This window comes from Salmo trutta, chromosome 37, assembly GCF_901001165.1.
Source record: "Salmo trutta chromosome 37, fSalTru1.1, whole genome shotgun sequence".
NCBI classification, from domain to species: Eukaryota; Metazoa; Chordata; class Actinopteri; order Salmoniformes; family Salmonidae; genus Salmo; species Salmo trutta.
In genome coordinates this window covers 21,128,965-21,190,703 of record NC_042993.1, presented here as the reverse complement: position 1 = coordinate 21,190,703, position 61,739 = coordinate 21,128,965, and the positions used below count along the sequence as shown (strand labels likewise).

At 42.4% G+C, this 61,739-nt stretch overlaps 4 protein-coding genes across 10 annotated transcripts; 3 read left to right on the top strand and 1 right to left on the bottom strand.

The window, feature by feature from the left end:
* The first annotated feature begins 8,284 nt into the window (after positions 1 to 8,284).
* Positions 8,285 to 29,080, top strand: LOC115176717 (fucolectin-6). Of its 4 annotated transcripts, XM_029736927.1 has the most exons (7): positions 8,363 to 8,425; positions 12,725 to 12,935; positions 13,466 to 13,542; positions 17,826 to 18,120; positions 20,024 to 20,178; positions 25,004 to 25,286; positions 25,487 to 29,080. In XM_029736927.1, the coding sequence occupies exons 3-7, from the start codon at positions 13,470 to 13,472 to the stop codon at positions 25,656 to 25,658; spliced, it is 978 nt and encodes a 325-aa protein (XP_029592787.1). In that variant the 5' UTR covers positions 8,363 to 8,425; positions 12,725 to 12,935; positions 13,466 to 13,469; the 3' UTR covers positions 25,659 to 29,080. The 4 variants fall into 4 exon arrangements, with proteins under 4 accessions (XP_029592786.1, XP_029592785.1, XP_029592788.1 ...); XM_029736926.1 differs by lacking the exon at positions 12,725 to 12,935 and having other exon boundaries at positions 8,285 to 8,425; XM_029736928.1 differs by lacking the exon at positions 12,725 to 12,935 and having other exon boundaries at positions 8,338 to 8,425; positions 13,419 to 13,542.
* A 1,426-nt stretch (positions 29,081 to 30,506) lies between these two features.
* On the top strand, positions 30,507 to 35,191 carry LOC115176721 (fucolectin-like). Of its 4 annotated transcripts, none has more exons than XM_029736941.1 (7): positions 30,508 to 32,726; positions 32,836 to 33,100; positions 33,212 to 33,381; positions 33,524 to 33,547; positions 33,697 to 33,762; positions 33,929 to 34,956; positions 35,108 to 35,191. In XM_029736941.1, exons 2-6 carry the CDS (start codon positions 33,036 to 33,038, stop codon positions 34,213 to 34,215), a joined length of 612 nt encoding a protein of 203 aa, XP_029592801.1. In that variant the 5' UTR covers positions 30,508 to 32,726; positions 32,836 to 33,035; the 3' UTR covers positions 34,216 to 34,956; positions 35,108 to 35,191. The 4 variants fall into 4 exon arrangements, with proteins under 4 accessions (XP_029592802.1, XP_029592799.1, XP_029592801.1 ...); XM_029736940.1 differs by having other exon boundaries at positions 30,509 to 32,017; positions 32,352 to 33,100; XM_029736942.1 differs by having other exon boundaries at positions 30,507 to 33,100; positions 33,212 to 33,360.
* Positions 35,109 to 47,600, top strand: LOC115176723 (fucolectin-like). Its single transcript, XM_029736943.1, has 5 exons — positions 35,109 to 35,186; positions 35,313 to 35,595; positions 35,851 to 35,962; positions 43,856 to 43,980; positions 46,948 to 47,600. Exons 2-5 carry the CDS (start codon positions 35,327 to 35,329, stop codon positions 46,973 to 46,975), a joined length of 534 nt encoding a protein of 177 aa, XP_029592803.1. The 5' UTR covers positions 35,109 to 35,186; positions 35,313 to 35,326; the 3' UTR covers positions 46,976 to 47,600.
* LOC115176716 (probable C-mannosyltransferase DPY19L1) lies at positions 39,977 to 52,475 on the bottom strand. The gene is made up of 22 exons (XM_029736924.1): positions 52,232 to 52,475; positions 51,872 to 51,896; positions 51,648 to 51,735; positions 51,317 to 51,454; positions 51,100 to 51,220; positions 49,842 to 49,935; positions 49,652 to 49,709; positions 49,090 to 49,181; positions 48,058 to 48,157; positions 47,421 to 47,498; positions 45,825 to 45,911; positions 45,648 to 45,707; positions 45,309 to 45,389; positions 45,010 to 45,111; positions 44,764 to 44,835; positions 43,806 to 43,879; positions 43,626 to 43,650; positions 43,190 to 43,309; positions 42,681 to 42,855; positions 42,342 to 42,441; positions 42,124 to 42,249; positions 39,977 to 41,835 (listed from the first exon to the last, which is right to left on the bottom strand). The coding sequence occupies exons 1-22, from the start codon at positions 52,473 to 52,475 to the stop codon at positions 41,664 to 41,666; spliced, it is 2,232 nt and encodes a 743-aa protein (XP_029592784.1). The 3' UTR covers positions 39,977 to 41,663.
* Between the last annotated feature and the right edge of the window lie 9,264 nt (positions 52,476 to 61,739).

Here is a 61,739-nt window from a genome sequence, read left to right as displayed (position 1 = left end):
GCTTCCTGCTTTCATTTTGGCTTATAAGCAGGAATCAGGAGGATAGAATTATGGTCAGATTTGCCAAATGGAGGGCGAGGGAGAGCTTTGTACGCATCTCTGTGTGTGGAGTAAAGGTGGTCTAGAATTATTTTCTCTCTGGTTGCACATTTAACATGCTGATAGAAATTTGGTAAATATGATTTAAGTTTCCCTGCTTTAAAGTCACCGGCCAATAGGAACGCCGCCTCTGGATGAGCGTTTTCCTGTTTGCTTATGGTGGAATACAGCTCATTGAGTGTGGTTTTAGTGCCAACCTCGCTCTGTGGTGGTATGTAGACAGCTATGAAAAATACAGATGAAAACTCTCTAGGGAGATAGTGTGGTCTACAGCTTATCATGAGATAATTCTACCTCAGGCGAGCAAAACTTTGAGACTTCCTTAGATATCGTGCACAAGCTGTTGTTTACATACAGTAAATGCTTAGGCCCCCTTCCCGTGTCTTACCAGAGGCTGCTGTTCTGTCTTGCCGATAGAGTGTATAACCCGCCAGCTGTATGTTCTTAATATCGTCGTTCAGCCACGACTCGGTGAAGCATAAGATATTACAGTTTGTCCCGTTGGTAGGATATACGTGCTTTCAGTTCGTCCCATTTATTTTCCAGCGATTGAACGTTAGCAAGCAGAACGGCAGGCAAGGGCAGATTAGCAACTCGTCCCCTGATCCTCGCAAGGCACACTGATCTTTTGCCTCGAAATCTTAGTTTCCTTTTCCAGAATCACGGGGATCGGGGCCTGGTCGGGTGTCTGCAGTATATCCCTCGCATCCGACTCATTGAAGAAAAACTCTTTGTCTATTTTGAGGTGAGTAATCCCAGTTCTGATGTCCAGAAGATCTTTTCGGTCATAAGAGACGGTAGCAGCAACATTATGTACAAAACAACTTACGAAAAACAAACGAAATAGCATGATTGGTTGAGAGCCGATAAGACGGCAGCCCTACCCTCCGGCACCATCATTATTCCGGAGCTCTACGGAGAATTCCTTCGACCTCAAGGCTTGATTTTTGCTCTGACATGCACTGTCAACTGTGGGACCTTATATAGACAGGTGTGTGCCTTTCCAAATCTAGTCCAATCAATTGAATTTAACAACAGGTGGACTCCAAAGTTGTAGAAACATCTCAAGGATGATCAATGGAAACAGGATGCACTTGAGCTCAATTTTGAGTCTCATAGCAAAAGGTCTGAATACTTATGTAAATAAGATGTTTCAGTTTTTTTATTTCTAAAAAATTATGGTATTGTGTCTAGTGTTCAGAGTTTAAAAAAAATGTTTTAGTCCATTTTAGAATAAGGCTGTAACGTAACAAAATGTGGAAAAAGTTAAGGGGTCTGAATACTTCCCGAAGGCACTGTATACACACACACACACACACACACACACACACACACACACACACACACACACACACACACACACACACACACACACACACACACACACACACACACACACACACACTTGGTCATGCAACAGTGTGGATTGCAATTGCTCCAGGACCACAGATAGATTTAAGGAAACATTGAAGTACAGTAATTTCACGATTAGACACTAAGTTGGACACCTACTACAAATCATATCGAATTGAATCATCAATCGCTGTAGAATATCTGAAGTGGAATAAGAATACATACAGTGTATAATATGTCTGGTTCCTGTATGCCCTTGAGATTCTATGTGTAGTAATGTTAACAACAACACTGTTACAAGTTGAACATGTGTAGATATTTCCTGTTATTCCCTTCCATATCACTATATCCTGATCATTCAATTAAACCGTCTGTATGTCTCCATAAAATTGGAATCACGTTTTAGTTATCCATCTCAAAGATTACTCAGCCTTACCTATTCTGATAATAGCATGTGCCGGACATTTAACATGTTGAAAACAAAGATCTCAAGGTCATTGATTTGGTGACTGGTGTATAAATAACTCTGTCAGATTCAGTTTAGTCAGGACCTTTACCGACATCAACATCACATCACATCAACATCAACATCACATCACAACATAACATCAACATCACATCACATCAACATCAAATCACATCACTTCACATCAACATCCCATCAACATCACATCACATCAACATCACATCACATCACATCAACATCACATCAACATCACCATCAACAGTGACTTTGTTATTTTGACTGTGAAGATAAGAAGATATGAAAATCTATTACTAGTTCGAATTGCTTTATATTATATTATATTTTCTGCCGTACTACAACCATATATCAACCCTTGATTTACATAACAGTTATGGCATAATAACAATGTAATAATTCAGCAGTGAATGTAATTGTAGATTTAATCAATCCTTCCACAGACAACTAAACTGCTTACCTGTGAGGAAAGTCTATTAGCTTTTTTGTTTTACAATACATACACATAAAAATATAAAATAGGGAGCACTGCTTTGCAAAGAATATAAATGGTATCAAACAAAAATGTATGTTTATATGTTACTGCAATGTGAGCCCTGTGTCTGAGCAATGTGCCTGTACCACTGAATCTGTAATGTGCCTGTACCACTGAATCTGCAAGGTGCCTGTACCACTGAATCTGCAAGGTGCCTATACCACTGAATCTCCAAGGTGCCTATACCACTGAATCTGCAAGGTGCCTATACCACTGAATCTGCAAGATGCCTATACCACTGAATCTGCAAGGTGCCTGTACCACTGAATCCGCAAGGTGCCTATACCACTGAATCTCCAAGGTGCCTATACCACTGAATCTGCAAGGTGCCTATACCACTGAATCTGCAAGATGCCTATACCACTGAATCTGTAATGTGCCTATACCACTGAATCTGTAATGTGCCTATACCACTGAATCTGCAAGGTGCCTATACCACTGAATCTGCAAGGTGCCTGTACCACTGAATCTGTAATGTGCCTATACCACTGAATCTGTAATGTGCCTATACCACTGAATCTGCAAGGTGCCTATACCACTGAATCTGCAAGGTGCCTGTACCACTGAATCTGTAATGTGCCTATACCACTGAATCTGTAATGTGCCTATACCACTGAATCTGCAAGGTGCCTATACCACTGAATCTGCAAGGTGCCTGTACCACTGAATCTGTAATGTGCCTGTACCACTGAATCTGCAATGTGCCTGTACCACTGAATCTGCAATGTGTCTGTACGACTGTATCTCCTACCACAGTAGCTGTACATTGGCTTGTTCTGTGTTTCCCCTCCAGGATGATGAAACAGGCCATGTTCTTCCTCTTGCTGGCTCTTCTAGGAACGCCTACTGATGCCATTGTTCCAAGTAAACACTTCCTCTTGTTGTTATCTCTAGATATATGATGCCCTTTAGATTGACAGAGAAATGCCTATAGTTATCAACAGCAAAAGTGTCATCATTTCACAAGGAGCCAAGAGTTCTTGTCTTGTTAATGACACACCTGTAATATAAACAATCCTTATCACACACAAATAACACGGAGCTGGTGCGCCAGTGTTATTCCTATGGTAGATCTCTCACTCTGAGGAAGTTATGTGACTGTGGTTCTTCCAGGCCAGAACAGTCTGTGAAGTGGAGGTTTATGGGTACCTCGCCCCAACTGGTAAGGATAAGCCCCATCCCGTTTAATTCCATTTGAATATTAATGAAGTAAATACTTTTAGTAAGTAACTCAGAGCAATCATGTCCTCTACCGACTCATTTTATGGAGACAAATATTCAAGTGATGTCTTGGATATACATACTGTATGATACGATATATATGATAAATCATGTATAATTGCCTCAACAGTAGTTAAACATAGGTTTAAAGCCGGCTGCTGAATCCGTAAAATGTTAAGCTGTATATAGCCTCCAACACTCTACTCAGCAAATTGTATGCAGTCTATCACAGTGCTATCCGTTTTGTCACCAAAGCCCCATATACTACCCACCCCTGCGACCTGTATGCTCTCGTTGGTTGGTCCTCACTTCAAATTCGTTGCCAAACCCACTGGCTCCAGGTCATCTATAAGTCTTTGCTAGGTAAAGCCCCGCCTTATCTCAGCTCACTGGTCACCATAGCAGCACCCACCCGTAGCACGCGCTCCAGCAGGTATATTTCACTGGTCACCCCCAAAGCCAATTTCTCCTTTGGCCACCTTTCCTTCCAGTTCTCTGCTGCCAATGACTGGAACGAATTGCATCAGCTGTCAGAGCAGCTTACAGATCATTGCACCTGTACATAGCCCATCTGTAAATAGCCCCTATAACTACTTCATCCCCAAATTGTTATTTTTTGTTTTGCTCCTTTGCACCCCAGTATCTCTACTTGCACATTCATCTTCTGCACATCTATCACTCCAGTGTTTAATTGCTAAATTGTAATTAGTTCGCCACTACGGCCTATTTATTGCCTTACCTCCCGAATCTTACCTCATTTGCACACACTGTATATAGACTTTTCTATTGTGTTAGTGACTGTACGTTTGTTTATTCCATGTGTAACTCTGTGTTGTTGTTTGTGTCACACTGCTTACTTTATCTTGGCCAGGTCGCAGTTGTAAATGAGAACTTGTTCTCAACTGGCCTACCTGGTTAATAAAGGTGAAATAAATAAATAAATAAATAATATATATATATATATATATATATATATACTCCTTCAATTACAAGGGGGATTACATGAACATCAGCATACTAATGCAAGTGCTAACAATTATCTTGTCCAGGAAATAATGCAGCTTTACAGGGATAACCCACCCAGTCATCATTGTGTGGGTTTGGTTTTGCTTACAATGCCATTGATGGGAATCATAAGGTATTTGGGAAGATGGTTCCTCCTCCTGCACCAACACCAAAGTCAACTTTAACCCCTGGTGATGGTTGGACCTTCTGGGGACTCATAAAGTGTTCTCCATCACCATCACCAACCGAATGGATGGGACTTTCTGTAGACTGAATGGTTCTGAGTTCCGCATTGGTGACTCCCTGACAAAACAAGAACAATGGCAACAGCAATCCCAGGTGAACTATGGGAGTTAGAGTCAATGCTATATTTGACAACAAGTTGGTTAGCACAACTGTGTACAGACTGTAGAGATAGTTAGAGGACACAACATTCTATCTGTCCCATTATGGCATCTCTGAGAGCATGGGCAGTGCCATTGAGGCCATCTCTATTTTGAAGTAGTACATTTTATTTTCTACTACTTCTATGAGTTTGTAAACAAACTGAAAGGGTGCGTACTGCCAGCTTGAATGTGTTGTCTGAATGGGTATAAAGCCAAGGTTGACTATTTACTGCCACCTGCAGTTACAGAATATTTGCTCACGAGTATAATTCATTCGCTGATCCCTCCTGGAATTATGTGATCCTTCCTTAACCCATAGAAAGTCCCACCCAGTTGAGTACTTCAAAATGGTGAAAGTCCTCAATGGCACTCCATATGCTAAAACGAGCTTTTGGTCACTTGAGTCCTCTATCTATCTCTATGGTGCAGCCTGACTTACAACACCAGGAAATGTGTTGAATTGTCAAAATTATTGAGTGGTTCACTATATGAGTCTGATGAGTTAACATGGAGCTGCTTGTGTCATAGTTACTGTTCTAAAGCAGTTTTGATTTCCTCCTGCAGGTGTGCTGTGATCTCTTCTATTCCAGCTGGCTTCTCCAGCACCTTCCGGTGTAACGGGATGGTGGGTCGATACATCAATGTGGTCATTCCAGGAAGAAGTGAATACCTGACCATGTGTGTGGTGGAGGTCTATGGGTAACCACTGGACTGACAAATCCAGAGCATTTATTACCAAAATGTAATCTGGAGCCCACACTGTTTTCTGGACGTGATAGATAACTTATATTCATTTTTTTTTTATTAAACTAGGCAAGTCAGATAAGAACAAATTCATATTTACAATGACAGCCTACCGGGGAACAGTGGGTTAACTGCCTTGTTCAGGGGCAGAACGACAGATTTTTAGCTTATCAGCTAGGGGACTCGATCCAGCAACCTTTTGGTTACTGGCACAACGCTCTAACCACTAGGCTACCTGCCACCCTGAATTAGATTGTAGGTAACATTCTCCAGACACTCTTAGAAAAAAAGGGTTCCAAAAGGGTTCTTCAGCTGTCCCCATAGGAGAACCCTTTTAAGTTCCTGGTAGAACCCTTTTGGGCTCCATGTGGAACAGGGTTTTACATGGAACCCAAAAGGGTTCTACATGGAACCCAAAAGGGTTCTACCTGGAACCAAAAAGGGTTCTTCAAAGGGTTCTCCTATGGGGACAGCCAAAGAACCCTTTAAGGTTCTAGATAGCTCCTTTTCTTCTAAGAGTGTATGTGTAGGGAAAAATCCATGTTTAAATGTATTAACAGTTTAGAATTTTTATTTCACACTGTAAATGTAGTTATATTGAGTACATTCATTTAGATCTGTTTTTTTGAAACTGTACTTACTGTAATGGCTCCTATCATTGTTCTGTATTGTATGTTAATGTATTTGGAGAAGATAAAGTGTAACACAACACCTACGTTTCAGAAGCATTTCTTGGTTTCACATAGAATGCAATTATCAAAGATATTTGGATTGGAATCCTATGGCCTAACCCTATGTTTTTAAATTCTCAAAACCGAGACATTTAGCTAAGTCACCTGCGTGCGCACGCACACAAGCATGCACACACGCACATACTGTATAGACATTCACTTGGTCATGTATAAGAGTGTGGATTGTAATTGTACCAGGACCATAAGTAAACGTTGAAGTAATTTTATAATAAGACACTTTTAGTCTACTTTTATCTAATTGAATGTAGTCATCAACTGCAGTAAAATATCTGATGTGGAATAAGTATACAAGCAATATGTTGCCTGCTTTTGTACATGCTCTTGAGATTCTATAAGTAGAAAAGTATACAACCACTGTCATAAGCATCGTAAGGGACAGACCGAAGTGCAGCGGGTATAGTGCTCATCTTCTTTCTTTATGCATTTTTACTTTTTTTTTAACATTTTAGTCATTTAGCAGACGCTCTTATCCAGAGCGACTTAGAGTAGTGAATGCATACATTTCATTTTCATACATTTTTTTTTTTTTTCTTCGTACTTGGCCCCCCGTGGGAATCGAACCCACAACCCTGGTGTTGCAAACACCATGCTCTACCAACTGAGCTACGGGGAAGGCTATGTAGAGAGAACACTCAAACAAAAATAAACAAACAACGAAACAGTTCCATAAGGCACACAGGCTATACAGAAAACAACCACCCACAAACCCAAAGGAAAAAAGGGCTGCCTAAGTATGGCTTCCAATCAGAGACAACGAAAGACACCTGCCTCTGATTGGAAACCATACTCGGCCACACATAGAAAATGAACATAGAAAATGAAAACTAGGACAAATCCCCTCTAAACAAACCAACCCCAAAACACACAAAAACAACACCCCCTGCCACGCCCTGACCATACTACAATGACAAATGACCCCTTCTACTGGTCAGGATGTGACACTACTCTGTAACACGTTAAACATGTGTAGATGTTTCCTGTTATTCCCTTCAAAATCACGATATCCTGATCATTCAGTTATACTGTCTGTATTTCGCCATAAGTTGGAATCATGTTTTAGTTCTTTATCTCAATGATTATGTCACAGGGTGGAAAAGTGAGTTGAGCAGGCAGAGCGAAAAAGTATATTTTTAACATGTATTTTCATACGTCATGGTTTACAGTCGTCACTGTAGGCCAGTAAGCAGGTTGCAACAAGGATCCACCGAAAGCAAATGTTTCACACAAAAATAAATAAACCCCCATATTTACTCATAGCAAACAACAAAGTCCCCTTGAGTATAAAGTCCTCCAATACCTGCCAGCAGCTCTCCCACATGGTGTCCTGGGACAGCCAGGGCTGTTCTTGTAGTCTGCTTTTGTCTAGTTCCCTCTATGGTCCTGGGACGTCATTCAGGACCAGATAAGGATGATTTTAGAACGTTCTCAGGACATTCAGTGTATCAGTTGTCAGGATGTCTATAATGGTCCCATAGAAACGTCACTAGGATGTTGTAACGGATCCTGTCCGTCAGTGGTTAGATTCCAGCATTTTACAAAAGTATCTTGTGTTCCCTCCATGAATGCCTGTTCTTGATACAAGCAGCCCGGTTGATGATTAACCTGAGCTGATTGACACCTGTCTTATCGCACTGATGTAGGGCTGGAAGTCAAACTATGGCACAGTAGTGCAGTTGACTAGTTATCATGGTATGGTAAATTGTTTGGAGGATGTCCTTGGAGACGAGGGGGCTGGGCAGGGTCATTGACTTTGTGACTGGTGTATAAATGAATCAGTCAGATTCAGCTGTCTACAGAGCTTTTACCTACATCAGCATCAACAGTGACCTTATTTTTGTTGAGTGTGAAGGTAAGAGGATATTACAATCTAATACTATTTGGAATTGTCTTGTATTACGTTATATTTTCTGCCTTACACAACCACACATTAACTGTTGATTTACATAACAGTTATGGAATAATAATAATGTCATAATTCAGCAGTGGGTTGAATTCAGATGGGCGTGATGTTCCCATAATCCAATTCTTTACTTAAATGCAAGCTGATGTGTTTGCAAGGAGGTTGTGATTGCAAAGAGACAACAAGCTGGACTCTATTTTATACTGAAAGACTTGTATTCTATTTAAAAAAGTAGCAAGGTCACGAAAGGAGAGAATAGTGCTAAGAGTAATGCAGCACCTCTCATTGTTCTCTCCGCTAATACCATACTCTCTTGAATTACATTCTTAATTAACTAGAAATTGTGCAGAAATGTAAAAGACTGTTATAATAAAATAAGTGCCCTTTAAAGTTTACATGGAAAATTCAATATATGAATAAAGTATTTCTAAACAGCCAAAAATTTGCATTTTGACATGTCCCTTTTCTGAGGAAGATTTTTACCTGAAAATGTCGCAGTTTTCACCATCATTGTAAAGCCCTCGTTACTTTGTTGCTTTGACAATGTCATTTCCGAAGATTATTATTAATTTCACGAGATTAGTGATTCATTTACGTTTGACTCTCATTTTCAAGGTCAACCCTGTTAAAAGTTATTTGGGATAGGTGGGACATTAGCGTCCCATCTGGCCAACAGCCGGTGAAATTGCAGAGCGCAAAATTCAAATTAAATTACTATAAATATTCAACTTTCATGAAATCACAAGTGCAATGCATCAAAATACAGCTTAACTTGTTGTTAATGCAGCCAAGGTGTCAGATTTCAAAAAGGCTTTACGGCAAAAGCAAACCATGCGATTATCTGAGGACAGCGTCCAGCACACAAATGCATAACAAATCATTTTCAACCAGGAAGTTGCAACACGAAAGTCAGAAATAGCAATATAATATATGCCTTACCTTACAAGATCTTCTTCTGTTGGCACTCCAAAATGTCCCAGTTACATTACAAATGATCCTTTTGTTCGATAAATTACTTCTTTATGTCCATAAAAACTCAGTTTTGCTGGCGCGCTTCAGTCAATAATCCACTCGGTTTCCTTCCTACAAAATGCATACAAAATGAATCCCAAACGTTACCAATAAACTTATCCAAACAAGTCAATCAACGATTATAATCAATCCTTAGGTACCCTAATACGCAAATAAACAATAAAATTTAAGACAGAAAATCGTTATTGTCTTTACCGGAGATAAACAAAAAGAATGTACTCTCTCGACCATACGCTTGGAAACACTACATTCAAAATGGGAGCCACTAGAAAAACTACAACCTCTCCCTCATTTTTACAAAAACCAGCCTGAAACTCTTTTTAAAGACTATTGACATCTAGTGGAAGCCCTAGGAACTGCAATCGGGGACGATTTCGCCCTATTATGAATGTGCCATGCATTGAAAACAGCGGTATGCTGATTTATTTTTAATTTTTATGGTTTATCCTCGGGGTTTCGCCTTCCATTTCAGTTCTGTTATGCCGGTACAGAGTCAATGTGCGGGGCACCGGTTAGTTGAGGTACTATGTACATGTAGGTACATGTAGGTAAAAAAATGACTATGCATAGATGACAACAGAGAGTGGCAATGGTGTGGAGAGGGAACGGGGGGCTATGTGAATAGTCTGGGTAGCCATTTGACTAGATATTCAGGAGTCTTATGGCTTGGGGGTAGAAGCTGTTTAGAAGCCTCTTGGACCTAGACTTGGTGCTGCGGTACCGCTTGCCATGTGGTTGCAGAGAGAACAGTCTATGACTAGGGTGGCTGGAGTCTTTGACAATTTTCAGGGCCTTCCTCTGACACCGCCTGGTATAGAGGTCCTGGATGGCAGGAAGCTTGGCCCCAGTGATGTACTGGGCCGTTCGCATTACCCTCTGAAGTGCCTTGCGGTCGGAAGCCGAGCAGTTGCCATACCAGGCAGTGATGCAACCAGTCAGGATGCTCTCGATGGTGCAGCTATAGAACCTCTGAGGACCCATGCCAAATCTTTTCAGTCTCCTGAGGGGGAATAGGTTCTGTCGTGCCCGTTTCACAACTGTCATGGTGTGCTTGAATCATGTTAGTTTGTTGGTGATGTGGACACCAAGGAACTTGAGGCTCTCAACCTGGTCCACTGCAGCCCGTTGATGTGAATGGGGAAGTGCTCCGTCCTCTTTTTCCTGAAGTCCACAATCATCTCCTTTGTCTTGATCATGTTGAGGGAGAGGTTGTTTTCCTGGCACCACATGGCCAGGTCTCTGACCTCCTCCCTATAGGCTGTCTCATTGTTGTCGGTGATCAGGCCTACCACTGTTGTGTCATCGGCAAATTTAATGATAGTGTTGGTGTCATGCCTGGCCGTGCAGTCATGAGTGAACAGGGAGTACAGGAGGGGACTGAGCACGCACCACTGAGGGGCCCCTTTGTTGAGGATCAGCGTGGTGGATGTGTTGTTACCTACCCTTACCACCTGGGGGTGGAACGTCAGGAAGTCCAGGATCCAGTTGTAGAGGGAGGTGTTTAGTCCCAAGGTTCTTAGCTTATTGATGAGCTTTGAGGGCACTATGGTGTTGAACGTTGAGCTGTAGTCAATGAATAGCATTCTCACGTAGGTGTTCCTTTTGTCCAGGTGGGAAAGGGCAGTGTGGCGTGCAATTGAGACTGCATCATCTGTGGATCTGTTGGGGCGGTACCCAAATTGGAGTGGGTCTAGGGTTTCTGGGATGATGGTGTTGATGTGAGCCATGACCAGCCTTTCAAAGCACTTCATGGCTACAGACATGAGTGCTACGGGTCGGAACGTCATTTGGGCAGGATATCTTAGTGTTCTTGGGCACAGACACTATGGTGGTCTGCTTAAAACATGTTGGTATTACAGACTCGGACAGGGAGAGGTTGAAAATGTCAGTGAAGACACTTGCAAGTTGGTCAGCGCATGCTCGCAATACACGTCCAGGTATTCCGTCTGGCCCTGCAGCCTTGTGAATGTTGACCTGTCTAAAGGTCTTATTCACATTGGCTGCGGAGAGCATGATCACACAGTCTTCCTGTACAGATGGTGCTCTCATGCATGTTTCAGTGTTATTTGCCTCAAAGCAAGCATAGAAGTAGTTTAGCTCATCCGGTAGGCTCGTGTCACTGGGCAGCTTTCGGCTGTGCTTCCCTTTGTAGTCTGTAATGGTTTGCAGGCCCTGCCACATCCGACAAGCGTCAGAGCCGGGGTAGTACGACTCGCTCTTAGTCCTGTATTGATGCTTTGCCTGTTTGATGGTTCGTTGGTGGGCATAGCGGGATTTCTTATAAGCTTCCGGGTTAGACACGAGCCTCCCGCTCCTTGAAAGCGGCAGCTCTAGCCTTCAGCTCAGTGCAGATGCTGCCTGTAATCCATGATTTCTGGTTGGGGTATGTACGTACGGTCACTGTGGGGACGACTTCATCGATGCACTTATTGATGAAGCCAATGACAGATGTGGTGTACTCCTCAATGCCATTGGAGGAATCCCGGAACATATTCCAGTCTGTGCTAGCAAAACAGTCCTGTATTTTAGCATCTGCTTCATCTGACCACTTTTTTATTGATCTGGTCACTGGTGCTTCCTGCTTTGATTTTTGCTTGTAAGCAGGAATCAGAAGGATAGAATTATGGTCAGATTTTCCAAATGGAGGGTGAGGGAGCTTTGTGTGCATCTCTGTGTGTGGAGTATAGGTGGTCCAGAGTTATTTTCCCTCTGGTTGCACATTTAACATGTTGATAGAATTAGGTAAAACTGATTTAAGTTCCCCTACATTAAAGTCCTCGGCTACTGGGAGCGCCGCCTCTGGGTGAGCGTGTTCTTGTTTGCTTATGGTGGAATACAGCTCATTCAATGCTATCTTAGTGCCAGCATCTGACTGTGGTGGTATGTAAACAGTTAAAAAGTATATAGATGAGAACTCTCTCGGTAGGTTATGTGGTCTGCAGCTTATCTTGAGAAACTGTACCTCAGGCGAGCAATGGCTCAAGACTTCCTTAGATATCGTGCACCAGCTGTTGTTTACAAAAATACATAGACCGCCGCCCCTTGTCTTACAAGACGCCGCTGTTCTATCCTGCCGGTACATCGTATAACCAGCCAGCTGTACGTTGATATTGTTGTCGTTCAGCCACGACTCCATGAAGCATAAGATGTTACAGGTTTTAATGTCCTGTTGGTAGTTTAATCTTCCCAATAACTCGTCCATTTTATTGTCCAAAGATTGCATGTTCGCGAGCAGAATTGAGGGGAGTGGGGGTTTATTCGATCGCCTCCTACTCCTCAGAAGTCAGCCCACCCTCCGGCCTCTCTTTCTCCGCCTCCTCTTCACGCAGATCACGGGGCTCGGGGCCTGTTCCCGAGGGAGCCGTATATCCTCCACCTCGGGCTCGTCAGAGTCATAAAAGAAGAAAAATGATTCTGCTAGTCAGTGGTGAGTAATCGCACTGCTGATGTCTAGAAGATATTTTGGGTCATAAGAGATGGTAGCGGGAACGTTATGTACAAAAATAGTAAAAAAATAAATGACAAACAATGCAGACAGACAAACAAAAAAACACAATCAGTTGGGGGCACGAAAACATCTGCCTACTGCTCCGGCGCCATTTCGTATTAATATGGTGATTACTTTTTTATTAATAAAAACATGGTGGAAAACTGAGTGGGTTGAGCATAACACATCAGCCCTGTTACACATTTTTATGACAGAGTGTTAAAATGAGTTTAAATGAACAGTAAAAAATGTTTAAATGACACTACCCAAAATGGACTCTCTTGGTGTTTATTGTTCTTCTTATGAAGTGATTACAACAATATTTGAAATGTTTTTCTATGTTCATGTGAGCTGAATTGATATCAATTGTGATTGAATTGCAGCCTACAGATTGTTTCAGTGTTCGTGTCAATGTTTCTGTAGACTGGTTCCTATCAGACCCGTTGACTTGCTCTGGGCTTTTCCTGCAGGATCATGAGATCAACCATGATGTTCCTCTTGTTGACTCTCCTGGGACTGGCATGCTCTATTGGCGCGACCATCCCAAGTAATTACATCTTTAATTACGTTTCCTCCTTTTAACTCAGAGCATTTTGTCTCACAGCATTATTCTGTACATAAATCTGAGACACTCCATTTAGTATGACATGTTTTGTTTGGTATAGTTGCATAAGACACAGTTATGTATCGCAAAAACAAAAGTAGGGTGGTTTGTTGTGGTGGATGGATGGATGAATGGATGGGTGTATAACGCGAACACCTAGCAAGCCAAAGCTTGCGTGTTCGAATCTCTTAATGGACCACTCTAGCTAATTAGCAACTTTTCAACTTAGTACTTTTTAGCAACTTTGCATATACTTGGCACGTTAGCTAACCCTTCTCCAAACCCTAACCTTTTAGCTAACCCATCACATAACCCTAACCTTAAACCTTTAACCTAACTCCTAAACTTTACCCTTAACCCTAAACCCTAGCCTAGCTCACGTTAGTGAGCTAGCTAATGTTAGCCACCTAGCTAGAATTTGTAATGTATCATATTTTTAGCAAATTCGTAACATATCATACATTTTGCAAATTCGTAACATGTCACATACATTTATCAAATTTGAAACATATAATACATTTAGGGAATTTGTAATGTATTGTATGTTTTGCAAATTCGTAACATATCATATGAAATGGGTGATGGACATACGAAACATACGAAACATAACATATCATACTAAACAAATTGTCACAAATTTACATACAGAATATAACAAAATGCTCTGAGACTAGGTTGAGATATAATGCCCTTTAGATTAGCAGGGCTAGGTCTCTTACTATGAAAAGTGAGGTTATATTATATCTCAATGAATTTATGACATCAACAGGCAGATTTACAGTGCCTTCAGAAAGTATTCAGACCCCTTGACTTTTTCCATATTTTGTTACGTTACAGCCTCATTCTAAAATGTATTAAATACATCTACACACAATGCCCCATAATGACAAAGTAAAAACAGGTTTTTAGACATTTGTGCCAATGTATTAAACTTAAAAAATTGAAATATTACTATTACATAAGTATTCAGACCCTTTACTCAGTACTTTGTTGAAGCACGTTTGGCATCGATTACAGCCTCAAATCTTCTTGGATATGACGCTACAGTACAAGTTTGGCGCGCCTACAGTATATTTGGGAAGTTTCTCCCATTCTTCTCTGCAGATCCTCAAGCTCTGTCAGGTTGGATGTGGAGCATCGCTGCACATCGATTTTCAGGTATCTCCAGACATGTTCAATCGGGTTCAAGTCCGGGCTCTGGCTGGGTCAGTCAAAGACATTCAGAGACTTGTCCCGAAGCCACTCCTGTGTTGTCTTGGCTGTGTGCTTAGGGTCCTTGTCCTGTTGGAAGGTGAACCTTCGCCCCAGTCTGAGGGCCTGGGCACGCTGGAGCAGGTTTTCATCAATGATCTCTCTGTACTTTGCTCTGTTCATCTTTCCCTCAATCTGGACTGTTCTCCCAGTCCCTGCCTCTGAAAAACATCCTCGCAGCATGATGCTGCCACCACCATGCATCACCTTAGGGATGATATTTGCCAGGTGATGAGCTGTGCCTGGTTTACTCCAGGCGTTCAGTCTTGGTTTCATCAGACCAGCGAATCTTGTTTCTCATGGTCTGAGAGTCCTTTAGTTGCCTTTTGGCAAACTCCAAGCGGGTTGTCATGTGCCTTTTACTGAGGAGTGGCTTCTGTCTGGCCACTCAACCATAAAGGCCTGATAGTTGGAGTGCTACTGAGATGGTTGTCTTTCTGGAAGTTTCTCCCATCTCCACAGAGGAATTCTGGAGGTCTGTCAGAGTGACCATCAGGTTCTTGGTCCACTCCCTGACCAAGGCCCTTCTCACATGATTGCTCAGTTTGGCCTGGGCGGCCAGCTCTAGGAAGAGTCTTGGTGGTTCCAAACTTCTTCCACTTTAGAATGATGACCATTGTGTTCTTGGGGCCCTTGGATGTTTTGGTACCCTTCTCCAGATCTGTGCCTCGACGCATTCCTGTCTCAGATCTCTACGGACAATTCCTTCGACCTCATGACTTGGTTTTTGCTCTGACATGCACTGTCAACTATACAGACAGGTGTGTACCTTTCCAAAATCATGTCCAATCAATTGAATTTACCACAGGTGGACTCCAATCAAGTTGAAGAAACATCTCAAGGATGATCAATGGAAAAAGGATACACCTGAGCTCAATTTCAAGTCTCATAGGGATTCTGTTTTTTAAACAGAAATCTGGTTTTGCTTTGTCATTATGGAGTATTGTGTGTAGATTGGTGATGAAAATGTTTAAATTTATCAATTTTTGTCTGTAACGTAACAAAATGTGGAAAAAGTGAAGGGGTCTGAATACTTTCCGAATGCACTGTATGTACTAGGATCATAGTCCGGGGCCTTACCGTCAGAAGGTGATGAAAGCGTTACAGAGCCGATTAAAGCGTCAAATTTAATAGAGATGCTCATTGGGATGTATTAATTGTCCCCCACGATGAAATCAGAAAGGGGACTGTGGATCGGTGTCCTTCTGTCTATCCATCTGTCCTTATCTCAGAGACATTGGGCCGATTTTCACGAAACTTTGGTGAATGATGCGTCATGCCATAGAGATCATTGGGCCAAGGAGGGAGATTTATTCATTGAGAGCGAAATGAGGGGGATAAATGGGACCAAAATCATTCTTCTGCAGCAGGAGGCCTTTTTTCTTTGGCACATGAAATGGAGTACAGGGAGTTGATTAGCTAAAGATACTGGTATGAAGGCTAACGGCCTTCCATTTTTGAAGACATTTATTTTCAGAGGGGCCACTTGAGTATCTGGTCAATATAATGGATCATCTGTGGTCACACAAGATAAATTAAATTTGTTTGTCACACGCGATATCTCAATTGGTTCAATTTGCACTGCATCCCTTGTGGGGGAAGACATGTTTACTGTTGCCTTGTTGATATTAGAAGTTACTCTGCTTTCATTGTCAAAACTCCTGAAAGATGCTCAGTTGTTGGAGTCCACATGCTCTTCTTTTAATACGCAGAAGGCAGGTATTTAACCTTCCAGTTCTGGAACATTGTTCTTGAATTTGAAAGACTGCACACAGAACTAGAGATTTTGGTCTTTATGTTGAAAATTAAGATGCCTTGGCACACTGGTTCTTTGCACTGGACAGAATAAACTACGCTAGGTGAATTCCTATTCACATCCGAGACATTAAAGCTACCATCTAACATCAGAGAAAAATTCTCAGACTTCTGGGTCCTGCCAAAAACACCATAAACAGTTCTAATGCATGCCACTTGACCAAGCCCATGAACAAAACCATTAGCTGGTTAAAAGGAACAGGGGGAGACATTGGTCTAACAGACATGGATGGTAGCAGGACCTGAGCCATTTTAAAACAAAATCTTCATCACAAGCAAAGTTCAGCTGTGCAACACAAGCATGGGTATTCAATTCCTAGATACATGTCCAGACCTTCTGGTTTTGGATAAGCACAAATTATAGCATTTTATACTACTACAATTGCTCAGAGAAAAAGTAATGTTTTTTTTCTCTCAAAGGTAGGGGTCAAAATGATTGACAACCCTAAAGATTCTTAGAAATAAAGTAGTCAAAAGTTTAAAATGTGGTCCTACATTCCTAGCACAGAAAGACTACATCAAGCTTGTAACAATACAAACTTGTTGGATGCATTTGCAGTTTGTTTTGGTTGTGTTTGAGATTATTTTGTGGCCAATAGAAATTAATTGGTAAATCCATTGTGTCATTTTAGAGTCTCTCTGCAAATGAGAATTGAATATGTTTCTAAACACTTCTACATTCATGTGGATGCTACCATTTTGGTCACATATGCTCCTAAATATTTTGCTTTGCGACCTGCCATTTTATTTTGCATTCTGCGCCTAGGAAAATAATCACCCAGATAAAAACTGTGATTATTAGGCTTCACTGTACCGTTGTTTTCAAGTGACCTGGAGATAAAAGTGAGCACAAATTCATTACTGTCATGGTTGAACCATTACTACAGTGAAAACGGATTGTTTCTAGCACAAACAGATAAAAAGATATGAGTCATATTACCGAGCATACTGTCGGGCATTTGTTTACACCTTGTTCAGTCAATTAACCACATTAGCTAGTTAGCTAACAATCTGGTTACTGAATTAACAGTATATCCAAACATTTGTTTTTTTTCGCTAAAGCCCCGGACTATCAGCAGATTAGAACACGTGTTTATTCTGTTTTGACTGCATCTTTAAATTGCTCCTCTATACTCACTCAATGATATGTTTCCCTGCAGGAAATCTTGCCTTGCGTGGAAAAGCTACACAGTCAGACCTCATCGAGAACCCATGGCACGGTTACAGTCATGCCTCCAATGCCATTGATGGGAACCGCGATTCACATTTTCATCATGGGTCCTGCACTGCCACTGATGAATCCACTAGCCCCTGGTGGAGAGTGGACCTGCTTGATACATACATAGTCACCTCCATCATCGTCACCAACAGAGGGGATGCTGTTCCTGAGAGGCTTAACGGGGCTGAGATACGAATAGGAAATTCTTTAGTGGACAATGGCATTCATAACCCTCTGTGAGTCAAGATACTGTGGTTTTTGAAATTGTATTTACAATGTGTTGCTACTGTTTATGTCCATGAAGAACTCAATTAGAGTGACCAGAATATATACTGCTCAAAAAAATAAAGGGAACACTTAAACAACACATCCTAGATCTGAATGAAACAAATAATCTTATTAAATACTTTTTTCTTTACATAGTTGAATGTGCTGACAACAAAATCACACAAAAATAATCAATGGAAATCCAATTTATCAACCCATGGAGGTCTGGATTTGGAGTCACACTCAAAATTAAAGTGGAAAACCACACTACAGGCTGATCCAACTTTGATGTAATGTCCTTAAAACAAGTCAAAATGAGGCTCAGTAGTGTGTGTGCCCTCCACGTGCCTGTATGACCTCCCTACAACGCCTGGGCATGCTCCTGATGAGGTGGCGGATGGTCTCCTGAGGGATCTCCTCCCAGACCTGGACTAAAGCATCCAACTCCTGGACAGTCTGTGGTGCAACGTGGCGTTGGTGGATGGAGCGAGACATGATGTCCCAGATGTGCTCAATTGGATTCAGGTCTGGGGAATGGGCAGGCCAGTCCATAGCATCAATGCCTTCCTCTTGCAGGAACTGCTGACACACTCCAGCCACATGAGGTCTAGCATTGTCTTGCATTAGGAGGAACCCAGGGCCAACCGCACCAGCATATGGTCTCACAAGGGGTCTGAGGATCTCATCTCGGTACCTAATGGCAGTCAGGCTACCTCTGGCGAGCACATGGAGGGCTGTGCGGCCCCCCAAAGAAATGCCACCCCACACCATGACTGACCCACCTCCAAACCGGTCATGCTGGAGGATGTTGCAGGCAGCAGAACATTCTCCACGGTGTCTCCAGACTCTGTCACGTCTGTCACGTGCTCAGTGTGAACCTGCTTTCATCTGTGAAGAGCACAGGGCGCCAGTGGCGAATTTGCCAATCTTGGTGTTCTCTGGCAAATGCCAAACATCCTGCACGGTGTTGGGCTGTAAGCACAACCACCACCTGTGGACGTCGGGCCCTCATACCACCCTCATGGAGTCTGTTTCTGACCGTTTGAGCAGACACATGCACATTTGTGGCCTGCTGGAGGTCATTTTGCAGGGCTCTGGCAGTGCTTCTCCTGCTCCTCCTTGCACAAAGGCGGAGGTAGCGGTCCTGCTGCTGGGTTGTTGCCCTCCTACGGCCTCCTCCACGTCTCCTGATGTACTGGCCTGTCTCCTGGTAGCGCCTCCATGCTCTGGACACTACGCTGACAGACACAGCAAACCTTCTTGCCACAGCTCGCATTGATGTGCCATCCTGGATGAGCTGCACTACCTGAGCCACTTGTGTGGGTTGTAGACTCCGTTTCATGCTACCACTACAGTGAAAGCACCACCAGCATTCAAAAGTGACCAAAACATCAGCCAGGAAGCATAGGAACTGAGAAGTGGTCTGTGGTCCCCACCTGCAGAACCACTCCTTTATTGGGGGTGTCTTGCTAATTGCCTATAATTTCCACCTGTTGTCTATTCCATTTGCACAACAGCATGTGAAATTTATTGTCAATCAGTGTTGCTTCCTAAGTGGACAGTTTGATTTCACAGAAGTGTGATTTTCTTGGAGTTACATTGTGTTGTTTAAGTGTTCCCTTTATTTTTTTGAGCAGTATAAATAGTGGACATACTGTACATAAAAACCCAAGCAGGCAGGACAGATAAAATCAAGCAATGCTGGTGAAAAGATTCAACTCCACTTACAGATTACCACCAGAACACAGGCACAGTTGTAGATATCAGCATATCAACTCCTGTGCCATGTTTATTTAGTTCAAATAAAGTTATATAGTTCGTGAGGCACTATTTTACAGTAATGAGATCAGTAAAACCCATTTCTCTCTCCAGGGCTAAAACAATTTCCTCCGTTCCAGCCGGCAGTTCTCTCACCCTGGCCTTTGACCCAAGTTTCGAAGGACGTTATGTGACTGTGGTTCTACCAGGAGAGAAAAGACTTCTGACACTCTGTGAAGTGGAGGTTTATGGCTACCTTGCCCCAACCGGTCAGAACTTATATTGATATATTTTATATATACTGTACCAACAGTGGAGGTTCTAGCTTGTATGGCTCCCTGGGCGAAGCTCCCCTTCAGCGCCCCTTAACTGTCATTTTTATTCAGACATTTGGAACAACACAAATAAATAATCATAACATTTAAAACTATATAAATATAAAAAATACATACAAAAATAAGACTCAATAATATCAAAAAGAAGCAACAAAGACAAATATAAACAAATTGTAGTGTATAACAAATTTGTTTTTAAGAGAATCGAATTATTACACTATTACCCTATTGCTAACAAACAACACACAAATAAAACTCAATTGCACAAATCCTATATCACACAAATACACAAATAGAATAACACACTTATAAAGAAGAGAACCTGATTATACCACTATTGCACTTCAAACAAGAAACATACAAACTAAATTGCACAACTGCCATCTAAACCCTGACCTTCCTTGCCTTCCTTGATGCAAAGTCATTAATTACAACCTCATAAGAAATCTGCCCAGCAATTGCATGGTTAATACTGATGACAGCAAGGCCACTAAGGCGTTCCTGTGACATGGTGGACCTCAGGTAGGATTTGAATAGCTTCAGCTTTGAAAAGATCCTCTCTGCTTCAGCTACGGTCACTGGAAGAGTAAGACAAATTCTGAGAGCAGTCCACAAATTTGGATACATTTCTGAGAGCTCCCTTTCATGTATAAATATCAGCAGCTCAAGCAGGGTCATGGTCTTCGACGGCAAGTCAAGCAAGTTCTTCAGTTCCTGTGCAAGCTCTCTGCCATCCAAGTCTGAGTGTTCTTTATAGTGCAGTGTCATACTGAGGGCCTCACATTACTATGTTAACTCCTCATTTGAGAGACTTTGGAAGGTTGACAGCACTCCAAACTTCTCTCCCACATTTTCTAATGTGGAAAATCTTTCCTGAAGGACTGAGGTTCCAGCATCAACGACGACATTGAAAAATGTCACCTCCAGCTTCTTCAGATCATCACTCAAAGGCTCATCAAATGATTCGTATGAAAAGTGCCGCTTTGTGGACCTCAGACTTTTTTGTTGTAGAACAGCCTCTACATTCAAACCCTCGCAAATATCCTTGGCTGACGTTTGTGCAGTCATAAAGCCTGTTGCCCTGTAGTTGCTGAGACCTCTCTCTGTCTTTCTGAGAAGACTGACTGCAACATCCACATGCATACTGGGAGACTGCATCAGCTTTCTCACATGTTAGATCTGGCTCCAGATGTCATACCACACCACTGTACAGATGCTGAAGCATTATGATCCCATCTCCTCTGACAAGGAGGAGGCCTCAATCTTTATCACAGGGTCTTTGGTTTGATCCCTCACCTCAATCAGTGCCTCTCTCACCGCTGCTGCCTGATACCTCAGTGGCTCGACACGTATGATAACAATAGCCTAGTATATTCAATATGCTATAAACTATTGTTTTTTAACAGTTTCACTCAATTCATTCTAATAAACTTAATAATTATGACACACCCCTCACTATTGTCATTGGTTGCATTAATTGCACTGTTTGTCTACATAACCTGGTTCAAGCATTCATGACATTACTCTGAAGAAGGCACAGTGATGCCGAAACGTTGGTGATTTACCCAATAAATTACTGGGAGTTTATACAGTATATAGAGTGTGTGACTCTCTTTATTATTTTTTAGAGCTTATAGTTAATTCGCCGTTAGTCAGCTCCTCTACATATAATAATTTCTCTGGGTGTGCACCAGCTCATGACACACCTAATCATTCCAGGGTTTTTCTTTATTTTGACTGTTTTCTACAGTGTAGAATAATAGAGAAGACATCAAAACTTTGAAATAACATATGGAATCATGTAGTAACCAAAAAAGTATTAAACAAAAATAGATTTTATATTTGAGATTCTTCAAAGTAGCAACTGTTTGCCTTGATGACATCTTTGCACACTCTTGGCATTCTCTCAACCAGCTTCATGAGGTAGTCACCAGGTGTGCCTTGTTAAAGTTATTTTGTGGAATTTCTTTCCTTCTTAATGCGTTTGAGCCAATCAGTTGTGTTGTGACAAGGTAGGGGTGGTATACAGAAGATAGCCCTATTTGGTTAAGTACCAAGTCCATATTATGGCAAGAACAGCTCAAATAAGTAAAGAGAAACGACAGTCCATCATTACTTTAAGACATGAAGGTCAGTCAATACGGAAAATGTCAAGAACTTTGAACGTTTTTTCAAGGGGAGTCGCAAAAACCATCAAGCGCTATTATGAAACTGGTTCTCATGAGGACCGCCACAGGAAAGGAAGACCCAGAGTTACCTCTGTTGCAGAGGATAAGTTCATTATTGTTACCAGCCTCAGAAATTGCAGCCCAAATAAATGCCTCACAGAGTTCAAGTAAGAGACACATCTCAACATCAACTGTTCAGAGGAGACAGTGAATCAGGCCTTCATGGTGGAATTGCTGCAAAGAAACCACTACTAAAGGACACCAATAAGAAGAAGAGACTTGCTTGGGCCAAGAAAGACGAGCAATGGACATTAGACCGGTGGAAATCTGTCCTTTGGTCTGATGAGTCCAAATTTGAGAATTTTGCTTCCAACCACTGTGTCTTTGTGAGACGCAGAGTAGGTGAATGGATGATCTCTGCACGTGTAGTTCCCACCGTGAAGCATGGAGGAGGAGGTGTGATTGTGTGGGGGTGCTTTTCTGGTGACACTGTTGTGATTTATTTAGAATTCAAGGCACACTTAACCAGCATGGCTACTACAGTATTCTGCAGCGATACGCCATCCCATCTGGTTTGCTCTTGTGGGACTATCATTTGTTTTTCAACAGGACAATGACCCAAAACACACCTCCAGGCTGTGTAAGGGCTATTTGGCCAAGAAGGAGAGTGATGGAGTGCTGCATGAGATGACCTGGCCTCCACAATCACCCGACCTAGACCCAATTGAGATGGTTTGAGAAGAGTTGGACCACATAGTGAAGGAAAAGCAGGTATCAAGTGCTCAGCACATGTGGGAACTCCTTCAAGACTGGTGGAAAAGAATTCCAGGTGACTACATCATGAAGCTGGTTGAGAGAATGCAAAGCTGTCATCAAAACATATTTTGATTTGTGTCACGTTCGTCATAGGAAGGAGACCAGTCGCTGGAGACTCCGGACTGCAGACCGTCCCTGGAGACTCCGGACTGCAGACCGTCCCTGGAGGCTCCGGACTGCGGGTCATCGCTCGGAGGCTCCGGACTGCGGGCCGTCGCCGGAGGCTCCGGACTACGGGCCGTTGCCGGAGGCTCCGGACTGGGAACCGTCGCCTAGAGGCTCCGGACTGGGAACCGTCGCCGGAAGCTCCGGACTGGGAACCGTCGCCGGAATCTCCGGACTGGGAACTGTCGCCGGAAGCTCCGGACTGGGAACTGTCGCCGGAAGCTCCGGACTGGGAAGGCGCATTGGAGGCCTGATGCGTGGGGCCGGCGCAGGTGGCGCCAGACTGGCAACACGCACCTCAGGGCGAGTGGGGAGAGCGGGCACAGGATGCACCGGACTGGGCAGGCGCACTGGAGGCCTAGTGCGTGGAGCCGGGACAGGTAGCACCAGACTGTTGACACGTACTTCAGGGCGAGCGCGATGAGCAGGCACAGGACGTACTGGACTGGGGAGGCGCTCTGGAGGCCTGATGCGTGGGAGCTGGCACAACACGTCCTGACGAACTGGGCTGTGAATGCGCACTGGCGACACAGTGCGTAGAGCTGGCGCAGGATATCCTGGACCAAGGAGGCGTACTGGAGACCAGGAGCGCTGAGCCGGCACAGCCCGTCCTGGCAGAATGCTCACTTTAGCCCAGCAAATGCGGGGCGCAGGCACAGTGCGCACCGGGCTATGAATACGCACTGGAGATACAGTGCGCATCACCGCATAACACGATGCCTGACTGGTCACACGCTCCTCACGGTAAGCACGAGGAGTTGGCTCAGGTGTAAACCCTGACACCGCCAATCTCTCCGTGTGCCCCCCCAATTTTCTTTGGGTTGCCTCTCGGGTTTCCGTCGTTACCGTGCTAATTCCTCGTATCGTCGCCGTTACTCTTTTGCTGCCTCCATCTCCTCCCTTGGACAGCGATATTCCCGCATCCAGGGCCCCTTGCCGTCCAGGATCTCCTCCCATGTCCACTCCTGGCCACGCTGCTTGGTCCTCTGGTGGTGGGAGATTCTGTCACATTCGTCGTAGGAAGGAGACCAAAGCGCAGCGTGGGTATTGTTCCACATCCTTTAATTTTAATGTGAAACTTTGCAAAACAAACAATAAACTACAAACAAAACACAAACCGTGACAAAAGAGGTGCAACATGCACTAACTCAAAATAATCTCCCACAAACACAGGTGGGAAAAACAACTACTTAAATATGATCCCCAATTAGAGACAATGATGACCAGCTGCCTCTAATTGGGGATCATACAAAAATCCCAACATTGAAAAAAGAAACTATAACCAAAACATAGAACTAAATAAACTAGATACACCCCCCAGTCACGCCCTGACCTACTCTACCATAGGAAATAAGAGTTCTCTATGGTCAGGACCATAGAGAAAAACCCTTGAATGAGTAGGTGTGTCCAAACCTTTGACTAGTAGTGTATAAATATATGTAGTTATAGATTATGAACAGTGTGTTATAAGTACAACTTTTGTTATATTCTCAGTAATCATAGTCTTAACATTAATCTCTATGATTACAGTGCATGAATATGCTTACACAAGTTCCAACAATTGATTGATAAGATGATAGTTATTGTGCATTATGCTCTATTTTGTCCAGGAGATAATGTGGCTCTATATGGAAAGGCCACCCAGTCGTCATTGTATGAGTTTGGCATTCCAGGCAATGCTATTGATGGGAATCGCAACGCTATTTGGATAGGAGGGTCCTGCACCCACACTCTAGAGGACATCAACGCCTGGTGGAGGGTGGACCTTCTGAAGACCTACAAAGTGTTCTCCATCATCATCACCAACACAGTCGACAGTGTACCCAGCAGACTCAATGGAGCTGAGATTTGCATTGGAGATTCCCTGAAAGACAACGGCATCAATAATCCTAGGTGAATTACTGTAGGAGAGTTGAGGTCCTTTTTATACGTTTTAAAGATTAGTTGAAGCAAAAAACAATGGAAAACCAACCTAACCTATCAGAAGGCAAGGTGGAGCTATAACCATATTAGTACATTTATCCTGCCTACTTTACTTGCCGGGAAATTTATCAGAAGTTGCTATAGTAGATTGTTTCTGTTTTGTCCTGCAGGTGTGCTGTGATCTCCTCTATCCCAGGTGGCAATTCAAGCACTTTCCAGTGTAACGGCATGGAGGGTCGATATGTCATCGTGGTCATTCCAGGGAGGAAGGAGTATCTGACCTTGTGTGAGGTGGAGGTGTACGGGTCACCCCTGGATGGGACTGGGCCTACATGTAACTAAATCAGATCATTAACTCTTAACAGCACCCTGCAATGTTTTGTGGGCTGTATTACTAAAACAATTCAACGTTTTAGTATACTTTCACTATTCTGGAAGTTCTTCTTGCACACTGTTTTTGGATGTTTGGGTATAAATTGGCTAACAGTTTTTGTAACACTTTTTAAGAATAACTTTCATTAATTATTATGTAGCCTAATTATTGGTTAGACAGTTATCATTCATACCTTGAAATGAATGTAATGCTGTAATAATAATGCTATTATGTTTGAATTAATGGTCCCGCTTTAAATTACGTTCAGATTAGAAAGGCTTCATAAAGCCTTAATAATGCCTTCATAAGCAGTACATACATGTTTACAAAGCATCTATAAACATATGTCATGCTTTATAAAGGGTTCATAAATGTGGCATAACTGTGTGACATAATCACCTATATCAAATGTGATATAACCCACTAAGTCAAATATGATATAAACATGTGCTTTATAAAGGGTGCCGTGCTGAAGGATGGCAAAAGCTCTAAAGTGTTGTCATCTTAGTACACATTATACCTGATCTCGTTCCCAGACACTTCCGCCCAAATGCTCAGAAGGTCTGATGGACCAATGCATCAAACTTGGCCTTCATTTGTCAGGGTTAGGTTTCAAATCACATTTTAACAAGATAAAGTTTGGAAATGAGCAGGGTTTAGACAAAATTATTACTTTTTGACTCTGTTAAGTAGTGACGATGACAAATACTTTACTCGGTAAGGTCACTGTTCTAGAATTCTATGGCCACTCCCACTAAGGCCAATTTTGAGTGGTTGATATCCGAGGCTTCAATGTGATGTGTGAGCAATAGCCTGGGAACAACATTACACCAAGAAACACTTACCTTGATGAAAGTCCCCAACCTAAAGAAATTGAAAGTGTCTTTCTTCTGGAACTAAGTTACATGTTCCTCAGTACACAAACATGCAAACAACAAAAACGAGCCATACCGCACAGTGCTGGGCCCTGTCAAGTCTTTGACACATTCACCCACTCCCCTGCTGAAAGATCAGCCACAAAATGTCTGCACCATTGTAACATGTTGTAATCAAGCCCTGGTCTCCAGCATGGGAACAGAAGAGGAATACCTGGTGCAGTAGTCTCAGGTTGGACTACTCCAAATCATCTTGGTTCTGACACATAAACGCAAGCTTTGCAGGTCCATCAACCCATGTAATACCTCTCACACCCTACAGTAACCTGTGGATCATGAGAGAACCTTCATAAATCAGCAGAACGTTAATAACCTATTTATTAACACTTCATGTAGTGTCCAGTAATACTTAGTTTGAAATGAGACACTTTCGCATGACGCTGTACTTCATTTAAAGTCAGTCTACTTTGGTCATTTATGACACATACATAAATGCCTTATATCATATGACGCTGAACTTACTATAAGGTCAGACACCTTTGGTCATTCATAACACATGCATAATGGCTTAATGATGTTAACACAACTGTATTAACACGTAGGGAATTGGCATTAAAAGATAAAACAAGTAAACATTAAAGAAATGTTTAAACCATACAGTACATTGATTTTTATTTGTACATTTTTAAAACAATACAAATACATGACATTTCAAGAAGTCCAGCAATGCCATTACATTGAACATTAAACAGGGATGTGAATAGTGTAGCTTGTCTCTGAGCTGGCAGAAGAATGGTTCTTGCCTCCCTTCTTGCTGGAGGTACTGGGTGCTGGTTCCAACCTTAAATGAACAACAAAGTTAGCAGGTCTGTTAGGAAAGGTCGTTTGTCACACCATCTGGATAAGGGCATTTCTGTGCTGCACAAGAAACTCTAAACGGGAATATGGGAAACTTCATTAAATTCGTATTATTACAACACCGCTATGAGACGTCTGTATCTAGGTGATATGTATTTAGCTGAGCCTGTTAGCTAACAACATTTTGTCTAGCTAGTAATTGCTGTGAAGTCACCGACATTATTTGAAATAATGATTGAGGTGGCTACAGTATGTAATCTAACTCAACACTTAACTACTACAAACACATTTAAATGACAGTAAATAAAGGTTAACTTACTTGTTTTGGATTTGAGAACTCATCACATCATCAGCGTCTCATCAGCAACACTAAAAAAGTTGGAAATTTTGGAAATGTTCCAAATAAAGTCCCCCACGTAATAGTAGAAAAGTCTCAAAAACCATTCATGATATATGAAAAATAATTGTCTAAACATTAAACATTGATTTTTAAGTGACATTTGCATTACATTTGGGGTTTAAAACATGTTCCAAGGTCAAATAAATGCTCCCAATGCAAATCACTATATATTGACTACATATTGGCTTAGAGCGGTAACTATTCTGGGTGCAGCAGTACAAGTATTACAGGGAATACTCAATAGGGTCTGTAGAATGTATGTATATATGGTGTCATTTCATGGGGCTCTAAATAATACGGAATGTGGCCAGCCTTTTACTCCACCCATTCCATTGGCGGCCGGATCACATCACATGTGTGTTTACTGCACTACAGAAAACCTGCTAACAAAACAACAGTGCAGAGCTTGCTCACAGAATTAAAGGGCAACTACACTTAAAAATATACGTTTCTTAGATTTTTCCCAGACCTCAAAAGTCAAACCCTGATGTGGTTTAAGAATTGTTGAGAACACAGAAAATTAAACGTAGTTTTTCTATTAAGAAAGTGTGAAAAAACTGGGGGAAACCAGAAAGAATGGGGAAAATCTGAAACCTGGAAAAACAAAACCAAGAAAATGGAATTTGGGGAAAAAAAGAATTAGGCAACAACAATAAAAAAAAAACGATTGTAAAAAACGATTGTAAAAGGCCCTACCAACGTTTTTTGCTTTGCATGACTCCACTTTAGAGCCTGTGTTCTCCTGCAGCACAGCATTTTGGTGGAAGTTGAAGTCAAGTCCAATATTGACTGTGCACCCAAGAGGGAAAGAGGTTGGGCCATTCTAGAAATGTTTTCATGAAATATAATATATAACATTTTGCAGACACTTTTAGAGTGGTCCCGGGAATCGAACCCAATATCCTGCCATTGCAATGCTCTACCAAGATGTATGACAGGGTTATAAATGCTTTGTGAAGCCACAATTTAATATGATTTATAAGCTCTTTATTAGGCGGTGCTCATGCCACCCTTTATAAAGCCCAGGTTTGTATCATATTTGACATAGTGGGTTTTGACCTCAGACATTGGTGGTTATGGCAAACAGTTATGCCACATTTATGAACCCTTTATAAAGCATGGCATACGGTTCTAGATGATGTGTAACACATTTATGTAGTGTTTATGAAGGCTTTATGAAGGTTTTAGAAAGCCTTTATAAACTGCACGTCATTTAAAGCGCGACCAAATTAATTAATAAACTGAAATCTGGAATGTTTCCATTGTGTATTTGGTTGTTTGTGCTTGTAGTCTGTAAATAGGTCTATAATCGGGCAATATGTGCTCCTTCATCCTTTGAACAACAATCCTCCCTTTGCCACAGCCTGTTCCCTCTAAAGATGTAACCCTATCTTCTAATTAGGGCCTGAAGTTATGGTCAGGAGTACTGCAGATTATTTTATTGCATGCAGCTTTATTACTTACCGGCCTCCTATCATAGCACATGGTGAACAAGGTTTGAAGAACCATAAACATATGAAATTATTGGAGAGTCCATGCCCCAACGAATTGAGCCTGTTTTTAGGGGCAAAGGGGGTGAAACTCATTATTGGGAAGGTGTTCCTAGTTTGTCCACTCAGCGTACATGTGGCCAGTGACCCATAACCCCGTGAGAGTACTTCTAGTAGACAAAACAGGTTAAACATTATTAGACAGCATATACACAGGCCTGAAACATCTCCTTTTTTTAACTCAATTCAAGACTGCTGTCAATGACTAACAAGGTAACAATAGTTAAAACAATTAATAAAACATGATAAGCATATGTAATGCATATTTATGTTATACTCCATTTTACAGCTTTGTTTTAAAGAAACCGTTTTAGTTTCTGTTGCTGCACTCTCCTGGAAGTGCAGGTCCACATATTGCCGGATGTGGTCCACTGTACTGAGCAGAAGGATGTCCATGTTCTCATCAATGTCCAGCTCAGATGAGGAGATCTTCAGTGGGACAATGTAGGCGGTGGACATGCCAAGCAGAGCCCCAGTCATTTACACACGTGTGCATGCAGAAAGATGCTCGCACACACACGTTTGTTTTACTATCCTTGTGGGGACCAAACAATTTATTCCCATTCAAAATCCTACTTTCCCTTAACCTAACTCCTAAATCTAACTCATAACCCTAATTCTAATCCTAACTGTAACCCTAAACCTAACCACTAAACCTAAAACAGGCTTTTTCCTTGTGGGAATCCCACTTCTCTGGATTTTCCTTGTTTTATTAACCCCCCCCCCCCCAAAAAAAAACACACACAGTGATTAAATCATACTGTATTCTTGATTTCTGGTTTGTTTTACTTCCAATATTTGAAATGAAGTGAAGCTCCTCTTTTGAACCATCTGATGGTACTGTTGTATTGGAAACATTTCTTCCACTTGTGATATATATAGTGGGTGAAGGACACTGCAAACCGTGATTCTGCAATGCTGCTATATTTATTCTGTTTATTCAGCCTGGTAAAATTATTAGCAAAGCATATAATTAGTTTTAAATTACCATTTAGGACTTAGAGGTGGTTTTGGTGACCATTTAGAGCGTTGGACTAGTAACCGAAAGGTTGCAAGATCGAATCCCTGAGCTGACAAGGTAAAAATCTGTCGTTCTGCCCCTGAACAAGGCAGTTAACCCAACATGGTTCCTAGGCCATCATTGAAAATAAGAATTTGTTCTTAAATGACTTGCCTAGTTAAATCAAAATAAATGTGTACTGTATGCTATTGCATACAGGGCAATGACCAGGCTCTTCCACTGAGTCTTCACAACACTCAAGGTGTCTTAGTGTGTCTGTGAAGTTTCATCATGTCTTATGAAAATACTTATAAGCATACTGTACATGGAATCCAAAAAGTACAGAGATTGGAATAAGATGACTAAATGTGACATGCTGTGTCAGGGCTCTGTATATGTAATGCTCCATGGCACAGTCTTGTTGGCCACTTTTGAAAAGTAAACATTTCTTTGTGCATTGCAAACAGTGACTCAGAGGTCAGTGGACCCTTCCTATGTTCAATCCATTTTTGCCAGTCTCTGAGGGCTTAAAGAAATCCCCTCTAATGCAGAGCATGCAAACACATTACATACACAGTAAGTTCCCAAATGTATATGGTAACTTCATTTTGAGTTATCATATTGCAAAATGTGTCAGTCACATGTTTTATCTGATCTGTGACATTTCAAAGAACTGTCTGGTGAACAGAACATCTGAACCAGTTGATGTTTATCTGTGACCCGCTCCTATTTGTTTCTATCAGCTGATGAAAGAAGTTATTATACTCTCCCTACTGGGGATTCTGGGAATGGGAAGGTGATCTAATGAATTAGGTTGGTAAACCCCCTTACCTTGTTGGGTCCCATGGGAATCTATTTTCTATTGTTCTGTATGTAAAGTTAACGCATACAAATAGTGTCATTATTTCAAAAGTGGATCTTCAAATACAGTCTTTAAAAACGATTTTATAACATAGAAGGAGATTATCAGCTGGTAACATGATTTATGGTTGAACTGTGTGCTGAATAGCTATCCTCATTATTATTCTTCTGGCCCACAGTGAATGTTGCCCTGAGCTATCCTCATTATTCTCCTTCTGGCCCACAGTGAATGTTGCTCTGAGCTATCCTCATTGTTCTCCTCCTGGCCCACAGTGAATGTTGCTCTGAGCTATCCTCATTGTTCTCCTCCTGGCCCACAGTGGATGTTGCTCTGAGCTATCCTCATTGTTCTCCTTCTGGCCCACAGTGAATGTTGCTCTGAGCTATCCTCATTATTCTCCTTCTGGCCCACAGTGAATGTTGCTCTGAGCTATCCTCATTATTCTCCTCCTGGCCCACAGTGAATGTTGCTCTGAGCTATCCTCATTGTTCTCCTTCTGGCCCACAGTGTATGTTGCTCTGGGGGGCAAAGCAGCCCAATCCTCCACATTCTACGGAGGCACTGCAAAATGATCCATTGATGGAATATGGAACTCGACTTACGAAGATCACTCCTGCAGCCACACTTTGGGAGAGACCAACCCCTGGTGGAGAGTGGACCTGCTGGAGACATTCCAAGTCACCTCCGTCACCATCACCAACAGAGATACTTTAGTAGAGAGGATGAACAGGGCTGAGATCCGCATTGGAAACTCCCTGGAGAACAATGGTAACAGTAACCCAGGTATGGCACTGCCCTTCATCCTACATTTTAGCATAGTAAAAATACCTTTGACAACTTTTACTACACTAGATTCCTATTTTATGTTTACTTTTCACTCCCATATATTTTCACTGACACCCAAAAGAACTCAGGCAGGACAGCAAAATGGTCCAATTCACGATCCTTTTACTGGGTGACTTACACTTTTACTTCTATCTTTTTTTACTGCAGTATATTTACTTTTACTCAAGTATAACTGTTTGGTACTTTTCCACAACTGGGTTTTAAAAAGGAGGCGAGGATAGAGGATACGAGGAATCCACCTCCTCATAATACGTCTTACTGTTCCTTCCAGGTGTGCGTTGATATCCTACATCCCCGCAGGGGGCTCCACCACATTTCAATGCCACGGGATGCAGGGGCAATACGTCAATGTGTTCCTCAGAGGATACATGCAATATCTGACCCTGTGTGAGGTGGAGGTGAATGCTCATCCTGCTCCTATTGGTACGCATCAAAACCTGGAAGAAAATAACCCTCAGAAGACCCAGTGATCATACACATACTGAGATAAATATTTTGATGGTGATCCATTTGTGTGGTAGCTTTCCTTTTTGTTTGATAAGGCACAGTATAATTTCACTGTTCATCTCATGTATGTTTCATTGTGTCTTCTAAGAAGAAGGACCAACTCAAGCTTCAGAACTCAACTTAACTATTTCTGTTACAGGTAAACCCAGATCTATACCACATAAGTATGTTGCATAAATTCATAGATCTTTGTACTGTATTGGTAAGTATAAACCTTCTATTTCCCTAAATACCATGTTGCCTTAAAGAAAACTACTGGTCAATACTCAAAGAACTCCTAAATGGGGTCTCTGACAATGCCGTAGATGGAAGACGCCTCTCCACGTACAAAGACAAATCATGCAGCCGCACCAAGTCTCAAGTCAACCCATGGTGGAGGGTGGACTTGCAGCAAACTTAAAACGTCACCTCCATAACAGTCACCAACATTGAAGACGTTGATCCAGAGATGATCGATGGTGCTGAAATCCACTTTGGAAACTATCTGCAGAATAACGGCAACAACAATCCATTGTGAGGAGCCTCGTCAGCAAATATTGACTTATTTAAAACACTTCAACACAGAGCGCATTTGATGTTTAAGATTTGAGATTAAAACCCTGATTATATGATTTCCTTCTTTAGGTGCGCTGTGATGTCCTCATATCCCACGTGGGAGGTCATGACCTTTCAGTGCAGAGGGATCGAGGGTCGCTATGTGAACGTCTTCTTGCCGGGCTGCAATAAACACCTGTCACTGTGTGAGGTGGAGGTGAATGTGGGCAGCCGTCCTGGTGAGGAGCAGACATTATATGGTATTGTCATCAATTAACCGAAGGGGCAATACATGATCAGTTCATCTAAGTTTATAAGCTTGTTAGGGTGACAAAATCATTACATCTGGTCAAACTTGACCTATTCCTCTAAATTACAACAAATTTCTTGGTCCTTTTACAGATATGAACAAACATCTTTCCTCTGGTATGTACAGGGTTTTAGTTACTATTTCTGATGTGTTATTGTTGGACATTAACTTGCAAACATGGTAGCTATTAGATGACTTGATGCCATGGCTATCTGTCTTTTAAGCCTGTGACTCAAACCCTTATGTACTGTAATGTTTCCTGTAGAGAGGAGGGTGCAAGATATGAAGAGAGGGCAAGACATTCTATGCCTACACCATAAGACTCAATATGGTAATACAATATACAATATTTTTACTTTTGTTGTATTATAGAGAATACAACCACTGTTTGAGAAAACGTTTTCATTTAGATCATTGATTAGTACAGCTATGTACTGCATCTTCAACTGACAATGAACCATTTGTAAACCCAATGTTTTTAATCTTGTTCTGTGAAGAGAATGCAGCCACTGGCGGGATAGCCAGTCAGTCGTCGCAGTGGGACAAGTTTGGAAATGCCAACAATGCCATTGACCTGAACTGGACCAATCGGTATCTGGATGGGTCCTGCAGCCACACGAAAGCAGATATCGACCCCTGGTGGCGGTTGGACCTGAGCAAGACCCACAACGTCACCTACGTCACCATTACCAACAGAGGGGACTGCTGCTCAGACAGGATCAGTGGAGCAGAGATCCACGTTGAGGACTCACTGTTCAACAACGGCAATAGCAACCCACTGTGACTTATCTTCATAACACAACTTCTGGCTGGCTACATAACCCACTATGTGTCATCCCAGTAACACAACTCTCCCTTAAACAACCCAGCCATCTCCATAACTCATCATCAACTATGAGAATTTAACCAGACTTAAAGGGGCAATCCGGAGTTGAAACAATAACAAACGATTCTCCCAGCCTATAGGGATGGGTCTGGAGAAATGTAACCACTCTTAAATTCATAGACATAGCTATGGATGCAAGGACTGACCATCTGTGAAATTTAAATTATAGTTGAAACCATGTTTTGAGGCTATATAGTTTGTTTACATTTACTTTGTTTAAGAACATTGCATAAAACAAGATGATATTTTGTGTTCTGATGGGCTACGACAGTTGAACTAAGCTCATATGTCTAAGTTACAGTAAATTCTTCAAGAATCAATGGGTACATATCATTCATTTATACATCCCAAAATGGATTTAGCCACTACAGATTGCCCCTTTAAGCTTTCAGGAAATTCATCCCTGATCCCTTATTTTGATCAAATACTGTTTGTCCCACAATCTTCTTATAAAATATAACAGTGCTCAAGATTCCTATAACTGTAGGTGTGCTGGGATTCCATACATCCCTGCTGGGCAAACCAGGACATTTCCGTGCGGTGGGATATTTGGGCGCGATGTCAACATTCTCCTCCCAGGAAAAGAGAAGTGCCTGACTTTGTGTGATGTGGAACTGCACGCAAGCACCTTTCAGGCAGGTATGGACTCCATCATTCAGAATGTACACCTTCTCCAGCAGATGCCTTTTTTTATTACTGTTTACGGATACAATATTTTTTTACTTCACTCCCTTTCTCCCTGTGCCTCTCCTCCTTTTTCCAACCCTGCCTTCAACTGCCACTGAGACAGCTGTTACAGCTCCAAACCTAAACCTGGCCTGGCTGTGGGATCTTCTGAGATCCCTCAGAAGACCTGCCATTCAGGAAAGGTCAGCTACTCCTACATCCAATGATACAGTACCCTCCAGGCTAAAATTGGGACCAGAAATCAGAAATCCTTAACCAGAGGCTTGTAATTTTTCTGAGCAAACCCCATCCCTCTTGTTTGAATGAAGGCAACGTGGCACTGATGGGCAGAGCGGCCCAGTCGTCCAAGCTAAGCCGTCTGACCCATGCCGAGAACGCCATCGATGGTCGCCTGGATGCAGAGTGCCTCTCTGGCTCCTGTGCCCACACCTGGCTTCAGAGCGACCCCCGGTGGAGGGTGGACCTGCTGGCTGTTGACAGAGTCACCTCCATTACCGTCACTAACAGAGAGGACTGCTGCCCCTGGAGGCTGGACGCGGCAGAGATTCTCATCGGAAGCTCCCTGAAGAACAACGGCAACAGTAACCCTCAGTGAGTAGGCTGAGCAAATATGTTTACAATAAACTACTCACAACTCAGTTCTACTAAAGTACTAGTACACAAAAAGCACAATGCGACCAAAGAGTACTACTAACACAGTCCTAAAGTACTACTATAATTGCCACACTGCTACCATGTAGTTACTGTAGCAGTACTATTTCAGAACCAATGGGATCACCTAAATAAAGGATACATAATATAAATCCTGTAGGCTATTGTATGAATGACTCCTAATCTACCTGGCAGGTGTGCTGTGATCTCATCCATAGCGGCTGGGGACTCTGTCACTTTCCAGTGCCACGGGATGGAGGGACACTTCGTCAACATCATCTGCCCGGGCCGCTTCAACCCGTGCTTGGTGGGTATATGATGGATTAGAATTCGGGTAAATTCATAGAGATGTACTAGAGAGCTCATCCCCTATCTTTACAATGGCCACTTCTGTGAGAGCATGGGCAGCGCCATTGAGGGCTGTCCCCATTTTAAAGTTGTCCATTTCTTCTTCTTCTACTTCTATGAGTGTATTGGCAGTACCAAAATTAACTGAAAACGTGCATACCACTACCTACTTTGCTGGAGTGTGTATAGTTTGAACAGATATATTTACTGCCACCTGCAGTTATGGAATGTTTCCTCAGGAGTATAATTCATTGGCTGAACCCTCCTACTGACCTACTGTGATCCTTCCTTAACCCATTGCAAGTCCTACCCAGTTGACTACTTCAAAATATTGAAAATCCTCAATGGTGCTGCACATGCTCAAATAGGTTTTGGGACACATGCTCCCTCTAACCAACTCAATGGGTCAATTACATTTCAACACAGTTGATTCACGGAAGGCGGAATCCTAACTTTAAATCGATGTATTTACCTCAAGTTTCATGCATCAGGATTAAGCCTGAAATGAGTTGACATGTGGTAGTTTCAACCCTGCTTTTGCATTGATTTCCCTCACTTCTCGTCTTCTATTTCTCCACTGACGAAGAGACCTATAATCAAAACAGTACAGACAAAGAGACGTTTGATCGTGAGAAAATATAATTTCAGACACAATATCCAGTTGATACAGTGCATGGTAAATTACCCACATAGTCTGCAAACTGCAAGCAAACCCTTTTGCTTTTGTTGTGTGTCACTAAGGCTGTTGTTGTTTTTTTTTTTGTTTTTTTTTTACTAATCAGATTAGCTCTGATTAAGAGCTGATGTGAAAATATCTGATGCGATTGGTCAAAAGACAAATTACCAGGAAAAATATCAGAATTGCCTATTACACTTACAGTGCCTTCAGAAAATATTCACACCCCTTTGACTTTTTACACATTTTGTTGTGTTACAGCCTGAATTTAAGATGGATAAAAAAACTAAAAATCTATGTCACTGGAACAATATCCCATATTATATCCCAATATCCCATTTTTTTTTACAAATTAGTAACAAATGACAAGCTGCAATGTCTTGAGTCAATAAGTATTCAACCCCTTTGTTATGTCAAGCCTAAATAAGTTTAGGAGGAAACATTTGCTTAAGAAGTCACCCCTTTGAGTACGGTGAAGTTATTAATTATACTTTGGAAGGTGTATCAATACACCCAGTCACTACAAGCTCAGTTGCCGGAAAGGAAGGAATCCGCTCAGAGATTTCTCCATGAAGGCAATGGAGACTTTAAAACAGTTACATAGTTTAACGGCTGTGAAAGGAGAAAACTGAGAATGGATCAACAACATTGTAGTTACTCCACAATACTAACCTAATTGACAGAGTGAAAAGAAGGAAGCCTGTACAGAATACAAATATATAAAAAAAATATGCACTAAAGTAATACTGCAAATAATGTGTCAAAGCAATGAACTTTTTGTCCTGAATAAATAATGTTATGTTTGGGGCAAATCCAATACATCACTCTCCATATTTTCAAGCATAGTTGTGGCTGCAGTATGTTATGGGTATGTGTGTAATGGTTAAGGGCTGGGGAGTTTTTCTGAATAAAAAATAAATAGAATGTACCTAATTCTAGAAGAAAACCTGGTTCATTCTGCTTTCCACCAGACACTGGGAGATGAATTCTCCTTTCAGCAGGACAACAACCTAAAACACAAGAACAAATATACACTGGAGTTGCTTACCAAGAAGACAGTAAATGTTCCTGAGTGGCCGGGCTACAATTTTGAATTAAATCTACGGCAAGACAAATATATGGAAAGACTTGAAAATGGTTGTCTAGCAATGATCAACAACCAATTCGATAGAGCTTGAAGAATTTTGAAAAGAATAATGGCCAAATGCACAATCCAAATGTGTGGAAGCTCTTAGAGCAGGGTTCCCCGACTGGTGGCCCGCAGATGATATTCCCCAAATTTGGCCCGAGGGTTATATTATTTGGCTCCCCATGTTTTCTGAACAAACAAAATAATATACAGTATCAGTCAAAAGTTTGGACACACCTACTCATTCAAGGGTTTTTCTTTATTTTACAATTTTCTAAATTGTAGAATAATAGTGAAGACATCAAAACTATGAAAAAACATATGGAATCATGTAGTAACCAAAAGGTGTTAAACAAATCAAAATATATTTTGTATATTTTGATTTGCACACACTTGGCATTCTCTCAACCAGATTCATGAGGTAGTCGCCTGGAATGAATTTCAATTAAGTGTGCCTTGTCAAACGTTTTGTGGAATTTCTTTCCTTCTCAATGCGTTTGAGCCAATCAGTTATGTTGTGACAAGGTAGGGGTGGTATACAGAAGATAGCCCTATTTGGTAAAAGGCTAAGTCCATATTATGTCAAGAACAGCTCAAATAAGCAAAGAGAAATTAGGGTCAGTCAATCTGGAAAATTTCAAGAACTTTGAAAGTTCCTTCAAGCGCAGTCGCAAAAAAAACATGATGAAACTGAATTCTAAATAAATCACCGTCAGTGTCACCAGCAAAACACCCTCACCATCACACCTCCTCTATGCGTCACGGTGGGAACCACGCATGCGGAGATCATCCGTTCACCTAGTCTGCGTCTCACAAAGACACGGCGGTTTGTTCCAAAAATATCAAATTTGGACTCATCAGACCAAATGACAAGATTTCCACCGGTCTAATGAACATTGCTCATGTTTCTTGGCCCAAGCAAGTCTCTTCTTCTTATTGGTGTCCTATAGTAGTGGTTTCTTTGCAGCAATTCGACCATGAAGGCCTGATTCATGCAGTCTCATCTGAACAGTTGTTGAGATGTGTCTGTTACTTGAACTCTGTGAAGCACTTATTTGGGATGCAATCTGAGGTGTAGTTAACTGAAATGAATTTATCCTCTGCAGCAGAGGTAACTCTGGGTCTTCCTTTCCTGTGGCGGTCCTCATGAGAGCCAGTTTCATCATAGCGCTTGATGGTATTTGCGAATGCACTTGAAGAAATGTTCCATATTGACTGACCTTCATGTCTTAAAGTAATGATGGACTGTCATTTCTCTTTGCTTATTTGAGCTGTTCTTGCCATAATATGGACTTGGTCTTTTACAAAATAGGGCCACCTCCTGTATAATACCGCCACCTTGTCACAACACAACTGATCGGCTCAAACGCATTAAGAAGGAAAGAAATTCCACAAATTAACAAGGCACACCTGTTAATTGAAATGCATTCTAGGTCATTACCTCATGATGCTGGTTGAGAGAATACCAAGGGTGTGCAGAGCTGTCATCAAGGCAAAGGATGGCTGAAGAATCTCAAATATAAAATATATTTTGATTTGTTAAACACTTTTTTGGTTACTACATGACTCCATATTTGTTAATTCATAGTGTTGATGTCTTCACTATTACTCTACAATGTAGAAAATAGTAAAAATAACAAAAAAACCCTTGAATGAGTAGGTGTGTCCAAACTTTTGATTGGTGCTGTATATATTATTATTTAAAAAAATGTGGACTTAAAATACTGTGAAAACACCAACAATAGAGATATTTGTGACCGTATACAAATGAGAGCATGGTTGGAAAATATGTTTTAATAAAATATATCTGTTTGTACTTCTTGCGGTCAATTTGCAGTTTACAAATTATTTGTAATTATGTTCCAGCCCCCTGAACATCCTCTCAAGTAAAAGAAATCACCCCGCGGGTGAATATAATTGATGATCCCCGTCTTAAAGACTTAACAAGAAAGACTGACTGTTGTAATCGCTGCCAAAGGTGCTTCTACAAAATATTGACTCAGGGGTTTGAATACTTATGTTGAGATATTTCTGTATTTCTGAAAGTCACTCACTATTTCTTGTCATACCCAGTGGAACCTCAAATGTTTTTCTTTGTTGGAGGTGGCCGTCATACTATAAACAGTCACATTTGTACTCAATTGTGTATTCTAGTAATAAAAGGCTTGTTACTGTGTATCCAGAAACCATTTAATGAATGAAATATCCAATTCTTTCAAATGATCAAACAGCACAAACTTTTACTCATTAGTTTCACTGTTAAAAACAAGAGAAAGAAAGACGCTGAAGAACATTTTCTTTTCAAAATACAGATTAAATAGACAAGCATTAGACAAAGCTAGGTCTGTCACTGAAATTAGAGATATTTAAGGTTGGGTAGTCACCGCACCACCACTAAAAACGGGCACTTTGCTTTCAAGATCACTTCAGTACCTGACTGTATATCTTGGACATAACCAAAAATAAACTTAGCATAAAACACCATAAGCACCTGCTGTGCTATTCATGAACAGTCACAGAAATAGCAGAATACATTGAAATAAACTTCTAGCTTTCACCTTGCATTTAATTGAAACCGCCGCTTGATACTATTACAATTGATGAATGTTGTATAAAATGTATAAACCTTAAACAGTCTTTATGAGTAACTAACTATGCTTATTGCTAAAAAGCCTCACCTGTATTGGTGAGATGATTTGTACCCAACAATACTGTAGCTTTTACACTGGAATGATTACACTGGGGTTGTTTTAAGTAACTTCAATGCCACACTGGTAAACGGCAGAGTGAGTCACAGGGATGAGAAGGACACTCCGGTTAAGCGGAGCACTCTCCTGTTTGACCCTTGACCTCATCAGAGTGGCAAAGGGAATTTCACAGCTGCATGAACAAAAAGGGACAGTGGTTTTAAGTGGGTAGAGCACACCAGTGCTATCGAGTGTAAAGTGGAGTCCACAGAGTGGTGTTGTCTTTCACAGCTATGCCCCCAAAATTAAATGATGGGGAAGTAACTGCAAGCAAAAAAATAAAAAATGTTGGCTCATAATACATTGTTGAATTCTAATATGTTGCTGTTGAGACATGTGCAAAGGCCACTTTTTGAGGTGCAAAAAAGGCTACAAATTCATGACGTAACTTCCTGTGTGGTGGAGTACAAAGCAATGACGCTAAATTGGCATGACTTTAACAACGCCAAAAGATGCCTAAGTGTTTTCTGTATGTCAATACAGGGTCCTAAACCACTGATATTTGGTGGTAGGTCATTACGCTAATGCTTAAAATAATGCACTGCTACAAGTTGCAATGGGTTGTTGGGAAAAATCTGTTTGCAGATGATCATATTCTGCTTCTCTTAAAAAGGACATTTCAGGTGTGCTACATTAACCTGACACTTGCAGCTGTAACACTAGTAGTTATACGAACTACACTTTGCTTTGGCAAATAACAAAATTATTACACACGTCAGTGAATCAAAAAAATAACACTGTCTAAATAATGACAATTCTTAATACGCAAAAAAAGGGCATAAAAGTACAAAAACTAAATATGCCTGACATCCAAAATGTACTAATACACACTAAAATAAAATGAATTCAGTCATTAAGAACAACTTTCAGTATAAGCTGGCATAAAATAAAATGAATCGCTTATACAACACGAGTGGGGACTCTTATCTAGCCCATCACGTCAGTCCACTGCTCTAACAGAGCCTCAAAAAAGGGAGACGTAAAACGCAGCTGTGGCAGTGGTACCTCCAAAGGGAGACAGACCAACAGGAAAAGGAACTATATAAAAACACGCACCAGGTCGGTGGAAATACTAGAAGGTAGCACCAAAAACAGGCCGACCCTGCTGTTATCTGAGCTCTTTAGCTGCTTTGGGAACTTTTAGAACTTTGTAAACGTTGTTGTGAAAGACGGTGGCAAAGTGGGGCCTGGAGTCCCTGGACATGAGCGTACAGAGGGGGACTTTCCCAGTGTTCTGAGGGTCCTCCACATCCCAGATCTCAGGCATACTGCAGCCAGGCCTGGGGAGAGCACAGAGAAAGCCAGGAAGGGAGAAAGAGAGGGGCAGAGAAAGATAAATATTTCAGCAAAGAAACAAACTAAACAAAAACATTGTGTGATTAACTGACTGCGAAAGAGATTGTTCAAAAGGTCACTTGGCAGCAGAATTGGGTTCAGTTCAATTCAGAGTCATTTCAGAGTTGGAAAAATACCCTGTACTGACTGGAATGACTTGTTGACAATGTCACAAGAACATATGACAGTGTAAACAGCAGTGGGTTACTGACAGAAAGACCACCCAGGGTTACCTGGAGCGGCGAGTGCACCACGAGTCCTCCAGGACGAAGTAGTCCACCTCCATCTGCATCAGGTTCCTCTTCACCAGCTCGGCAGACTTGCGGCTGTACATGGCGTACACCAGCTTGGTCCTCTCCCTGAGTGGAACAGACCATAACGTTTAGACAACGCTGAATTGGTGTTAGCCTAGCACATAGCTAGTAGAGTAGTATCAATGTTCTGTCCACACCTCAGACCAGCGTCCTCGTAGTGTGGGTGATTGACGATGGGCCGGCCGGCTGACAGCTTCACACTGGCCATGGTGGGCATGGCTCCAGCAAACACAGCATCTGCACCACACACAAAACAAAACAGTACATCTAAGGGAAGAGTCCACAAAGGCATGGGTGATCTGAAAGGGACTGGATACCTGAAAGTGAGATTACCAGCCAATTGCTTCACCAATCCAACCTAGTCAGATTAGTCAATTCCATAACGAAGAATGCCATTTAGAATGATTTTTTTTTTAAATGGTTTGTCTCGAGCGCCAGGGGGTTGGTTTCAGACGTAGGATGAAGACATCACTCACTGGGCTGGGTGTTGTCTTTGATCCAGTCCAGCAGCTGCTCCTGGGGTAGGTTGCTGAATTCTCCCATGATGCCCCACTGGGCCTGCAGGTTGGCCGCGCCCTGGATGGCCATGATGGACAGGATGCCAAACACCATCATGTGGAGCTTGAACTTCTCCCCTATCCAGCCAAACAACTGACACAGACAGACAACACATGAGCGTCACAGAGAACACTGGTCTGTAGTGTGTCTGTGATGAAGGTCTCTGGTGGTGTTGTGATCCATCTTTGGTAACGTTATGTAGGGGCGGCAGGTAGCCTAGTGGTTAGAGCGTTGGACTAGTAACCGAAAGGTTGCAAGATCGAATCCCCGAGCTGACAAGGTAAAAAGGCACTGTTCCTAGGCCGTCATTGAAAATAAGACTTGCCTAGTTAAATAAAGGTAAAATTAAAAAAACTCTGCGGTATGTGTGTGGTGTCAGTGCTAATTGTGTTGTGGTGTGTTGAATCTCGTCGTGTCGGGGACTGACCTGTTTGGAGCAGATCAAGGAGGCCATGATGCACATGTGGGGCGTGAGGAAGAGCTTGAGGCGCATTATGAGCATCGCCAGCACTGCAAACGCTATCAACTGTAGGCTATGGTACACCAGCTGACACCATGACAGAGAGAGAGAAAGAGCCCAGGTAGAGAATGAGGATTGACGGGCAGGGAGAGAACAAGATTGGGGAAGGGATGGATGGAGGAGAAAGAAATGGTTAGAACTGGTAATAAAGCAGGCACAATTTAACTGGCAGGAGAAAATTGCCTCTGTATGCAGGTAATGAAAATCACTTAGATGATCATTACTATTGCAGATGAACATTACCGCATTTAAGAAAACAGAAGGCTTGAATCATATAACGTGAGGAGACACAGGCACAGTGTATACAGCAGTAACATTCAGGGAAATCAGGATGCTTGCTTACCTCTCCTTTTGCCAACATTTCTGGCCTGTGAAAGATTTGAAAAAGTTATGAGATGTCAAAATGTCAAGTTGTATGGTCTTTATAAAAATGAATGGGCAAAATATACACAGAAGTTTACCTTTTGACTTGTGCTGTTAAGAGGGTGAGTTTTACAGAGAGGACAGAGGGAAATATACTCACTCTTCATCGTCATCTTCAGGTTTGACAGAATACTTCTCTCCTTCCCTCAGGAACCTCACAACATCCTGGATCGTCTGTACAGAGTAGGAGAAGGGACAAACAGTGTCACAAATAAAAAGACGAACCTCAGAAGGGATATAACGTTGACCAGGATGACTCTGCCTTCTATTATATGGTAACAGTGAGAATACTCACAGCAAATATTAAATAATTAACCATTTTCACCAGTGTCACTATTAAGAAGCCCTCCATTTCTATATTAGCAAAGCAAGTCAAGCAGAATGCCCATTTTTCTCCCCAATTTCGTGATATCCAATTGGTAGTTACAGTCTTGTCCCATCGCCTCAAATCCCATACGGTCTCGGGAAAGGCGAAGGTTGAGAGCCATGCGTCCTCCGAAACACAACCCTGCCAAGCCGCACTGCTTCGCTTAACCCGGAAGCCAGCCGCACAAATGTGTCAGAGGAAACACTGTACAACTGGAGACCGTGTCAGCGTGCGTGCGTCCGGCCCACCACAGGAGTCACTAGAGCACGATGGGACAAGGACATCCAGGCTGGACGACGCTGGGCCAATTGTGCGTCGCTTCATGCGCCTCCCAGTCACGGCCGGCTGCGACAGCCCTGGATCGAATCTGGATCTGTAGTGATGCCTCAAGCACTGCAGTGCCTTAGACTGCTGCGCCACTCGGGAGACCCGGACTTGTCTTATTTATTCTGCATTTGACACACAATTAGATCAAACTGACACATTTGGACATGCTTGAGGAGATTCTTGAATATTTTTGGAACATAATTCTCTTGCCGTGTCTTCAAGCCTGCCTCAAATATGACAAATTGAGCTCAACAGGCAAGTCCAGAGCAGAACGGGAGAAATGACATTTAAAGGATGCCTGCCTTGTTCACTAACCGTGGACTTTGTGGAGTGCCTGGTGTATGGCACACAAATGAAGTCTTACCCGTCCTGCTATGACAGCAACCACCAGCATGTTGATGGGGAGCAGCAGTGTCTTGATGTAGCGCAGTGGGGTCTGAGAAGAGCAATGTTACACACGTCATATTGACTGGAGAAAAACATTTATTTCTGACAAACCACACACACATTACATGACCTTTAGAAAATGAGCTGCCAAATACTACGAAAGAATACCTTCTAACACTAGCGCCGTGTTGCTATGCCAAATAGGGCCAAGTGTCTTTCATACCTCAATTTCCATGAAGTCAAACTCAGCAGCACAGGTATACATCATGGTGTCAAAGTCCTTGTAGCTGGTAAACTTGGACTTAATTAAGCTACTGATGTGAGCCTGGGAGAGAGAAAGTTGTAGTAAAAATAGCTGCAATTTCAAATACAGTTTGCATATTCCTGTTTACTTTTATTACTATCATACTATTGAGTGATGGCTTATTTCAAAATGCAGTGATTCTTCCAGAAAAGGAACCAACATGTAAGGCAATATAGCTAGCTTGTTTCAAATGCTCAGGGTTATTTTCAAAGACTTACATCATCAGAGGCTCCAAAGATGGCTGACAGCATGAACTTGAGAATGACCGTGGAGACAACCCATACCAGGCCCTGCATGACCTGAGAGCAGACAGACAGGTCAACCAGGAGACAGACAGGTCAACCAGGAGACACACACACACACACGTGTCCGCGCACACATGCGGTCTTGTTTTACTAACATTGTGGGGACACACAATTGATTCCCATTAAAAATCCTATTTTCCCTAACCCAACCCCAAAACCTAACCTTAACCCTAAACACTAATTCTACACTCCCCCCTTGTGTCCACACAAGTATAGTTAAACATGTCCACACACACACTTATGTCCTCTTACCCATGTGATGAGGCCAGGTTTGAAGGCTTCTGCAAATTTGTCCCGCAGTGCAATTATTCCCTGCAACCAGGAAGGAACTGATTTCAACACCGAACCGTTTTCAACATCACACCATGCTTAACATAAAATACATCCTCTACACATTGAAAGCACGAGGAGAGTGTTAGTCCAGCTCACCCAAATGGAGACCAGCGAGGAGGCGTAGAATGATGTCAGCAGCATGGAGTTTCCAAACATCAGAACAAAGCACACGGCGAGTGTGATCTGGAGATGGAGTGGGGTGGAAAGAAGTTTGGTGACATAGTCCAAGTCCATATTCACCTAATAATAAGGAATTCCCCTTGACCACACCCACAAATTGGGGAAAACAAACATTATTTCCCATTGACCCCCAGTGTAAACGAGACAACTTCATCATAGAGTTGATGGTATACAGAAAAACAAAAAAATGCAAAATAGCTGCTGTGTTGTTCAAAGTACAAGTAACCAGGTCAAAAATCCCAACCTACGGTTCACAATACTTCCACGTAGGAAAATAGAGCCTGCGAGAAGAGCCCTATGACTTCAGGCTATTCGGTGTGGGACAGTGGGAAATATGGGGACCCAGTGTTCAAGTACACTATAGTAGCTACAGTATGTGTGTGGAAAACATTTCATCACAGGTAAGACATTTAACTTTACTATAGTCCGTTTGTAACTCCACTCACTACTTGTATCTGTATAGTTATTTATAGTCCGTTTGTAACTCCACTCACCCCAATGGAAATCTTAAAGACTTCAGTCACAGTCTTGATGCTACTACTTGTATCTGTATAGTTCTTTATAGTCCGTTTGTTCGTGTTGATGTTGTTCTCGGTTAGCTTGATGTTCTAGTCGGTAGCCGGTTGGTAGCACTCACTCACGTGGCTGCTAGCACCGTCATGACAACGGGCATGAGAGAAGCTCTACAATATGATGTTTTTCTAAGTAGTGAGAACACTCGGGAGCAGGCAATTTTGAAAAGTAATCTTTAGACATACTTTTTGTTGTTGTTGTAATTGACTAAAACAGGTAAACAACAAGGAAATACCATTTACGTTTCAGCTGTGAGCCAATGGGGTAACCTAGGCAACCACAGGCCTTCCCTGTAGCTCAGTTGGTAGAGCATGGTGTTTGCAACGCCAGGGTTGTGGGTTCGATTCCCACGGGGGGCCAGCACAGGAAAAAATGTATGAAATGTATTCATTCACTACTGTAAGTCGCTCTGGATAAGAGCGTCTGCTAAATGACTAAAATGTAAATGTAATGTTTTCCCCCACAGGTGGGCAGGGCCGCGACATTCAGTCTAATACCAACTGGGACTATTTTACTGTTGTCATGGCACACAGACACGCACACCAAACTTGTTACAGCCAAAGTGGGCTTAACAACGCTGTAGGTCGTCAAGGACACAAGACTGTGAGTGTCCCCGTTTTCTTCACGCTGCCACTTCTTGCCAGGCGGATGAATTATTCACAGCCATATGTCCTCTCTTCTCTCCTCCTCCAACGACACAAATCTCCAGCATCATCTTAATACAAAGGGCCTCTTCTCTTATCTCCCCAGCACACTGGCCCCAGCCCGCTACGCTAGCCATGCTAACAGCCAGTGTTGCTGAGAAGATTAGGAGAGCTGGAACTGAGATGGAGAGGAGTAATGTAGCTACGGACCGAATCACACATACAAACACACAGCCCTGTTTTTCGATGCACGTCCACAAGTGCAGGTTAGTTAGGAACCATAAAATACATTTACCATGTGTGTCACTAGGAGGGACTGAATTTTGGTGGGGCTGATGTATCCCAGGATGTACAAGGCAAAGAGAGAGGCCACCTGAAACAAGTAGTCAAATGTGTAAACACAAGCAATAAGTAGTGTATACAACAACTGTGAAATGATTGCAATAAAGGGTACATGCTTATTTTGAGCACAACACATTGATGTTATAAGTACTTAGATTACAGTATGTTGTAAAATCCCCATATATAATGCTCTGATTAGGATAGGGAACTGTAGCTAGCTGAGGGACATTTGCTATTATAATCTAGCCAGACTGCTAAGCAACAGCTTTGCTATCAAAGATGCCAGCAGATCCGTGTGAAAGACTAACCTTCGACACTTGTCTGCCTCCGCTCCTCCTCCAGTCTTTTTCTCCATCCGTCTCACACCCTCCCTCCTTTTTCACTGTCTGTGCTCTTTTTTTGTTATCCTTGTCTCCATCTTTGACAATGCCCCTTTACCAGTTTACTCTTCTCCCTTTCTCTCTCTATCTTTCACAGCCTCCCTTCTCTCTATCCCCATCTCTTCCTCACTCTGTCTTCCTCTTCTCCACCCCTCTCACAGCCTCTACCTTTCCCTCCACCCTTCTTTATGTCTCTCTTTTTTCTCTTACCTGGGTAAGCAGCACAAACTGGGCAAACTGCCAGGGCAGCATGAAGCACAAATTGGAGATGCCCAGCGCCCACATGGTCTTTCTGCTGGGGTTGCGTGTCCTTTGGAGAGATAGATGTGGAAAAGGGCAGGAGGCGAGAGTTAAGGAAATCCTTTAACACAGGAAAACACTAACACTCCCATTCAGGCTGCCTCTAGACAGAATGTATCAGCCACCAAGCCCTCCACTCACACTGACAGCTTTAGAGAACAAGTTAACATGGTCGAATAGCAGACACCGACTCAAAGTGAATTAGAGTTAATACAAAATGTGAACAATGCGGGAATGGAACCAACAACCTTGGTATTGCAAACACCATGCTTTACAAACCAGATATCTGGACCACAATGAATTGAGATCATAACACTTGCAGAGCCTTCAATATAATCTACATCAGTGGTTCTCAACTGGTTTTGCCTCGGGATCCAAATTGAACTAGGTTGTCTCAGTCGCGACACAATATTCGCATGGTGAAAAAGAATTGTCAAAATCCAATCTTGAAAAAAAAGGAATGTTATATTGATAGCTAATGTAGCAATTATATCCCAGCCAACTATTTCATTGTCAATAATTACATTTTGCCCATATTCTTGATGAAGAATGTTAATAAAGTCACCTCACTGGCTTGAGAAGACAAAAATCAACCAAAATAGTGCTGCTAATAGATCTATATTGAAAATACTGTGATTTAAGAAAAAGTGTTCAGGTATTAAATTATAAAAACATGCAAGTACATTATCATTTCTTCACACTTTCTACCTGGTTTAAGTTCAGACTGGAGTATTTTTTATTTTTTTTAAATTATATAATTTACTCAGACACCCGTGAACCATCAAAAACCTTCCGCGACCAAAATTTGGGTCACGACCCACCAGTTGATAATCACTGCTCTACATTACATATGACTAGCACATGAAGAGGCAGCCAGAGGGTATTGAAAAGAGAAGGAGAGAAAGGAAGGAGAAAGGAGAGGAAGGAGGGATGGTGAGTTACCGGAGGATGTGGGTGAGGAGTAACATCTGCAGGACCAGGAAGGGATAGGAGAAGCTCTCCCTCAGGGGCGGAGTCCACATGACCCGGGTGCTCTGACAAAGAAACAAACACAATCCTACTTTATTTTGCGAGAACACATTGCTGCGTAGGAGGGGATTTTCTGTACTGCTACACAATCAATCAATGACAACTGCGAAGAGCTATTTGTACATAAAGACGCATCCAGTAATCTCATCCAGTACATTTAGTCATCATCCTACAACCCACACTGCACCACTGCTCCTATAATAATGATGCGGATACATTCACACTTCTGCGTTGAAACCAGCACAGACAGAGAAGGTCAAGGAGACAAGTGGGTGGCGACTGGGGAGAGGAGACAGGAGAGCTGAGAGTATGATTGAAATGTCAGTATCGATTGGTGTGAAGAATACAATAGAGCAACCACTCAGTCTGTCTGTCTGAGACAGAGATCCTTTTGATGGCTGCCTGCATTGTATCCATCTCCCCCATTGCCACCTTCACCAGTCTACCTCCACGGTCCTGTACAGTACACACTTACCTCTCCATGGTTGAAGAAGAAACACAGCACCGTGACCATACCCCCGAGCCGACTGCCACTAGAGAGAGGAAGGGAGATGATGAATCTTTTCTTATTTTAGCAGTCTTTGTTAGAACATTAAAGTGAGTAAATTACTTTCAAATCTGAGCCCAACCAATGCAAACTCAAAGGAGGGTAAAGGTTAAGTTACCTGAGGTAGGTCCCATAGATGAAGAACAGACTCATCATCAGACCATTGAGAAGGAACACAAAGGTCACGTAGAAGTATGCGGGGTCACCCATACCTGACACACAGACAGAGAGGCTATTAGGATTGAGACTGGCAATGGCAAGGACCTCGAATAGCCAAAAGCCATAACTTCAAAGCACTGATTCTCATGACCAGAGATTCTATTAAAATTACTATATGTTATTCTATGGCCATGACCTAAAGTCCTGGACAAAAATGAGAGTGAGAATATTGTTTGCTTGTTGTATTACTGTCCCAAACAAATGACCTTCCTTTTAGAAAATGTTAAGTCGACTGATGGAATGGCTCAAAACAAGATGTTTGAAAGCATGATGGAATATTGATTGATTGACACCTGACACATGGCTCGCTCATAGTGAAAGACATAGGCCTAAAGGAAACATTGAAGCCTTCAGTCGCCGTCTTAATGCCTTCCTGAAGTGGGAGGCTCTCTCATTTCACTACCATAGAACTGCTGAGGATAAAGGGCAATTCTGAGTCTGCTCTAATTTGCTGTGCACTCAGCTAGTGGAAACAGGAACAAAAGGCAGGCGGCACTTACATGTACAGCAGCACCTTCAAACTACATAGTGTGTGCTGTCACATAATTCACACCTTTAAATTAGAAAAAAGTGTAACTTGTGCCAGTCTTAATAACTATATGACTATATAACATGCTATGGAGTGCTAATGACAAGTCAAGAGAACAGTTCAACAAGTAGAAAAGGGGAATAACTTCCCCTCACAAAACACCTCCCCCTTATTCATAGATTTCATTGAAGTTGGCCCAGATACATGTGAAATGTGTTATGTGAAATAAGAAAGCTTTTCCTTTGTGCAGCAGCTCAATAAAAATGCAACGAAAGCAAGAAATAGCCTCATGGATTGCAATTATTCATAAGCTAAGCAACTGCATGGCATTCCTGTGGGAAACACAGATCTCCATTTTCCTGAAATTAACTGGTATTCAGTCAAACTTGCAGTTTTCTCCCTACGGAGTGGAACACTGGCGTTATGCCAACTTTCAATTTCATATGCAGCAATAATGAGTTTTTATTTTTTACAACTAATTTTTCAGATGAACCACTGCAGCGGGATGGGATGGCACAGGAATAACACTCATTTTCTTTATGATTTCCCATAGTGCTGGTTTGATTGCATCCGGCCTAGAGAGTTGTGTGTCTGTGTGTGTTCAGGTCAAACAAGACTGCATTGGTACCTTCACAGCCATCCACCGGAGCCATACCCTCTCCTCTATTGATGGACCAACACATCTTGGTGGGGAGTCCAAAGAATTCCATTATATCTGTGTAGATTCTGTACCAGCTGGCCAGGACCACCTAAAGAGCAGTGGAGGAAGGATTTCAGCATGAAGACCCTCAACAAAGTCTGTTGTCCAATCAAATTCCAAGGATGTCCATTTCCACAAATGTTACCTCTGGATAGAGATTGAACCTCTTCAGTGTGTTTATAACCAGTGGGTACTCTGTAAGCCGATCGTTCATGACCAGATAAAGGCCGTTGAGAAAGGTTGGTGCCTCAATGATGGTCTTGAAATAGGAGTAGTATAAACCCTAGAACAGGATCATATAACAAATGGATTAAATTCCCACACAAAAGCCCTTATCATGTATTGGCTCATGGCCTGCTACAGAAACACAGCTCTAAGATTTTGCAAGACACAGCATCACACACAATCATATAGAATAAGTCATTATTATTTCATTTGTTTCTTCTTCTGTCACCTTTCAACACCACAAGACTTACCATTTCTGTCCGAAATGCCATTTCCTTTTCTAGTCCTGACAGATGTGAGAAGTGTCTGTCATTTTCAAAGAGGCGTGAGAGATGGTACCTACAGAAACAGCAAATAGGCTTTAGGGATATCTAGCTAACGTTAGTTATCTACAATCAATGTACACAGGAAACGTGCAAGACTTTGAAGTGCATGTCAATGACCTGAAATGTTTGAGCTTAGCTACTTAACTTACCAATGTAAATACCCAGCCAGAGCAGCTATGAAGAAAATACAGAGAAACATAAATATAACTAGTTAATGATGTTGGGAAAGTTGTGGGGTTTAATCATTGTTCTATTATTAGTTAGCTTTAATAATATGGTTTTAACAATATAACTTCCGTTAGCTAACTACTGTAGTTACAGTAATGTTACATTTGCTAGCCACCAATGACCGAGGCACAGCCTGGGATAGCAACCTCAGAAACGTTAGCTGTCGTTGTGCTGTTTGAGCTAGCGTTGGCTAACTAACGTAAGCTAACCAGCTACGTTAGCAACATAGTTACAGTACTGGTAGCTAGCTAACTACTGTATATGTGTTGTGTGACACTTACCAAAAACCAGAGTGATTCCGAGTTTCACAAAAGCAGACGGAGTAAGGCCAAGCTTACTTCTGATGAATGAAAACCCAGGAAATAGTCCATTCCTATTTTGAAGCAAGCTGTTGAAAGGGGTGCCTTTGCCTGCTCGTCTACTTTTCCCTGTGCCTGGCGATACAAACGGACTCCTGTCTCTGTCGTCGACGTTGGGCTGCGGCGGTTGATCCTTCACGTTTTGTTTTCTAGTTTTTACGGCCATGTTTTCATAATCGTAAATCTTCGGCTGTGAAAGACGTTTTGAAGAAGTAACTGGATGGGTACCTTCTATCTATCCACCGCTCAGGGTCTACACCTTTTGCTAGCTACCTGAGTGATGCTGTGTTCACTGCACAAATCTTTGAAATGTTCGCCCCCAACTGGAGTTAATACAGACTGCATGCGTTAGTAGCCATGGTAACACAAATATGTCAGTTGGTAGCTAGAACACTTACATTCAAAATGTTGTTTTTCTAACGTAAATATAATCCTAATGCGACAGTGGCACATGCCAGCAGAATCCCCCCATCCCTCGGTCTCTCGCTCTGTCAGTTTCAATTCAATTGAAAGGCTTTCAATTCAATTTAAGGGGTTCATTGTCATGGGAAACATATGTTAACATTGCCAAGGTAAGTGAAGTAGATAATTAACAAAAGTGAAATAAATAATCAAAATGAACAGTAAACATTACACTCACAGAAGTTCCAAAAGAATAAAGACATTTCAAATGTCATATTATGTCTATATACAGTGTTGTAACGATGTGCAAAATAGTTAAAGTACAAAAGGGAAAATTAATAAACATAAATATGGGTTGTATTTACAATGGTGTTTGTTCTTCACTGGTTGCCCTTTTCTGTGGCAACAGGTCACAAATCTTGCTGCTGTGATGGCACATTGTGGTATTTGACCCAGTAGATATCGGAGTTTATATCGGGTTTGTTTTATAATTCTTTGTGGATCTGTCTAATCTGAAGGAAATATGTGTCTCTAATATGGTCATATATTTGGCAGGAGGTTAGGAAGTGCAGCTCAGTTTCCACCTCATTTTGTGGGAAGTGTGCACATAGCCTCTCTTCTCTTGAGAGCCAGGTCTGCCTACGGCGGCCTTTCTCAATAGCAAGGCTATGCTCATGGAGTCTGTACATATTCAAGCTTTCCTTAAGTTTGGGTCAGTCACAGTGGTCAGGTATTCTGCCACTGTGTACTCTCTGTTTTTGGCCAAATAGCATTCTAGTTTGCTCTGTTTTTATGTTAATTCTTTCCAATGTGTCAAGTAATTATATTTTTTTCTCATGATTTTGTTGAGTCTAATTGTGTTGCTGTCCTGGGGCTCTGTGGGGTCTGTTTGTGTTTGTGAAAAGAGCCCCAGGATATTTCCCTGTGAATTATGAATGCTAAGCACATGTTTACATTTGCATTACTAATGCCACTACATTTTCCAGAAATTGACAAACTACAGTAATGGCATCCATTGACCAGCAGACAATGCTTGCTGGTTTACGCTTGTCTTGGTTTTAACCACTAGGTGTCACTACAGTTTCGGGTATGAATTGAGAACATTCAAGTTTGCTACAAAACCAGGCAAAATGGCATTCCATTTACTACACATGTACTGTCTGACCTGATCATTTATTCCTAATGGCCTCTGTATCTCACAAAAGACTACAAAACTATATACACTACTACTTTATGAGAGTTTATTGGACACATGTAGTATTAAATCATTTGTGCTACTTTTGGTTATTGCTCTTTCTAGCTTTTTCATTTGAATAAATCTGCTGTAGTGGTCACAATGGTTCAATTATGGTTAATTAAATGTATTTATTTCATTATAAGTCTTCAGATTAATCTTGGACTGATCAAGATGTCTTCCTCTAGATTCAAAATGTTCTTGGTTGAAGGTTATCAGATAAAATAACTGGCCAATAATGTGCAGAACTATATTTGCTGTCATACCAGAGATACCACCTTTATGCCAGGTGATCAGATTAACTGTGTATCTTTAGAGCCACTCTGCGGCCGCGGCAACCCTCGAGGACAGAGACATGGTTGCCAAAGCTGCAGCGGAGGGGAGTAATGGTGGCTGGTCACACAGACAGGAACATCAGGAAAGATGATCTGATCTCATCTGTTTGGCTTGGAAAGGGACAGAGAGACTAGAGGGAAAAGCTGCCTTCTAGTGATGACATCATAACAGCTTCTCACCATCTCCACAAACAAACATATCGGCTTGGTGTGCTCTTTCTCGGTGGGGGGTGAGTGGGACAAGAGGATGAGGGGCAGGAGGGAAGCGCTCTGTTTATTTTCCCTGGTGTTCTCCATCGTGTTGGCCCTGGGACCCGGGAGCCTCCTGCTTTCTCTGGGAAACACGGCTGAGGAAGAACGAGGAGCGAGGACCCCGACCGGCCCACACGGAGGCCTGCCTGGTACAGGTGCAGAATGAGGGAATGTTGTTCTGATGCTGACAGGCTATCAGGGTGCTGAGCCTCAGAGTATTCTAATGTCCTTCAATGGAAGCAACCCTCAGAATGTTGTCCTACATTCTTAGAACAAAGGGTTCCAAAAGGGTTCTTAGAACTCTCTAGAGAGCAAAGGATGTATCAGAAAGATTAAACAAGAGTACATGGACTATGTGGACCTCAATGGCATAAAATGTACCTTTTAGGGTTTAGCCTTATTGACCCATGGAACAACTGAATAACCTCTGGATAACAATATCAGCACAATAACATTGAATACACATAGGCTAATAGATATATTTAGATAAGAGATAACGGCACGACCCCATTCCAACACCCTGTCATTGACCTCCACATACACGTGACAGGATGCTTCTTGATACTCCACCCTGGACCAGTTTTCTTTGGAACACCTCAGGTTCTTACACAACCAATCCGCCCAAGTCCTCGCCCTTGCCTGGCCAAAGCCACGCCTTCACAGACACATGTATATATCACATGATACCCTAACTAAGGCCCCTACATGCCAAGCTTTCAACATTGCACCCTAATCCCGTCTCCCCATCCCCTATCCCAATGCCAAGCTCAGGGTGGCATTTCTTGGGCCCCTGACTGATTCATGGGTGCCAGACTGAGCCTAAATACAATAACGCAACAGAGTGCCCGTCAGGACTGTCAGAAACAGGGGCGTGGGTTGGGGGACTGGGGAGAGGGGAGAGGGGACGAGCCATTGAAAACTGCTCTGCTGTTAGCTCAGCTTGTGGCCACACTGAGGGAATTTGTTTTTTCACCAAAGAGAGAGCTGCAGCAGCGCCCGCTTGCCTGGGTTGGCTGAAAGGAGGGCGAGCATGGGTAGAGTCGGACAGGGAGCAGGCGTTTTGGCGGTCCGGGCAGGACGGCTCAACGCACTGTAGTGTGGCTGATGACACCTCCTGTTAACTGCCCCGGGGTAATTGAAGCCAGCCGCCCCGGCCCGGCCGCCCCATGCCGAGGCTAAATAGCATGCTGGGAAGAGGAAGGGCGTTTGGGTCTTAGTTTCTTGGAAGTTGCGCAGTCCTGCACACTCCAACCCTTGAAATGTTGTCTGTCTCAAATGAAAGGGGCACATAATTGTTGGCCATCTTGGTTTTACAAATAATTGTCCTATTGGAGTCTACCATGAGATTCTCATACTTAATTTTAGAGTTTCATGCCACCATGTCATATTTTTTGCTATTTCCCTTCTCCACAACAGTCCGACTCCCTGGATTAAATGATAGCAGGGCTGATTTTGGTTGATCCAGTAGGTAAGCACACAGTCAGCAGTCTGAAGTGTGAATCAGGGACCAGTGTTTATGTACTGGGCTTTCAGAGCACTGAAGCTCTCCCAAGTCTCCACTACACAAACATCTCCCATATGGAGCAGCCAGAGAACTGAGGGAGGCATCTGGGCCAGGGCAGATCATGGGTGCCAAAGTAACCACGGGACAGTGGGAAGAGATCTGTGATCACAAGCCATGTGTGCGTGTGTCTGTCTGTGTGGCACCTCAATTTTTTTTCTCGCTTTTAAAGGTTTTTATAATGACACCTTGATAGTCAAATTATTAAATAAATATACAACAATTTCTTATTTTTTTTAACTAGGCAAGTCAGTTAAGAACAAATTCTTATTTACAATAACGGCCTACAGCCTTGTTCAGGGGCAGAACGACAGATTTACCTTGTCAGCTTGGGGATTCGATCCAGCAACCTTTCGGTTACTGGCCCAGCTAATGTAATTTCAGCAGTGCAAGCTCACAACCCGTTTACTTAGTCACTAGTTACAGTACTAAACCATACAATTTACTGCATGCTGTGCGTGTGCGTGAGACAAAGGGGGAGTGCCAGGGGAAATTCATTATGCACCAACTGGCTCCCTGTTTCTGTGACATGTTTATTACTGACAAGAAACACATGCTGTCAATGATCACTTATTCTTTGGGTATCAGTTATCTCAACATTACGCCTCATTAGTATTCTCTGGAAACCAATTCAATTAGGCCTCTCCAGGGGCCTGGGGCCACAACACAGCATCAATCTGAATGAGAGGGAGAGCGGCTGTCAAATCAGTGCAAGGGTGTGTGTGCGTGTGTGTGCGTGTGTGTAGAGGTGGGGGTGTCATGGGGGTTTGTCGTCACAGAACTCTGTCACTCACCCAAGGGGAGGGAGAAAGTGTGGGGGTTTAGGGTGAAGGGTGGTCTTAAGGGCAGCGGGACGGTATGTAGGTCTATGTTACCCTGAAGAAAAGTGTTTTGTTAATGCTCGGCTTTTGTGATGTTGACCACTTTGTTGACAAAGTGGTCAAAAGTTGTGGGATGCAGCTTCAACCACTGCAGTCCACTCCAGCTTTCACAACTTTCCAGTCCTGATCTCTGTCTCTTACTGCATGTGAACAAAACCCAACCTTAGAGTACAGAAAGCTGACAATCCAGGTTTGATGCCAGTCGGTTACAAGAGCTCAGCAGGTCCTGTAGTTGTCATGGCAGCTGGTGGCATGGTAACAGGCACACCTGTTCAGGTTAACTACGGGGCCCTTGCCCTCGTCTTAATCCTGGTAATACCACTGGCAGATTACCGGCAAGCCTCAACCTCCATGTTTCGTATTCCTCTCTTCCTGGGACAAAGCGCAAGCCTGCCTTACCTGCAGGGTTGCTGATGGAGAGATAACAGAGAGATAATAAAGGACATACTGTATATCAGCCTAAAAGGAGAGGTATCAGCCTTTAGCCCTGAGGATCATTAAGGTCATTGTGCTCTCATGAGCACCTGAGGCCACATGGAAGGTCTATAGGACAGTCATTGTGAAGTCCTATGTCATTGTGAAGGTCTATGTTACTCTGTCTATGTGAAGCTCTACAAAACAAGGCTGTTAAACTGAGAGGATTAAATGTGAGGTTTCTTTCCTGTTTGCCTTGTTCCTGGTATCACGGAAAGGACATGAGAGACATGTAGATTTTTGGTTGGTAATTATTTTACAGTTGAGCATATACAGTATACATACAATAAACCATATTTGTCTAGATCAGGGGTATTCAACCTGGGGTCCATGGGGGTACTGCAGTGGTCCGTGAAAATATATGAATATATTCATTTATTTTTTAAATAATCATGAATATCATTAGCAACAAAATAGACACATTTAGAATTACATACCTACAGTAGAAAAGAGGAGAATATCTTATTTCTAATGATGTCAACTTTATTTCTCAACTTCTAATATTGAGCAGATTATACTCATCGGAGACAATTACACTTACTAGAGTATCAGACATACACTTTGAAAAACAACCCGCAAATAGGCTACCAGTGCAGCAAGTGCCACTGGCTTTCTTGGCTTAGACATGAATTGTTGCCAACACATGGCTAACATTTGTTTAATCAGCTAAACAGTTGCTCTTAGTGAAAATGTTTTTGGAGTTACCTTTCAAGCTAATAGGCTGGGTTAGCGTTTACATTTCCTCTTCCAATTATAATGTGGAAATTTAATGAAAAACGATCTACCAAATCATTTTAAAATGTTGATTTATTCTCCTTGCCATTATCATGAGAGCACCTGATGATAAGACAAGACTTGAAAAAAAAAGTTTTTTGCTAACATGATGGGTGTCCCTGGGTCGCCGGTTTGCGTAGGAGGGGCTCCTTGGGAAAGAAAAGTTTGAAGCCCCAGGTCTACATGATCAACAAACAGACAGAGAGCTAATTCAAATGGGGAAGAACAAAAAGTATAGGGAAGACCAAGAATCACATAGATTGAATCCTGGAGAAAGAAAGAAAGAAAGAAAGAAAGAAAGAAAGAAAGAAAGAAAGAAAGAAAGAAAGAGAGAGAGAGAAAGAAAGAAAGAAAGAAAGAAAGAAAGGGTAAGAGAAGGCCAGCAGCTTCGAGTTGAGAGAAAGGACATGATTGGCTAAAGCCTGTGCAGAAAGATTGTTTCCTTTGGCCCTGCGCTGCGATTTCCTGCCCTGTGATCATCTCTTCCATATGATTAGGCCAATGTGCAGAGCATGCAGTCATATGATGGGCTTACGCCACTGGGCAGGGCGTGGAGAGAAATGAAGCGGAGCAGAGCAGGGCAGCCTACAGGATTAGCTTTTGAGAGCCCCGGAGAAAAAGCACATAACTTATGTTCTACATATTAACACTGGCACTGAGCCCCCCAGTGCTAGCATAGCTCTGTTATAAACAGATGATGACACTGCTGTTTGATGCAATTGTAGACCTATAGAATCCATCCAGCTCATTGAGATAGGAGCTAGTAGTTACACATGTATCATTTAAACTATGTAGGTACACACACACACACATGCGCACAGACTTAACTGGCATTGAGTAGGGGCTGTAATGTAATTAGCACAATACATTGACCTCTCTTTTAGACTCTACACAATACCAAGTGGCCTCTGCCTACCCTCTGCATTCACCCCTCTCCCCACTGACCCAGCTGGGCTCTGCTAGCTAATGGAGACACAATCAGCCAGCACTCTGTCTCTATTTGATAGACAGATAGACCCAGAGTCAAAAGAGAGCCTGGCTTTGTTGTAGCTATAGTATCTGAGAGGGTTGAACATATGCACATTCAATAGCTTCTAGCAGGTGCTGGACATCGAAGCATACATCAACATGTTCATCAATTTTATTTAGCAACACTGTGGTGTCGAAAGAGTATGGATTCCAGGAGAAGTCAAAGATTTAACCTGTGCACACACACTCGCACACACTACACTGTCTCTGTCTCCCTCTTTCTCTCTCAAACACCTGACCCAACCCTACCCTCTTCTCCCCGGGCTGTGCCCTCTCCCTCTCATTACCAAAAATATTTCCACTAAGCCTCTTACTCATAAAGACGTACCTGATCGACTATTGGGAAAGCAATCTGGAAAGCCAATTAGTTTAATTAAGGTGAAGAGTCCTGGCCGATCACTGAGACCCCATGGAGTGTGACTTCTTCAGAGCAGCTTACACACTCGAGGAGGTTTCTCTGTCACTTGTCAACACCCTAACGTTTTAATCTTTCCTGCCTGTGCACATATAAAAAGATTATGAGCTTTCTGCATGGCTTCATGCCGCCGCATAAGGGCCTGTTCTCCAGGGGCCCCCTCTCCTCCAGAGGGGGTTAGATGTAAGATCTAGGGCGCAGGCTAGGGGAGGGGGATTTTTACTGTTTCTTCCACAGGTGATGCATGCCAGACATTTTCACGCGGACTTGGATCTGAAAGAGTTTTTCAGTCAAAGTTGTGTTCATTTCTGCTATATTTTTTTATGCAAAATGTACTTTCCGTGCATTACACTCAAGTTTGTTTACAAGATAGGCTTACTATGGAGTTTGTGTTTTGTCAAGCAAGTGTCTATCCTACAGGTTATTCTATGCATGTTTGCTGTGACTCACAGTAGGCCTGTTTACCAGTGTATTCCCTGAGAACCAGTGTGTGTGCATGAGTGTGAAAGAGAGAGAGTTTCTATTAACACTCCTCCCAGGTACAGAGGCGAGGTCTAATAGCCTCTTTCAGCACGTTGGCGGGCCGGCTGTGTGCTGCAGTAATCTTTCAGCGGCAGCCAGGCTCCCTGCTAACAGGCCGCTCAGAGCAGCCGTTCAATTAGCAGTTTATTATTACAGAGGCCCAGCACAAGGCGCTGATAGCCACATGCCAATACCGCTACTGACACTTTGGAGTGTGTGTGTGTGTGTGTGTGTGTGTGTGTGTGTGTGTGTGTGTGTGTGTGTGTGTGTGTGTGTGTGTGTGTGTGTGTGTGTGTGTGTGTTGGGCGAAAGTGAAGAGTGACACCTTTCACTCATATCAGAGGTGGAGGTATTTAGGTAAACATGTTTCTATGCAGTACAGTTTCTACACTGTAAATACGTCAGTCTGTGTTCCTGACAGAGGTGCCAGTGTGTCACACAGTGGAGTGGGGCACGTAGCATGTAGTATCATATTGAGTCTCTAAAGTGTAAAACTATCTATCCTATCTATCCTATCTTTAAAGTTGAAAGGATGGTGAACTAGTAAGGGTATTCATTTCGGTGCTCTTGCTTACATCAACACTTGTATTGGTGTTACAATCTGTTAGTTCTATAACTAGCACATGGAGATACTGTCAGGCTGCAGGTGTTTGGGATGTTCTCTGATTAGAGGGCTACATACAGTAGAGTAGAAATAACCAGAGATATCACTGTCTCTGACGGTCTGTGTCAGAGTGGGAGAGAGGGAAGACAGTATTGACTAAATCACTCTTTCTCTCACACACATGCATGCTCATTCACTCTCACACTCACATATGCACACACACACACACACACACACACACACACACACACACACACACACACACACACACACACACACACACACACACACACACACACACACACACACACACACCTACTCCCCTCCCTGTGCGGCTCTCCGAAACCTGGCTCGCCTATCTGCCAATGCGCTGGTAGAGATATTGTTAGCATTCCATTTACCATTTACATTTTCTCTGCTTGACATAATTGAGGAATGGATGCTCTTATGAAAATTAAACTTGCGGTCCTCCTGGGTTACTGTAACCCTGTTAAAATGTAATGAGATTCTTTATGCCTCTTCTTGTGATTTTTTATTAAATAGAATATCAGTATGACTAATTCCCCAGGCCTAAATGCAGACTGGGACACAGCATTATTGATAGGCTAGTGCATAAGTGGTCTCCCTTCCCCTGCCTCTAATGGTCTAATAATGCATTATACCAGTATCAGTGGGTCTGTGGCTTGCAGTGCTTATTGTCGTTATTGAAAACACCTGGGCCAACCATTCATCAAGGTTAAATCAAGAGGGCCCATCCGTTCATTAGTCTGTCAGTAAACATCTTTATTTAGTTTCACCGTCTGAAGCCGGCCAGCAGTCCCACGGCAAGGCACGAGCCCCAAGCAGCCGGGGTGCACGAGCCGCAGTCAGCCCGCCAAATGAGACTTTCCCCGTTTCGACCCTCGCCTGTTGGTTAGCGTTGTCATTTTGGACGGATGATGAAGCGG

What these genes read in the sequence shown, in the direction of transcription:
- LOC115176723 (XM_029736943.1), top strand. Translation starts at nt 35,327, where the DNA reads ATGGGCAGAGCGGCCCAGTCGTCCAAGCTAAGCCGTCTGACCCATGCC. An exon ending in AACGGCAACAGTAACCCTCA is followed by an intron (nt 35,596 to 35,850) that starts GTGAGTAGGCTG and finishes TCTACCTGGCAG; the next exon opens with GTGTGCTGTGATCTCATCCA. An exon ending in ACTCTGCCTTCTATTATATG is followed by an intron (nt 43,981 to 46,947) that starts GTAACAGTGAGA and finishes TTTCCCCCACAG; the next exon opens with GTGGGCAGGGCCGCGACATT.
- LOC115176716 (XM_029736924.1), bottom strand. Translation starts at nt 52,475, where the DNA reads ATGGCCGTAAAAACTAGAAAACAAAACGTGAAGGATCAACCGCCGCAG. An exon ending in TTGACTTCATGGAAATTGAG is followed by an intron (nt 44,836 to 45,009) that starts GTATGAAAGACA and finishes TGCTCTTCTCAG; the next exon opens with ACCCCACTGCGCTACATCAA. An exon ending in CAAAGACAACACCCAGCCCA is followed by an intron (nt 42,442 to 42,680) that starts GTGAGTGATGTC and finishes TGTGTGGTGCAG; the next exon opens with ATGCTGTGTTTGCTGGAGCC.
- LOC115176717 (XM_029736925.1), top strand. Translation starts at nt 8,344, where the DNA reads ATGAATCAGTCAGATTCAGCTGTCTACAGAGCTTTTACCTACATCAGC. An exon ending in AATGGCATTCATAACCCTCT is followed by an intron (nt 18,121 to 20,023) that starts GTGAGTCAAGAT and finishes TTCTCTCTCCAG; the next exon opens with GGCTAAAACAATTTCCTCCG. An exon ending in AACGGCATCAATAATCCTAG is followed by an intron (nt 25,287 to 25,486) that starts GTGAATTACTGT and finishes TTTGTCCTGCAG; the next exon opens with GTGTGCTGTGATCTCCTCTA.
- LOC115176721 (XM_029736939.1), top strand. Translation starts at nt 33,036, where the DNA reads ATGATCGATGGTGCTGAAATCCACTTTGGAAACTATCTGCAGAATAAC. An exon ending in AACGGCAACAACAATCCATT is followed by an intron (nt 33,101 to 33,211) that starts GTGAGGAGCCTC and finishes TTCCTTCTTTAG; the next exon opens with GTGCGCTGTGATGTCCTCAT. An exon ending in GAACAAACATCTTTCCTCTG is followed by an intron (nt 33,548 to 33,696) that starts GTATGTACAGGG and finishes TGTTTCCTGTAG; the next exon opens with AGAGGAGGGTGCAAGATATG.